The sequence below is a fragment of the Dermochelys coriacea genome, chromosome 3 (assembly GCF_009764565.3).
Source record: "Dermochelys coriacea isolate rDerCor1 chromosome 3, rDerCor1.pri.v4, whole genome shotgun sequence".
Lineage (NCBI taxonomy): Eukaryota > Metazoa > Chordata > Testudines > Dermochelyidae > Dermochelys > Dermochelys coriacea.
This window is the reverse complement of record NC_050070.1, coordinates 39355994-39428082: the sequence shown is the minus strand read 5'-3', so window position 1 is coordinate 39428082 and position 72089 is coordinate 39355994. Positions and strand designations below refer to the sequence as shown.

General features: G+C 41.5%; 1 protein-coding gene and 1 long non-coding RNA gene across 2 annotated transcripts; one reads left to right on the top strand and one right to left on the bottom strand.

Annotated features, from left to right (window-relative positions):
- Positions 1-15408: 15408 nt before the first annotated feature.
- On the bottom strand, positions 15409-25102 carry FAM110C (family with sequence similarity 110 member C). Its single transcript, XM_038396900.2, has 2 exons — positions 23995-25102; positions 15409-17445 (listed from the first exon to the last, which is right to left on the bottom strand). The coding sequence occupies exon 1, from the start codon at positions 25100-25102 to the stop codon at positions 24038-24040; it is 1065 nt and encodes a 354-aa protein (XP_038252828.1). The 3' UTR covers positions 15409-17445; positions 23995-24037.
- Positions 24990-52362, top strand: LOC122459240. Its single transcript, XR_006279779.1, has 3 exons — positions 24990-25113; positions 47366-47492; positions 50931-52362. It is a non-coding gene; the product is annotated as an uncharacterized LOC122459240 (long non-coding RNA).
- Positions 52363-72089: the final 19727 nt, after the last annotated feature.

The following is a 72089-nucleotide window of genomic DNA, read 5'->3' as shown; positions in this document are numbered from 1 at the left end:
TTGCTGTTTTTCAACACCTCTGCTAATGCAGCTCAGCAATTTGTTTCCCCCTTTCAGTCTGGTAAAGGCAAAGGAATCTTGCTTGCTTGCTTTCACTAACATTTGCTTCATTTTTGGTCTCCAAACCAGTTCTCTTTGCTTTCCAATATTTCATTTCTTTACCCTGCAGATTTGTGTTTTGTGTTGTGCTCTGTCAAAGAGATATAATAAGTGTCAGTATGTCTCAGTTAATACTGCACTGAACAATGGGCCCAGAGTTTAATAATAACTCAAAAAAGTCAATGCGCATATCAGATAATGAAGAGCTTGTCTGGGCAGCTGAACTTTCCAGAGTTAGATTAATATTCCATAGGTCTGTTTATTTTTACCAACATGTGTATTCCTAAAAGTCAATGCACATTTTATAACTGTCACTGCACATTTGTGTATCACTGTCACTGCACATTTCTTAAGCCCCGTCTGCCCCACATGTCTGAGGGTTCCAATCCCACCTAGGATGACCAGATGTCCCGATTTTATAGGGACAGTCCCGATTTTTGGGTCTTTTTCTTATATAGGATCCTATTACCCCCTACCCCATCCCGATTTTTCACACTTGCTGTCTGGGCACCCTAATTCCACCTGTCCTCAAACCCTTGACAATGCTGATATTACAGTGCTCTTTTAGGTGTATGTGCACTTTAGAGTTGCCATACTTCATACAGAGCTGCCATATTTCACACCCAGCTGAAGCTTCTTCTACTCATCTCAGCTAGCTCTTTAGCTGAGACCTTTCAGAAACAGTAGATATCCTGGCCAAAATACTTCACCTCACTAGGGGCCTGAGCAAAGGCACATTGAAAGTCATTGGGAGTTAAGTGCCTAACTCATGTAGGTGCTTTTGAAAATCCCACTAGTACCTATCTGCATCTTTAGGTGTCTAAATGCCTTTGTAAACCCTGGCCCTAATTTGTTTTTGAAAATGGAGTTTAGGCTCCTAAGTCACATAGGTGCTTTTGAAAATTTTACCCCAAAGCTATGTATGAGACATTGGGAAATGTCTTAGAACTGCTCCTTTTGTCTTCACAATCACACAGCTCCCTTAATATAAGAACATAAGAAAGGTCATACCGGGTCAGACCAATAGTCTGTCTACCTCAGTATCCTGTCTTCTCACAGTGGCCAATGCCAGGTGCCCCAGAGGAAATGAACAGAACAAGTGATCATCAAGTGATCCATCCCCTGTTGTCCATTTCTAGCTTCTGGCAAAGAGGCTAGGGACGCTTCAGAGCATGGTTTTGCATCCCTGCCCATCCTGGCTAATAGCCATTGATGGACCTATCCTCCACAAACTTATCTAGCTCTTTTTTGAATGCTGTTATAGTCTTGGCTTTCACAACATCCTCTGGCAAAGAGTTCCACAGGTTGACTATGCCTTGTGTGAAGAAATACTTCCTTTTGTTTGTTTTAAACCTGCTGACTGTTAATTTCATTTGGTGACCCGTGGTTCTTATGTTAAGAGAAGGATAAATAACACTTCCTTATTTACTTTCTCCACACCAGTCAGGATTTTATATATGTCTATCATATATCCCCTTAGTCATCTCTTTTTCAAGCTGAAAAATCCCAGTCTTATAATCCAAAAGTATTTCCTTTATCATTACTCAGTAGAGCACTTTGAGAGAGCTTGCACATGAAAAGCACTACATAATATAAACTCAATTTCCATTCTCTGCGATTACATTCATAATTTCCCCAAAACTCTGTTTTATTTAAAAAACGTGTCAAATTTGTAAAGCATAGTAAATGCATGCTGACTGTCTCTAATGAGGCCCTAGCAGTCCAGGTGACCTCTCAGTTTATCCCTGATGAATTTTTCTTATATCTTCCACACAGTTGAAAATCTTATCATGTTTACACACATAGTTTTTTTCACAGTCTGCAAACTCTCTATTTCATCTTGGTCCTTTGTTTTTGGTTCTAATGCATCCTTCTTGAACTTTTGATTACATTTGTGACTTCCTTGTTAATCTATATTGATTTTGTTTTCTCTCTTTGTGGCACACCTTACCCATGGGATATACTCATTTATCTTTGAACACTCTGTCTTCTTTCTTTCCATTGCATTGTCTCATTTGATTTCATTCCAAACTGTCTGGTTTACATCCTCTTGAAATTCAGTGTCTTTATTTGTCCCCTGGATGCTGTCACTTTTAGTCATAGCTCAAGGATAACTAATTTAAACATGGTCATTATTGTTCAGAAATTCTCTGTCTTCAATTGTGTCCTCTGTGTTACTCAGAGCAAACCCTGGAATTTTGGAATGGCTGTTGAACTTGCTTCAAAAAGTAAACAATTTGGGAACCTATCTCAGATTTTATAACTAAATAAATAAAATACTAAATTTGTAGTTTGGTAGCACCTAGAAACCCCAGTAATAGACCAGGACCCCGTTGTGCTAGCTGCTGCACAAACATAGAGCAAAAAGGCAGTCCCTGCCCCCAAAGATCTCACTATCTACTCATCTTCTGACAACAAAATCCTCAAAAAGTGGACATGGCCTATCCCAAAGCTCTGTATGGGAACACCCTGAACTTTAGTGAAGTCTTGACTTGAATCAAAATCCAACCTTTATGACAGGCTCTTCCTCTGTGGTGCAAAAATCTGAGATTTGCACTTTCCTGAGTTTGGATGGTTTAGATCTGGATCAGAAATTTGCAGCTAGAGCACCTCCATACCTTAACCAATATCCAGAAAAACTCTTGGAAAGATCAAAGGTGAGCTTTTGTCAACAGATGCATAGGAGGAGCTCTCAGTCAAAGCAGTGAGGGACACACACACACAGAGGGATCCAAATGTGACTTTAAGTGAGGGGGAGGGTTAAATAAGCAAATTTAAGTTGCCCACCTAGTTAGATATATATTTTTCAGTCTGTACACAAGGGTAAACACAGGGCTATTTGAAACAACAGTGTGTTCACTTGCACAAAGAGGAATCCCAGTTCTAGCTCAACCACTGTTCTCTCCTTTTAACTTACTCAGTGGCAAGTGTATTTTTTATTAAAGAATAAGGCAAGGCACAAACTGACCCTAAAGCTGCTGTAGGAGAATAATGTCAGTGTAAGGGAATGAGCAAGTAATTCTGTCACAGCAGCTCCTACAAACCACCCTTCCTTTCTGTTAGGGTAGGGGGCATGGTGAAAGGAAAGATGCGTAGCTCTAAGTCCTTATCTACACACAAGCTTGCGCCATTTTAGTTAAACAGGTGCAAACCCTTGAGTAGACACTCTTATTTCAGTTTAAAAGTGCTTTATTTTTCTTCAGCTTAATCCTGTCAATTGACTGAGCAAAACCAAAATAAGCCACTCTTCAGCTGCAGTCAAAGCATCCACATGGGGGTTTGCACTGGTTTAACTAAATTGGTTTAAATTCAGACCCTAAGTGGGGCTTTCTTTATGCTGTGAGAGGGGACCATACTTTTGCAACTCGCTCCCCCAGATCCTGCCAGATCCAGATTCTGGGTAGGCTACAACGCCTATCTTTTTATAGCCTATTAAGGAGGAAGTAGGCTTAGGGTTGGGAAGATTATATTCACAGGCAGAGCCATCCCTAGGGAGGTGCGAGGTCCGTGGCGGTAGTAACGGATTCGTCTCTTCCAGGACCGACCAAGCCGGCCAATTGCACTGGCCTGCAGGGCCCCTCACAGTGTGGGTCCTGGAGCAGTCACCCTGATTCGTCCTACCCAAGGGATAGCTCTGTTCACAGGCAGTTGGGTTGCACTATTTGCTCTATTTAAACCTATGGAATAGGTGTTTAGAGCATAGGATTTATGTTTTATATTTTATAGAAAGAAAGAAAGAAAGAAAGAAAGAAAGAAAGAAAGAAAGAAAGAAAGAAAGATTGTTGGGCTCAATGGGTAGTAATGTAGGGCTCAATGTCTAGTTGGCAGCCTGTATTAAGTAGAGTATCCCAGGGGTCAGTCCTGGGGCCGGTTTTGTTCAACATCTTTATTAATGATATGGATGATGGGATGGATTGCACCCTCAGCAAGTTCGCAGATGACACTGAGCTGGGGGGAGAGGTAGATACACTGGAGGGTAGAGATAGGGTCCAGAGTGACCTAGACAAATTGGAGGATTGGGCCAAAAGAAATCTGATGAGGTTCAACAAGGACAAGTGCAGAGTCCTGCACTTAGGACTAAAGAATACCATGCACTGCTTCAGCCTGGGGACCAAGTGGCTAAGCAGCAGTTCTGCAGAAAAGGACCTGGGGATTATAGGGGATGAGAAGCTGGATATGAATCAGGAGTTTGCCCTTGTTGCCAAGAAGGCTAATGGCATATTGAGCTGCATTAGTAGGAGGATTGCCAGCAGATAGAGGGAAGTGATTATTCCCCTCTATTTGGCACTGGTGAGGCAACATCTGGAATATTGCATCCAGTTTTGGGCCCCCCACTACAGAAAGGATGTGGACAAATTGGAGAGAGTCCAGCAGAGGGCAAAAAAAAATGATTAGGGAGCTGGGGCACATGACTTATGAGGAGAGACTAAGGGAACTGGGCTTGTTTAATCTACAGAAGAGAAGAGTGAGGGGGAATTTGATAGCAGCCTTCAACTACCTGAAGGGGGGTTCCAAAGAGGATGGAGTGAGGCTGTTCTCAGTGGTGGCAGATGACAGAACAAAGAGCAATGGTCTCAATTTGCAGTGGGAGAGGTCTAGGTTGGGTATTAGAAAACACTATTTCACTAGGGAGGTGATGGTATCTCCATCCTTAGAGGTTTTTAAGGCCCACCTTCACAAAGCCCTGGCTGGGATGATTTAGTTGGTGTTGGTCCTGCTTTGAGAAGGGTTTTGGACTGGATGACCTCCTGAGGTCTCTTCCAACCCTAATCTTCTATGATTCTAAGGAAGAAAGAAAGAAAGAAAGAAAGAAAGAAAGAAAGAAAGAAAGAAAGAAAGAAAGAAAGAAAGAAAAGGTTAAAATTCTATGGAAATTAATTAGAGTTCTATGGCAATTAATCTAAAAACCTATAAAATTCAATAGAGATGATCCTATTCCTTTATGTTTCTGTGAATTCCATAGGAGAAATACAATTCCCTATTAAACTCTATAGGAATGTTCTATAAGGCAATCTGCCAGCTTCATAGCCAGGTTTTCCTATACATCATGTACTCGTGCACTATCCCAATTCAATTTGGGGCTATAATAATGACAGTTCTTTGAATTGACTTAGGCATGATCAGTTCCGGCCACTCCCAAGTAACCCAAGAGTCTCACCACATGATGATACACTTTGATTTGTATTGTAAACATTTGGGATTAAAGTGGGTTACAAATGCAGATTGAGGACCCGATATTGTCTTTTGTGTAGCAAATAGAAGCATGATTGTAAAGCTTTAAACAAAGTGATTATGAAAGAAAACCCGCCTGTTGCATATGATGTGCTTGTGGAACTTGGCATCAAGTTGAAAACAAGGAACATTCTGACCAGCCCATCCATCTGCTGGCTTCCACAATATTCTGAAAGCAGCACAAGATAACAGATGAGTATGTCACGCTACAGGGCAGCCTGAATTTTGACAGGCTGATTTTAGTGACTTATTATGGAAAAGACAAGAATTTTAATCCCCCAAATCACTTTTCTTCTTTGGAAATTATATTTAAAATCTCAGAAATCACAAGTATCTTTCTGGTGTGAGAAAGCCAAATCCAGCGCTGGCATAAGTGGGTGAAATTTCTATTGACTTCAGTGAAAATTGCACCACTTCAGTGAAAATTGCAACTCTTTGTAATTATGAGACCCCAGCAGTGTTTGGCAGGGGTCAGGTGGAAACCCTCTCTCAAAGCAGGGAAGAGAGAATTGGTGCCTGCTCCCACTGCAGAGACTACAGTGGAACCTCGCCATGGGAAGGGGTGTGATAGGGATGATTTCTCCACTGTGATCCTAACTGAGTTATAACAGAGTGTTCGGGACATATGCTTGATCTGAGAGCTTGAAAGGAGAAAGAACAAATGTTCCCTGGAGACAAATGGAGAAGAATAGAAAGACTTAAAAAGTCAGATGGAGTTGACCTCTCGTTGGCTAAGAAGCATTACTGCTTCATGGGAGAGCTGTTGACTGACAACCCCACCTTTCTGAGAACTATTGGCTGGAAAAAATTACCTTATTTTGCATTTGCAGTGGGACACACTGGGCTGCATTATTGTTTCCCTCATGTTTATACTCTGGCAGTGAGAAGTGCTGACTTTGAATATGACTCTGAGCACAAGAGGCCTTACTTTGCTGAAGAAGCTGGTTGCTGAACAGGGGTCAGTCCCCAAGGAATAAGAGGGGCAGGCTATTCACTTCCAACAAATTTATGAAAAACTATGATACATTGGACCTGATCCACAATACCCAGGACCCTTTCCCTCCTCCATGCTAACACTTGTGCAAGGCTTGTATTTTAGTACCCAGGTGACACATTATTATTTTCACTGGCCAGCCATTCACTCTTACACTTCTGTGCTGCAACCTTCTTAAATGCTTTGGAATATATTTCATCTTTAAAAGCTTTTTATGATTTATTATTTATTTAGCTCCCAAGGTGCCCATGGCCTTTCCTGACATGTAAAGTGACAACCCCAGCCACAGGGAACTTACTATCTAGACTAGCTACAACCTAACAAGGGATGACATTAAACAAAGGGAGGGGATGTGGCAGGAAAAGGGCTAAAATAGTAAACGTTCATGCAATACCATTCTGATTAACTATGCAGATCCTGGGCTCTTTGCTTGTTTTGTTTTCATATAGTTGAGGCAGTGTCTACAGCAGTGGTGGGCAACCTGCGGCCCATGGGCGCATGCAGCCTGTCAGGGTAATCTGCTGGCAGGCCACCAGACAGTTTGTTCACATTTTCACAGCCACCCACAGCTCCCCGTGGCAGTGGTTTACAGTTTCTGGTCAATGGGAGCTGCGGGAAGTGGCGGCCTGCATCCCACGCTGCTTCCCACAGCTCTCATTGGCTGTTAACGGTGAACTGCAGCCACTGGGAGCTGAGGGCAGCTGTGCAAATGTCAACAAACTATCTGGCGGCCTGCTCTGACATGCTGCATGCAGCCCGTGGGCCGCAGGTTGCCCACCACTGGTCTAGAGTTAAGGCAAGGAAGGAGGATTTTTTGTCTCTCTGGAAAATGTCATTCATAAGAAAATAACATGCAACACTTACCATATGATAGTACTCAGGTTGTGTATTCATTGTCTGGATGAATTAGCTTGAAATGTAAACACAAAATGGGACTGTCAAGGCCAGCATAAGCTGAGCAATTAAAGCTCACAGATAACTCTGGAACAGTGAAGGGGAAATGGTTAGACTTTCAATGACCTAGGTTTTCAGTGAAAAAGAAATCAAAGAGGATAAGTTAACAGGAAGAAATGAGCAATACCAGCTAAACCCTATCAATATCCTTGCATTTGTTTCTACAGTTTAGCTCGTTAGTGGCGGAAGATCTGTTCAGCACTGATTTACAGTCATCACAGTTATGTGACAAACAATCAGATGGTTTAGTGATTTAGTGTCAGTAATTACTATACCCATCTTTTCGCTACAGGTGACGCTTCTGAAAGGTGATTGATTTTTGAAGCATTTTCCAGGCTCTTAGCTCCCTTAATCACACTCCTTGCTAAAACAGCCTAATGCTTCTCAAATTATCCAAACTAGTTTTACAAGTTTTCATGTCCTTTCTTGCTGAACTACTGGATGGGGCTAGGGATGTCTGAAATCATTGAAACTCATTTTGGTGTTGGTGATGCTGTTGCCTTTTGTCTTTTTTCTTGTTTATTTTTAAGCTATATGTGGCAAAATTTTGGCAAGTGTAAATGGGCAAAATCCCACTGAAGTCAATTAACTTGGCCCACAATATGTTAGGTAGTAAATAGCAAATGAAAGCATGTGCAGCAGAATCCAATATCAGAGCTAATCAATGGTGTGATTATACGCTTCACTTAAACATCACCCAAATGTATAAAAGACAGTGTCCATGAGTGGCACACACAAAAGTCCTGATGCATGCACATAAGTCAGTGTTGTTTGTGAACAAAGGTATTTACACATAACAATCCCCAGTTTCACATATGTACTGAGTATCTGATCCTCAGTTGGTGTATGACAGAGAAGTTCCATTAACTTCAGTAGAGTTCTGTTAATTTACACCAGTTGAGGCTCTGGCCAATAGTGTTTTGCATGTAAAATCTTGCACATGCAAATGTGTGGCCTTAACTTTGGGTGCAGACTTGTAACCCAACTTGTAACCATTTGGGCCCATGCATGTAATGCATACACAGTGTTCATGACCCAGTTTGTTGTATGTGATTGAAAAGAAGTCTTGTTTCCCAATTGAGATCTTTAATAAAAAAAATTGATAACAATTGAATAATATTTCCTCTGCATGCAACAGTGGGGAAAAGCACAATAGAATGACCAAAGAGAAACAAAAAGAAAAGGAGTACTTGTGGCACCTTAGAGACTAACAAATTTATTAGAGCATAAGCTTTCATGAGCTACAGCTCACTTCATCGGATGCGTTCTCACGGAAGCTTATGCTCTAATAAATTTGTTAGTCTCTAAGGTGCCACAAGTACTCCTTTTCTTTTTGCGAATACAGACTAACACGGCTGCTACTCTGAAACCTGTCAAAGAGAAACAGAAGTTATGACTTTGCTCATCTGCCAGTGCTGCCTGAAAAGCATCACTGCCTAATTGTGTGTAGTGTGTAGGAGATGGTATGAACTAAGGCAGGGGTCTCAAACACGAGGCCATTTATGTGTGTTATCTGCTGCGGCCCGCCATAGGCGCCGACTCTACTGGCAGCCAAGCTCCCCTGACCCCCCGTCCCACCGTCTCTGCCCCCCAAGCATGCTGCATCCCCACTCCTCTGCTTATCTCCCAGCACTTAGGACTTTCCAGGAGGGAGGGGGAGGAGCGGGGATGTGGTGCGCTCAGGGGAGGAGGCAGAGAAGTGGTGAGGCAGGGCGGGGATTTAGGGGAGGGGCTGGAATAGAGGGAAGGAAGGGGCTGAGTTGAGGTGGGGACTTTGGGGAAGGGGTTGGAATGAGGGCGGGGAAGGAGTAGGAAGAGGCGGGGCAGGGGCAGGGCCTCGTGGAAGGGGTGGAGTGGGGGTGGGGCGGGGTGGTTGTATCTTTGTATGAAAAGGTGTCAGTGATGGGGCCCTCGGGCCAATGTCCTAATCCTCATGTGGCCCTCATGGTGATTTGAGTTTGAGATCCCTGAACTAAGGCTAGGTGAACCTCTAGGAGGGTGAGCTTTTTCAAATCTATTTTTTGGGGGTTGGAAAATTAGTTTAAAGTAGCCAGGCTTTTTAACTCTGTAATTTAAAAATGTCTTCATTTTCTTTCAAGGATAAGCTTTCATGAAACTAAGAAGAAGGATGATCCAGTGTTTGCAACACTCTTCTAGGGCTTGGGGGACCTGCATCCAAATCCATGCTGTGCCACAGACTTCCTGTATGATCTCGGGCAAGCCACTTAATCTCTGTGCCTCAGTTCCCATCTGTAAAATGGGAACAATAACAATTCCCTACCTCATGGGCAGGGAACGGTGGTTGTGAGGATAATCGTATTAAAGAATGTGCTCAGATACTAAAGTAAGGAGGGGGACATAATGTACCTTATTGCACCATTTTTTAAAAAAGAGAGAAACTGTGTTAGGAGGCTTGTCTTTGCAGGGTTGTGTAAGTCACACATGTGCTAGGGCGTCTAGCACAGTGGCAATTGCACAGAGCTTCAGAGAATGCTTTGTGAAAAGCCCTTCAAGATCTTATACACTGTAATGTTCAGTAGACACCAGTCTGTGTAAAGCTGCAGCAAAGGGTCTTGTTCTCCACTGTAAAATCACCACAGGCTCTCTTTTCAATAGCTGTGTTTTGTAAACTGTTCACAGATGAGCAGAAAGAAGAGCATCTTGCTGAGTAATGTGTGAAATTTAAAAGGACTGTTTATCCACACTGGGCCGTCTGTGAACCTGAGCCTGCAAATCCTTATTTGTGAGAGTGGTCCAGCTGAGTTTACAGACTTGCATGAGGAAGGCCTACTTAGGTGGAAAAGGACTGCAGGGTTGGGTTCTAATACAATAAAGATGTATGTAACTGCTTTGCTGGACTGGGACCTCAGGAAGTACAGGTTTCAGAGTAGCAGCTGTGTTAGTCTGTATTTGCAAAAAGAAAAGGAGTACTCGTGGCACCTAGGAGACTAACAAATTTAGACAAATTTAGACAAGCAAGGTGGGCCATTTCCAGCAGTTAACAAGAACGTCTGAGGAACAGTGGGGGGTGGGGGAGAAATAACATGGGGAAATAGTTTTACTTTGTGTAATGACTCATCCACTCCCAGTCTCTATTCAAGCCTAAGTTAATTGTATCCAGTTTGCAAATTAATTCCAATTCAGAAGTCTCTCGCTGGAGTCTGTTTTTGAAGTTTTTTTGTTGAAGGATAGCCACTCTCAGGTCTGTAATCGAGTGACCGGAGAGATTGAAGTGTTCTCCGACTGGTTTTTGAATATTATAATTCTTGACGTCTGATTTGTGTCCATTTATTCTTTTACGTAGAGACTGTCCAGTTTGACCAATGTACATGGCAGAGGGGCATTGCTGGCACATGATGGCATATATCACATTGGTAGATGGGCAGGTGAATGAGCCTCTGATAGTGTGGCTGATGTGATTAGGCCCTGTGATGGTGTCCCCTGAATAGATATGTGGACAGAGTTGGCAACGGGCTTTGTTGCAAGGATAGGTTCCTGGCTTAGTGGTTCTGTTGTGTGGTGTGTGGTTGCTGGTGAGTATTTGCTTCAGGTTAGGGGACTGTCTGTAAGCAAGGACTGGCCTGTCTCCCAAGATCTGTGAGAGTGATGGGTCGTCCTTCAGGATAGGTTGTAGATCCTTGATGATGCATTGGAGAGGTTTTAGTTGGGGGCTGAAGGTGATGGCTAGTGGCGTTCTGTTATTTTCTTTCTTGGGCCTGTCCTGTAGTAGGTGACTTCTGGGTTTCAGCCCTGAGACTAGAATACCAGCTGCAGACTGCTAAGGCGGCTTGTCCCACCCATAAATTAAAAGCATGAATGCCTTTCCCTGCCCAGCCTTTGCCTAGTACCTTGCACAAACACCAATTAATTAGGATTTGTGAGAGGGGTTGCATGTCAATGATCTCAAAATTGCTTTCCGTTTTGTGCTAAAGACCTTAATCCTACTGGCTGCATAGCAGTGAACTGAGTTGTGTTCAAACTCTTGTCAGTGAGACTATGTTTACATAAGTAGGTCTACACTTGTGGTGATGTGTAGACTGAGCTAGCAGAGGTATAAGTAGCAGTGCAGACTGAGGCACTGCTTTGGTGAGTTGAACAGAGTGCCCTAAATGTCTGAACCCTAGGGTATATATCTTACACGGCTCTCTATATCCGTGGCCCCACCAAGTCATGGGACCTCCTGATCAACCTCCTCCTGGCCCTGGCTAAAGTGGCCATCTATAAAACCAGGGTGAGGAGATTGACCGATGGAGTCTCCTGTGACTGTGGGGCCTATTTCCGATCCTCCGTCCGTTCATGCCTCCGGGCAGAGTTCCTCTGGGTGGCATCCACTGACTCCTTTGACACCTTCGAGGAGCAGTGGGCGCTGTCTGGGGTTCTCTGCTCGGTGTCCCTGTCCCGTTCCCTTCGTTTGACCCTTTGACCGCACTCCTGTCCTTGTTGTTCATTAGTTGTCCCCCATAATTATTTGGCTTTCCAGATCCTGTGGATCCCCCTCGTAGGCTGTGGGGGGATCCTTTAGCAGGGGACGGGCTTTGCCCACCCACTTCCTGGATCCCAATATGACGGCTCTCTATATGCCCAAACAGTGCCTCCCATGTCTACACTGCTGTTGCTACACTGTTGTTACTATTGCTACTTCCCTGCTGCTGGAGTCTTTCCCTGCCTTGGTGAAAGACTCCAGCTGCAGAGAAAGGCTCACGTAGCAGGGAGGCAGCAGGGAAAGGCCCCGGCAGCTTCCTGCTCCTCCCCTTGCAGGAGCCTTCCACTGTTGCATGTAGTCACACATACACTACACCCTGTCACAAGGGTAGACCCGGTCTAAGAACATTAGATTATAGAATCATAGACTTGTAGGACTGGAAAGGACCTTGAGAGGTCATCCCTGACAGGTGTTTGTCTAGTAGTTTGAAGGGCAAATGATGTCGAGACCCTAGGATGAGTATGTATTAGTTTCAGCAAAAACTTACTTTAAAAACCATTATTTCACTTCTTCCCACAAAACACACATTTATTAAATCTAGTTTGTCTCTTTCAATCCATTAAAACAAAATTATCTCAGTAAGATTCCTCAGATAGAGCTTTTCCTGATAGACCCAAACACCCAGCTGTTCTGGCCAGTTGGGTGTGAGGGTAATGGCTCTAAAATATTGCCTGAGGCACATCCTAGTTTTTGAGATTGAACAAAACCAAATGTAGGTAATACCGAAAATTAGGGTTGCCAGATGTCCAGTTTTCAACTGAACACCTGGTCGAAAAAGGACCCTCCCCAGCTCTATGAAAATGACTGAGTGAGTGAGGGTGGGGGAGAGCACACAACAGAGGGAGAGGGTATGATGGAGTGAGTGGGCGGGGCCTCAGAGAAGGGGTGGGGCAAGGGTGTTTGGTTTTGTTCGGTCAGAAAGTTGGCAACCCTAATTAGTTTGAAAAAGTTTTGTTTGCTTTTAAAAATAAATGTTACGCCACTTGAACCATGACCTAAAATGGGAATACTAAAATTATGAGAAAGATTAACTTTGTAAATATCAAATTTACTGATACCCGAACCCATTATCCATTTTATGAGAGAGATCTTAAGAGATTGCCCGCTTGGTTCTTTACGCAGGGATTGGGATATGTTTCAGAGAATCATCTGCACCTTTGAATGTTTCTTGAAACCAAAGCTTTGCTCACCACCACAAGAAGCTGCTGTCCCATAGCAATTAAACATGTGACAAGGAGTCTGAGTTTTAAAAAACTATAGTAACAGTAATGTAAACAACAAACAAAATAAAACTACTAGCTACCAAGAACAAATTACAAACTTTCAGTTGTGTTTTTTTTTAAATTTGTATGCAATGAAATAAAATACAGATTTGTTTTTTTATAAGAATATAAAATGTAGGAACCTAGGAAATTCCATACTAGGTCAGACCAGTACCCAGGACCAGATGCTCCAGACGAAGGTGCAAGAAACCCCATAACAGACAATGATGGAATAACATGCTTATAGGAGGCAGTTTCTTCTTAGTCCCCATCAATTAGTAGTTGATTTATGCCCTGAAGCATGAAGATTTATATCCTTTTAAAAAATGTGTGTATATATATATATAGAACAATCTGCACTATTGTTACACAGGTTTCAGAATAGCAGCCATGTTAGTCTGTATTCGCAAGAAGAAAAGGAGTACTTGTGGCACCTTAGAGACTAACAAGAAGTGAGCTGTAGCTCATGAAAGCTTATGCTTAAATAAATTTGTTAGTCTCTAAGGTGCCACAAGTACTTCTTTTCTTCTTGTTACACAGATTCCAGTACATGGCTATGTACAATATACTGAAGGGATCATAGTTTACACCTGATGTCTTAATTGTAAACACCAGGCTCTCGCCATAAAAGTGGACTTTGTATCTTTTTTCCTGTTAAATTAAAACTATGAACTTTGTCCCTTTTCACAGTGATAATATTAGCTTTAAAAAACTGGTTATGAAGAGCACTGGACTGTTAAAATTAAGCTATGCAATAGGGTTGCATCCAATGTGTCTGTCTTGGTTTGCATGGTTCCAGTCAAACAAAAACTAGTGGGTTAATTTGTGATCTTCTCTCCGCAATCCTAGTTTTATGTTTGCATGAAAAGAAAAGGTAAGTCCTGGCCCCACTGATGACAATGGCAAAACTCCAATTGACTTCAATGGGGCTGGGATTTTACCCAAAAGCACTTAACAAAACTTGTGCAACCCCTTACAAAACACATCAGTTTCATAATGAAATAGATGAGTTTCCCAGTGCATCCCTTCCTTATTTTAAGGGTTTTTGTTGAAGGATAAGGAGAGTCAAAAGATAAGGAGAGTCAAAGGATAAGGAGAGTCAATGGCCAACAGTAGCCATTGGGTTCCCTATCCTCATGGGGCAGGTCAGCAACAGAATGAGGTAAAAGGCTTTATAAGTAACAGCAGCAATAGAACCTTGGCAGAATGTACTAATCCCCACTGTTCAGGATGAGCGTGGTAAGATGTCCACTCCCAAGAGATGTAGGGATAAAGGGACTGTCAGCTGTCCTCTTTCCTGGTAAGGTGGAAAAGGGTACATCTGCTCAGAAGACACTTAAAGGTAAGGGGAATTCATAGCTTATTAGGTGTAAGAAAAGGACTTGGGCAAATCTTCTCTGACATTCATGGTACCTTGGAGAATTTGGTGCTCACATCCAAAGTTGAACAAAGCCAGGTGCATTTGCTCTGGTGTTGGTGTGAAAGGTCAACAAAGCTCCATTAAGCAGCTCATAAAGGCCAAAGGTGGGATTTTCAAAAATGCGCAATCCTGGCATAACTGATCCCACTGACATCTGTAGTAAAACTCCCACTGACTTCAATCGTGACAGAATCAACTGATTCTCTATGCTTTTGAGAATCCCACCTAAGTCCTTTACATATCTCTTCCTGTTATTTAAAGTCCATGGCCAATTTATCTCACTACCATCTCTGATACAGACCCAATGGAAACTTGAAAGAGAAATCAGAAACCTTTCTAAAAACCTGGCCCCCCTTCCATTGTGTTGGTGCACTGGTTTGTAGCTGTAGGATTTCTCATGAGTTCTGAGCTGTCTACAGTGGTTCATTCGTATTTCCAAGAAAAAGCATTCAATAGCTTTTGATAAAACATATACATAATTCCATGCACAGTAATTTGCAAAGTGAGCATAAGAATACAGTGGGTCACATTGCTGATTTATCAATCTTTACAATCTCCCTTTAAACAACTGCACATCAGTGGATATCTCTAACCATATTAGCATTGATGGTGTAGTCTATCGTGAATCAAAACCGAAATTTAGATTATTTGTTTTGAAGGTGCTAAACTCTAAATCTACAGTAGCTCACTAGTACCCCCTTGGTCCTTCCTATTCTCTGTCTGGGGCACATAATAGTCTATTCTCCTGTGAGCTGTAATATTTTGGAAAAAATTTTGGTTGTTGGTTTTGGTGTGTGGGTGCTGGGTGGTGTTGGTGGCTTGTGATAAAAAAGTGGTCAGAGTTGATGATCTGGTGGTCTCTTCTGACCTTAAACTCTGTGTCTCACTAATACAATCATTTCAGTTTCCCCTGTGTAGAGCAGATTCAATAAATACTTTATTTGGAAATGTTATTTTATATATATATATATATAGACAATTTAAGACGGGTATGTGAAGTAACACTAAACCAATATGGACAAATGCCCTACGTGCTCAAATGGTTACTGGGAGTGAGAAATAGTGACAAGTATGTTTTTCTAATTAAATAAGGTTAGCCTGACTCATAAGTCTATTGTTAACTTGAAGTCAACTAAAAACTATTAAATAGCACTTAAAGTGCAGTATTTTGGCTCACTATATTTGAATAAATTAAAATAGGAAATATTTGATTCTTATGGTTAGAGTGAATGCTCTATAAAAATGCCATCACTCAGTCCTTCTCCTCCCTCTCTCATAGTTATGTTACAAGACTAAGTCTTTTATAAGATGGTAGAAGTGCTGATTCGGTGTTCATTCCATCTTCTCCTCTATGCCTGTGTCTGGTTCACTTTGTTGGGTGGGGGCATGGCAGGTAATCGTTGAAAGGGGCTTACCGCGTATAACCCTAATGGAATGTTGAGAATGGAATCTCATTTTCCTGTACTTGTTACAGTACAGGTCTGACAGTCCAGTGCTGTAAACAGAATACTATAGCCATGGTAACCTGTGGTTCAACTTTTAACCTTTCAGCACATTGAAATATAGGGCCAGATTCTGATGTCTTTTTTATCAGTTCAGTTATTCCAGATTGACGCTGCTATAACTAAAATCAGAATCTGCTCCCTACTTCATTTCCCCCCCACCCTTCTTTGTGATTTATGGTATCGGGAATAAATAACTCAGGGAAGGGCATTTTCTGATAACTAATGACTGACTGGGCTAAGGATCTGAGGCATAGCCAAGGGCCATAAACTCACATCTACATCCACAATCAAACTGAGTGACACAAATTATTTTTAAACAGTGTTTAAACACAGTTCAAATAAAGTTTTCTTGGTCAGTGCAAAGTAGATGTAGTTGTTATAACAATTATGTTGACATGGTGCTGTCTATACTACAAGTCGAATAATCTCAGCACGTTTGTCTGGTATGTTGCGATTGTGTCCTAACATGCCTTCTTGTTTACAGTGCAGATAGGACAATGCTATTATAGATTCATGCTAATCAGCCGTAACATTACATATGCTGTGACACTATTACCTAACATGAGTCAATAAACATGTCGCCCATCCTCAGTACAAAAATAAATGTGTTAGATTACAGACAACCATGTGCTGGCAGGGTCTGAGATGTAGTATAAGAAGAGCCGAAGGGCCTACCTAGACTACATATGTTACCATGCTTGAGTACTGTTATAGCAAAGAAGAGTCCTGTCTAATATGGAACGTGGATTGAGTTTCTCTGTGTCATAGCTAGGCTTTGGGAGTATGCCCAAGACCATATGTGAAACATGATTTTAGCCATCCATTCCCACTGGCTGATCAGCCTGGTCTAGTTGGAGAACATGGTTCTCTAGTTTGCCTTAAATCTCAATCTAGACAAGGCCTAAGAAGGAAGCTACTGTACAGCTGGCTTTAAATACTGTTTACAAAACTGTCATGTTTGGTCCACTGTCACCAGCCAGGCAGAGTGTGCTGAAATCATGTCAGTGTGAGCCAGGTTTAAAGTCCTGTTAACACACTTTCTTTGAAAGTGTAGGTGGAGTCTCCCTGCAAAGAAATGCCTGACCCAGAGGTCATTGCCACTTAGTTCCCGCTTTCTCCTCCCTGGGTCTTGCTGATAGATTCGCTATCAGTCAGAGCCAGACATGCCACACCAATCTTCCTTCACATTTATGATGACATCCTGGTGCACTGACCTCTTTCTGGATATTACCAGATATTTTATCACGTAAACCTGCCCCTGCTCTTCCAGAAGCTTTAATTTCCCTCCATCTCAGTTTGTAACTTCCTCTTGCTGTTGTACTTCTGTACAAACATATGCCTGTGACAAAGAGTGAGCCTGCAGACGGGTGGGAGGGCAACAGGAAGTTGATAAACTTGCACAGATTTATCATAAGCCAGATGATAGAAGAGTTTGCTTTGGGTCTATCTGTCTGTGTCCTGTTTAGTCAGCCGCCATCTCAGGGAATGTTTTCAGTCTAAGGAAAGAAAAAAGTGCTATTTAAAACACTTAATGCATCATACTGGTACAGGGTAAGCTTTAACACTTCATTCCAACTGCTTACAACTACTACCAACATAATCAATTCCTTTCCTGAGAAACCCACCCTAAAAAGGAGCATTCTTTTTTTAAAAAAATGCTTTTGAAGCTCAGGCTGATATGAACTGCATAATGTTGATTACAATCAGAGAGGAGGATGTTCAGTTCACCCCTTTTTTAAAGCTATAACCATCATTAAAGCAATGAGGAGCAAAACTCCCTGAAAGCCCATAGAGTTGTGCTCCTCCTAATGCCATTGGTGAATTTGGCCTTTAAGACTTTGTAACTTTATAATGCTACTTATCTAGGCAAAATCTAGTCAATTACCTTTGGGTTATTTTGAGGCTAACTATAGATAACATGGCTTCTTAATTATCATCCTGCTAAAACAAATGTGTTAGTTCACTTCATGTCTGGTGTAGCTGTTTTATTTATGCAGTGTTTTACCAATCATAACAGAATTCATGAAAAATTAAGCTAGGAACATAAAATATTAATAGGAGCATCTGACTCATTAAAAACCTGCAGTTTAAAAAAGCTGTTCTACTCAGAATGAACATTAGAGTCTAGGAAACATGCACAGAGGGTTTGTTGGTTTTTCTCTTTTTAAAAATATGGTGCAACAATTTCAATATACCAGGCCATGCCAGGGGCTTTAAGGAATATGTCTAAAAGTTCCAAACAGTAGGCTGTTGAAAGGCAAAGAAAGCACCTAGATTCCATGGGGCAGGTTTCCTGGGTCTAGTCCATTAGCCTCCCTGTGCCCACAGCTGATAAATACTGAGCACTTTGTCTACACAAAGGCCAAAGGGAGCTGAAGGGCTAGCTTCTATTTTCAGCTTATCTGTCTAATCTCTGTTTGGTGTAATCCTCCCCACTCAGGTTCCCAGAATCTGGGGTGCACTCCAAGCCTGAATGTCTCCTCCCACAATTTTACAGCCCTGCAGCCTGACACCACCAGTCCAAGTCAGCTGCAGGTGTTTAACTGCAGTATAAAAATACCCTGTGAGCACTGCATTTTTTGCAACAAACATGATGGCCTGTGGTCAGGATAACTGTAGCATTGACAAGAAGCTAGCTTGTGGGTTTGTAGGAAACACAAGTCTCAGAACCAGAGTCAACTTCACTGATTGTCTGGTGATGACTACTTTAATTCATCCTATTTATTATTAAATATTTATATGAAGGTAGCTCCAAAAGGCCCGAATCTCTTTGTGCTGGGGACTGTACATTGATATTTGTAGGTGAGTTTTCTAACGGTTATTGGGTCTGTTAAAAGTAATGGCCTAAAATCAGCATTGTTGGGTTTTCCTTGTTTTTCATTAATTGTGGACCAGCTCCTCTGCTGGTGGAAATCAGCATAGCTCCATTACTAATTTACACCAGCTGAGAATCTGTCCCTATATATTTAAAGACAGGTTTACGGTATAAATCTGATGGACTAGAGTTTCCTAAACTGCAAAAACAGAGTGTCCAAAATATTTGCCTGGGATGGAAAACATAATGTAGTGTTTCAGAGTAGCAGCCGTGTTAGTCTGTATTCGCAAAAAGAAAAGGAGTACTTGTGGCACCTTAGAGACTAACAAATTTATTTGAGCATAAGCTCAAGTGATGAAGTGAGCTACAGCTCACTTCATCGGATGCATTTGGCAGAAATGTAGTGTGCCCCTCTGAATATCATTCCAAATTAAACTCAAGATGGCATCATTTCTGGGAAAGCAGCTGAGGAAAAAGCTACTTTCAGCCACACAGTCCCTAGGTTGTTAGAGTTAGAATGGCCATATCTAGCCTATGAATTTAGTTTTTAACCAATAGATATCCAAGTTCATGCAGGTCCTTCTCCTACTCTGTTAAACCATGGGCTGTAAATAGCATCAGTTTCGAACTGTTTATTTGACACCTTCATTGGGTAATTAAATACAATTAAATCACATGTGACTGAGCAGATGTCAGGCTCAGCAGTTAAAATCTCTTTCTACCCCCTGTCTAAAAATAAGCAGATTATATGATCTGAGTTGCATACTCACTCACACACTCTACTACTCAAGTAATTTGTTACCAATTCTAGGTTTGTACTATACTTCTCTGCATATTATTGCCAAGAGAGTTAGAGTACTCGTGTCCCAGTCATACTCATTCCCATGCGGATTAGTTTTGCCTTTGTAAAATTCAAGGGATCAGTAATGCTAGTAATGAATGTCTCTGTATGCTTTGTGGATCACATCCAATATTTTCAGAAAGCCAGGATGCATTGCTTCACTTCAGGAAGTTCTCTGCATTGTTTCAAAGGTCCTAGGCTGAAGGCTTAGCATGTGAGTGGTTAATTTGTCTCCCTGCTGGCTCATCTTCTGATTAACCAATTATGTAAACACGTGATGAGTTATAAATGGAGATTTTGTGGTTTAGATTAATACAGAAGATCATTCTGCTAAGGGTTTCTTTTGTACAGAAATCTTAGTACCAAAAAAAGAGCCAGTTCTTAAATCTGAATGAAAGTGTTAAGGTTTATATGTATTTTTGAGGCCCAGTCAACCAATCTTATTTCAGGTCAATCATGGAAGGGCTTGACACTTTAGATGACATTTGTTACCATGAATTTTCACATGGTACCCACATATTTTCATATTTCCTCTGAACTGCTAGCTGGAACAGAAAGCAATACCAATAAACATTTCAAATGTGTCTTCCATCCACTCTAAAAACATGATTAAAATCTCACAACGCCCTGGGGAGGTAGGGAAGTATTATTTCTCCGGGGCATAAGCCAGGTTCAAAGAGGTTAAACCACTTGCCCAAGATCAGACAATAGGTCAGTGACAGAGCCAATAACAAAAGCCCTATCTCCTAAATTCCTGTCATGTCCCAATACATGGATCTGTTTTGAAAACACACGAAAATACATGTACAACTATGTTTAAGCAACTTTAAAACTGTGACACAAACTCACAGAAAAGGCAGTTAAGGAATTTTAAATGTGTTTGACACCATGTCCTCAAAAAAACAAAACAAAACACAACCCTGTTCCTATATGGATAAGAAGAAATAGGTTATAAAACAACATGTAATTCAAAAGCACAATGGGGTGTCAGTCAATACTTTGAATTTCTTTGTCTTTACTATTAATGATATTACTTAAAAATTTCTGTTGTATGCTTCCTATGTATTCCCTCTTCCCCAGACCAGTATCAAAAGATATTAAGGAAACAAAGTTTAAAAGTAAATTTCCCATCTTAAAATGAGAAAAATTGTGGGCTACAATTTTTAAAGACAGAAGCATGAAAACATTTGCACACATGTATGGGTCTATATTTATGTAAAGTTACCCTACCTGTATGTGCAAATTGGGCCATTGCATGTGCAAATGGCTATTTAGGTAGCTATTTGCCCAATTCTCCTTTTATACAAATCAGATCTATGCATGTTTAATGCCATTAACTTAATAAAATTAGCACTGATTTACACTGGTGTAAATGAGAAAAGAATCAGGCCGTAAAAGTCCATTTGGGCATGCAAAAACCCCATCTGCACAAGCAATTGAGATAATTATATTAACAAACGTAGGCACAGAAATGCGCTCACATGTTTGGACAAGATCCTTTAAAGAGCTGACCCTGGATAGCTTGAAAATAAATTAGTATGCCATTGTAAAATCAGAATATTATTTTTTTTAAATCCATTTAAAATCTGCTATGCTATTTAGAACCCAGTACTTTCATTTACATAAAAAATTCTATGTTTTTGAAAAACCTGTCATAGCTTTGGCCCTGCTTTTGTCTTTCCTTTGCATACCCCTCTAAAATGCAACAGAAGTATAATTTATCTAAAGTCCTGCTCTGTGGATTATTAACATGACAAATATTAAGGGTCCAGTCAAGAAGAAAGTCTCTTTGGCTGCAAAAGCATCTACTGCCTCAGATGCTGACTGTGTGATGGGTTGGTCAACGAGCAGAAAGAGAAAAAGGCAACACTTGATTCTGCACCAGGGAGTTGCAGAGCTTCTGCAAAGGTGGGGAGCACATGTGAAGGTACTTCCGGCTTTCCATACATTACAGCACCCTTTGCCAGACATCTTTTTATGATGTGTGCCTAGCTGGTTTGTAGGCTCTTTGGAGTAGGGATCATCTGTCTCCTGTGTCATTTGCAAAGCTGAACACACTGATAGCATTTCACAAATAAATAATAAGAGGCCCAACAGTCTTCTCCCATTTGACAAGGCCCACGAGAATTACCACAGTTCTAGTAGGAGAGCAACCTCACAGCTGGCCCCAAGAGCAGTGGCAAAGAGATCCTACAGCCAGATGTCTCTTGTTTCCCTTTATACAAAGACAGTTGCTTTATACAAAGCCAGTTCCAGATTCCTGCACCCAGTAGCAGGAGATGGTCAAAGGCCCCACCTTCATAATTGTGTAAAGTTCACAGCTGCAGAAACTTTTGCAAACCCCCATATCCACCATCTGTTTTATGTGGCTCCCTCTCTCATCAGCTCTGAAGGGTGAGGGAGGGGAACTCTTCATCTCAGAGAAACCCTCTCTTCTCAGTGACTGAATTCAGGCATGGAGCTCTCACCCAGTGACATATCTGTGGGTTGACAACATCACACATGACAACTGTCCCTATTCTGGAGGCACACTCTAGAGCTGATGAAAAATATTTTGTTGAAATGATTTTGACAAAAATCAAAATTTTTGAGTTTTCAACATTTCAATGACAAAACTAATTCTATGAAAAATGTAAATGAAAATGCATTTTTTGTTTTTCTCAAACAAATGCACAACCAGAATACTTTTTTTATCCACCTCTAAAAAAGGTCTGTTTTTTAAACAGAATCTGTATCAAGTTTCCATCTTGTGCCTTCTAGATAGCTCTCTCAGCCTAAAAGGTGTATTCCTCATTAGGAATGCTCAGAAGTTAGTAGGTACTGTATGCTGCATCTTTCAGACTCTTTACTGCCCTACGCTGTCAGACAACCAAGCTAGAATCCACCACCTTGTTAGCATGTCAGGAGATGCAGTGAGTATGCTTAATGCATATCCCAACATTTTCATAACCCTGAGCCCCCAGGCAACTGCGTGGGATGGAGTCACAGGGTCTTACTCACTTCCTACCTACACTAATGTAATCTGGGATTAATTTCTTTGAAGACAGTGGATTCATACCACTATAAAATCGGTGCACCCCCCAGGAGAAATCTGGGTAACAGTTCTTGATCCACTAGGAAATTGGCTCAGGCATTATAATATCCATGTTCTTTTGGATAAGCCATGGACTCATTTCAAACAACTGTGCTAAGGGCTAATTAGTATCCTCTTAATATACAGATTATGAACATGATAAATTCACAAAGGGCACATGTAGCTCATCGTGTCAAGGATCAGTTAGCACAATTTAAAATAATACTGTGTAAGAGGTCCAAGGCCTAAGGGATGCATGTACTTGGGTCAGTAAGATTTTCATATAATGGATTCTTTGGGCAATTTGCATGTAATGAATAGCTACTAAAGTTCCTAGGAAAATGGTTCTTGCCGATAGACAAGACTCACTGCAGGCATAGGTGCAGCTCTTATTAAAAGTCAATAGGAAGTGTGCCTACTTACACCAGGAGTGCATTTGGCCCATTTCTCTTTGTGAAGTAATAGCTTTCCAAGCCTCTCACATTTTTATTCATTGTTTTAGTTTTTAAATATTGGCCTGGCCCACCAAACAAACCACATCGCTGACTTCCAAAATCTGCTGCTTGAATTGCAGTAGCACAACCATGTGGGCAAAGCCACGAAAGTACTCCAACGTCAAAAGAGCCACACTGATTACAATCGACGTGAGCAGAAAGAGCAGTCCCACTTCCCCGCAGAGCTTGTGAAATGCCAGGCATCAGCTGGCAATTCCTACTGCCAAGGCAGAAAGCTCTGTGAGAATGGGATCTCTAGAAGAAGCATGGATATAATAAGTGTCGGCAAAGTGGGAGAGAAAGAAAGAGAGAGAGACAGAAGGGGAGGGAGGGGAAAATTGTACTACTACACGGTAAATACAGACTACCCCTAAACGTTGAGTGATTCAGTTCAGTTTGTTTGATCTTACCTGCTACAATTAAGGGCTGAATTATTTTTCTGGGGTTTGTCTTTAGTTTAACATAGCAGAAACTGGTGAAAACAAGTCATTTACAAAGCAGGAGACTGCAAAGGGCAGACATTCCTTGTAAACCCTGACTGTTTACTTTCATTTGGGGATCTGATCCAAGCTTGCAAATTACAGTAGGTTTCTCTCTTTTTTTTGTTGTAAACCCCAGACTCCTGTTTTACAAGAACTCCATTCCCCCAAACTAGGCTCTTAGGTGCTACTGTAATTATATAAATAATAATAATAATAACAATGTTATGTGCAGAAAGCAGCTTGTTCCTGCCATTCATAGAACAGACATAAACTCAGATAAATCAACAGTGTTTTAATAAAAACATAAATATAAATGGGCGTGGCTGGGCTTTGCACACACCTTGAGTTTACCAGGCTGTAACGCATGCTGAAAGGAGAAGCCTTCACGCAAGCTCTTGTAGCATGTTGTTAGTCTCCTTGGCTTTCTTACAAGTATACAGCCATTTGATTATCCGAGCATTGCGCTCAATCACTGACGTAGTGCTAGGGACCTGCTCAGTCAGTTCTTCCTCCAGCAGCCCATCGTCCCCACTGTGCCTTGTGAAGTCACTCTCAGATGTTGCCAGGCTGATGCTGCAGATCCTGAAGGAGATGTCAGAAATCACGGAGAAGTTTTCTCTGCCCAGATCCTCGACTACCTCGGGTTCGAGGCCGCAGTACTTAAAAAAAGTGTCAAACTCAGAGAAAGACTTGGAATAGCGAGAGCTGATATCAGACTGGGAACGATGTAGCCCTTTCCTTCTCATGTCCTTGACCTCATCAGGTGCAACAGTCAGTTGTGAGGAGTCCTCACACTCATGCTCAGGAACAGCTAGTGCATCTGTGTTTGCAGGGGCAGCGTGCTCAGCTACACGGCTGTTTGGTCCATTGGCGGCGTGTTTGGTGGATACTGTCTCTTCAATTTCTGGTGTGAGGCCCTCCCCAGTCAGCAGCTTCTCCTTCATGGACCCCTGGAACAGCCGCCTCACCAGGCCCCCTCGTGACCTCTCATTGCTTTGACCTTTCACAAGCTCACATTTCTGGCGGTAGATCACTAGGGAGTCTGGCCGTACCTGCTTCTTGGAGCTGCTGCGCCTTGCTATGGGTGGATCAGGTTCCAGGGGAGCACTGCAGGAATATATTGCTTTAGTTGGCTCCAAGTTTTTTGTGCCTTTCTCTCCACCAACGTCCCTGCTGATTTTTTTGTTTTCCACTGAACAGCTCTCACTGCTGCTCTCTGAGGCTGAGCTCAGCCCGATGACGGGTTCCTGCTTAGTGCTGATTACATGCTGACTTTTTACATACTTGGCCTTATCAGCTGCCAGTCTTTCCACAGCACTTTTCCTGCCTGGGGTGCCTGCCTCCATCTGTCTGCGAAGGTATTCTGGCCCCTTGCTGAGGAGTCGCACCGTCAAAGGGAAGTCTGAGATGGCGTGCATTCTTACAGCAAGAGAGATTTCAGTTGGCATATCAGTTTCAGGTACACTTATTCCACTTATGGTTCTGGAAAAGAAAAAAAAAGCCACTCTATGGAATCTGCAGCTTGCACTCTTCCTGCATAAGTGCCCAGTGAGTCTTTCCAAATTCCAAAGTCTGCTGCTGGTTTGTTTATTTACCTATGAGAAATAAAAAAAGCTCCTCAGCCTCAGTAAAGCCCCACCGTCTGACTGTGTCTGCTGCTAACACTCTCTGACTACACACCTCCACGCAGGCTTCCTTGCATATTCACCTTATAGCTAAGCCGGCCCCTGCAATCCAAACATAGCCAATCAGGTCTGTGTGCAGAAGGCCCGGCTGACATCACCAGTAAGCTGGCTCATTGACGTTAGAGGAGTGTCTCAGATCATCAACACTCCATTGCCTCCAGCAAGGACAAGCACTAATTAAAATATTGTTTATGAGTATATGCTTTCAGTAGTCTCCTCCTCCAGCAATCTGAGTCAAAACACTAGAGGAGTCTTCCTAAGATTAATGGGGCCACTACAGATATTTGGATTTTATGGGAACAAAACTTCAGAGATGTGTTTCTTCCAGGAAGGCCTCTCTAGGACTATATGGTTCCTGTACTGTACATGCACCTAGAACTATAAGCTCCAAAGCGTTGTTAATCAAAACATTTCCCCTAGCTACCTAAAGCATTTTCTCCAGTGCCTGCCACTTGAGATAAGCAAGAAGATACAGGGCCTGATCCTGCAAAGTGTAGTGTGTCCCTGAGAAGAACTGAGGACCCTCAGCCCCACACCCAGCACCTCTGATGGGATACTTGGTGCCTTGCACAATCAAGTCTTTAAACCTGGACTTTCTGGGTCCCATATTAAAGGTGGGGGGGGGAGGTTAAGTAAAGAGCACATTCAGGCTTCAAAAATGCAGAGATTTAACTCAGCACCTTGCTGTTTGAGATTTCAACCAAAAGGCTTGTGAAAGTCATGTGCTAAACTCTGCAGGCACATGCAGGTAAATGCACCTGCTGCATTGCTGAATGTACCAGGAAAATCCTAACATTCCAGTGATATCAATAAGACGCTTATTTGTGGATGGCACCAGCAGAGTAGAGGGTGGGTGGTGGAATGGTATAAGATACTATGGAATTACACCAGCTCTAATTTCATCTTCCATCATTTTTCTGCTATTAAATGTAGGCCAGATTTTCAAAGGAGCTGAACCCTAAAGTGGGGCCAGAAGTACTAGTCCAAGCATTTTAGAGAAGTAGCTCCCTAATTTGGAAGCACCAGCCATTTGCACAGACAGATCTGCCTGTTGTCTAAAATCAAATAATGCCTACAAAAAGTGCATATACCTGTTTTTAGCAAGGTTCTTTCTGTGTATCATTTCATTGGGGATTAGAGTGCAGAAATGTTTTTGTAAAGACTGACTCAGATTATCATTTTTGCCATCACTAGAAGTGTGGTGGATATACCATCAGTTACAAAAAAGGGAGAAGGTAGATGGTTGCTCTCTATCCCAACCTTTAGCTATTGCAACTTTACTTTTAGGGGAAATCCTGTCCTAGCCTGTGTGGTATAGAGCAGTGGTTCTCAAAGCCAGTCCGCTGCTTGTTCAGGGAAAGCCCCTGGAGGGCCGGACTGGTTTGTTTACCTGCCGCGTCCGCAGGTTCGGCCGATCGTGCTCCCACTGGCTGCGGTTCCCTGCTCCAGGCCAATGGGGGCTGAGGGAAGGGTGGCCGGCAAGTCCTTTGGTCAGCACCGCTTTCCGCAGCCCCCATTGGCCTGGAGCTGCGAACCACTGGTGTAGAGGGTCCCAGCACCAGTGCAGTTTGCTATACAATGAATATTTGTTGGAGATCAGAATATGATGCGTGCTATGCAGCATGAAGATGAGCTCTGTGGAGCCTCCTTGCACACATTGGGCAGGCTGAGGCCACAGGCTCTGTCCACTGCTACAGGAATCCTCTGTCCTCCCCCAGAAAGAATGTGTTAGAACTCCATGAGCAGCCCTGCAAGCTGCTCCACGGATTGAAGGCAAGGATTCTTTCTCTCCCTTCCCCTCAGCACTCACCCACGCTACTCAGTGTGAACAATGGCCTGAGGATTTTCCTCTTAGGGTACGTCTTCTCCACAGAGTTAGCCCAGCTGATCAGTGCTTGGATTAGCCTATCCCAGGTGTGAGCAGCCACACTGCAAAGCCAGATCTGAGTTACTCTGTCCACACTGATGCTGTGTTCCCCTGTGTGTGTCACTAGGACTCCTAGGGTACGTCTACAGTGCAATAAAACACCGGTGGCTGGCCATGTCAGCTGACTCAGGCTTGTAGGGCTTGGGCTGCAGGGCTATATAATTGTAGTGTAGTTGTTTGGGCTTGGGCTGGAGCCTGGGCTCTGAGACCCTGTAAAGGGGGAGGCTCCCAAAGCCCAGGCTCCAGCCTGAGCCCAAACTTCTGCTCTGCAATTTTATAGCCCAGCAGCCTGAGCCCTACGGGCCCGACTCAGCTGCCACTGCTACCCACAGGTGTTTTATTGCAGTGTAGACATGCCGCTAGGGTCATATCCCATGGTTCTTAATGCTGCAGTAAGCTGAGCTGATGAGCCACTCTATGTTTTTCCCAGAGAATTGTGGGAGAACTTGTCTGTCCTTCCGAGCACAGGGGGAAAATTGTGGGAAAGCATTGGAGGATTATTGGCACTGAAGTGGTTTAGCCTTCATCTTCACTGCAAAGTGGGTGGGTTACCAGCCCGAGTGAAAGCCTGACTTGGTTTTTAGCCTATGACCTCAGACAAGCCAGCTAGCCCAGGTTGGGGAGGGCACTGGGCGTAACAGCCGGGAAGAGTTCGGGCTATCTCTGCAGTGAAGACATATTCTTAACAGCAAAAGACCCAAACGTAGTAACATCAAGCAGACATGTTCTCCTAACACAGTTATGTAATTGCAGTGTAGTCTTTTGGGCTGAGGCTAGAGGAGGCTACACATATAGGTCCTGACTCAAGAAAGCACTTAGACACATGCTTAAGTCCATCTCTGTTCAGCAAAGCATTTAAGCAGCTTAACTATAAGCACATGCTGAAGTTCTTTTCTGAATAGGATGGTTTTCTGAACAAAGGCCATGGATTGTAAAGTGCTTTGAGATTCTTTGCACGAAAGTCTTTGCAAATATGTAAGTCATATTTTTTTACAAAGACATTCTTTTCTCGAAACATATAGATATAGCTGACTCCTGTAACTGCTAGACTAAAAAAAGAATGCCCTCACAAATAAAAAAACATGGCCATAAAAACATAAACACCATTAATGACCATGTAGCATCTGATTATTAAAGCTCTTTACCTACAGATGTATCTCTGTCCAGTTACAACGATTATTCAACTGTGCCATGGAAGGTTAGTTTCTTCTCACAATCAAGCTTGACAATAAACCACTTAAATCTGCTGAATTAATACTGATGAGATCCAGGTTTCATTCTGGCCCCTACATTGATTTAGATTTTTATTTCCTTGATAGTTTCAGGCTCTAGGACACTGTGAATCAGACACATTTTAACAACAAAAACAAAAGCTGTATATACTGATGTTAAAATGAGTGAGGTGATTAAGCAATTCATGATACAGCAATTATAAAGTCTATTCTTCCTTTGCTTTATGCAAGAACTACTAGTAGGAATAACCATTATGTCACAGATCCTCAGGTGCCTAGCTCCCGTGGATTTCAAATAACTTTATATCATTAGAGAATATACCTAAATCTATAGAGTTAATAAAAAAGATTGTTAAAACATTTTTTAGGGAGAAAGATGGTTGATATTTTCTGGGTTTTGATAAAAAAAAACTGAAAACAAGCCTCAGATATTTTTACTGAAAATGGAACATTTTTTCAGTTAAACTTTTAACCAAAAACATTTTTTTCAAAATCCCAAAACTTCTCACGTTTCAATTTTTCACTGAGAAACTGAAAATTTGTCCTGGAAAATGTCCCTTGAAAATCAATTGTAATTTTTCAACCAGCTCTGCTGATGTGTCAACCCCTAATTGCACTGCTGTAAACACTGGTGATGAAAATGGATGGCATCACATGAGCCAATTGTCACGCTGTCTGATAAGGGACACAGCTAAGAGTGCTGATCTCAGGTCAGACTACCAGAATACAGCGTATATACCCCAGACTGGTGGTATACTCTGTCACGGAGATAGGCAACCTTTGCCACGCAGCCCATCAGGGAAATCTGTTGGCAGACCAGGACGGTTTGTTTACCTGCAGCGTCCGCAGGTTCGGCCGATCGTAGCTCCACCTGGCTGCAGTTCACCGTCCCAGGCCAATGGGGGGCTGTGGGAAGTGGCATGGGCTGAGGGATGTGCTAGCTGCCACTTTTCGCAGTGCCCATTGGCCTGGAGCAGCGAACCGTGGCCAGTGGGAGCCGTGATTGGCTGAACCTGCGGACTCTTCAGGTAACCAAACCGGCCCAGCCCGCCAGCAGATTTCCCTGATGAGCTGCGTGCCAAAGGTTGCCAATCCCTGCTCTATCATGACTCAGAAGTGGATTACGGGTTTGTGGGGTCTTGAGCCAGAGCAAGTGGGGACCCCTCCCAACCCCTTCTGCCTACAGTACTCCCCCCACCCCTGCCCGTGCTCCTGCAGGGGAAATGGGGTCTGGGTGTGGGGACTTGCCCCACCCCACCCAGTACTTCTTCCAGGGAGCTGGGGCGAGGCACGGGGGCTTCCCGTACCTGCCTGGTGCTCCTGCTGGGAAGCGGTGTCGAGGCGCGGGGGCTTCCACCTCTCCCTGGCAGGAGTGCCGTGGGGGGGACGAGGGGGGCTGCAGTGGGTTGGAGTCCTGGGGCACCTATTTTTCCAGGGGCCCCCCAATTGGCCGAGGCCCTGGGCATGGGCCCCGTTGGCCCAGTGGCTAATCCACCACTGATAAGATTTCACCAAACCAGTAACAAATGTGTGCTCCCAAAATACCGTACTAATTATTATGGGGCCACAGAAAGCCCTCGTCAGGCCCTCTAGCCCCTCATGCAAACCAGTCTTCTGTGATAAATGATTATTAAAACTAGAAATCACATATATTAGGTTCTTCCAGTTTCAAAGAACCAGACGCCTCACAGATCAATATGTACTTCTGGATCTCACCCCAAAACCAAACGAGTAGCCAATCCTTTTGTAACTAAAACTAAAGATTGTATATATATTTTATATATTATATTATCTATTGTCAGTTTCCCTTGCTGTGTGTTGGGGTCATTCACACAGCAACAGCTGAGAGAAAATAAATAAATTATTATTTTTTAAATAAGAAAATGTGATGTTTAACCCAGAAATTGAAAGGGGACTCAGTGACAGACATAAATGGTCTGAAATGAATATAAGACAAAGTAGGCAGGTTAATATCTTTAATCAAACCAATTTCTGTTCTGTTGGTGAAAGAGAGAAGCATTCAGAGAGCTCTTCCTCACATCCTGAACTCTCCTCAAGATACCTAGTGGGGCAGGCAATGATCTTATGCTAATAATAACTCTGGGTCTGACTCAAAGCCCAGTGAAGTCAAGGCTTTAGCTCAGGTTGGGTATACACTTAGGAACCTGTTTATACTACAAAGTGGAGCATGCTTTAACCATGTCAGGGCACAACTGTGTTATACCTGGATGCCTTGACATTGTTCGCTATGTAGTATAAACAGACCCCCGTTTAACAAAACTAGTTAAAGCCCTTTCCTCCCAATTTCTGAGTGCTTTGAAAATGGACCCCAACATCCCCTCAATTTTGCAGAGCTGGAAAAGAAATGACTTGAAAAGACCTGTTTTCTATTGCCTCCAGAAGGACAGTCTATTTTTCTTCCTCCATTATAAGAATTCATCTGGCAAATGATAACAGACTTCCCCTAATCAGACTGACTCGGAAGATTAAATAATGTTTTGGATAACAAGAGTAAAATGGCTCAGCTCTTCTATTATATAATGATATCAATTCCAAAGTAATACAAACCAAATAAGCTTAAGCCTGAGTATTCAAGCCTCATTAGGTTTATGTTGCAACTGTTACACTAAACAAAAGCACAGATGTAGGCAGATCTTATCCTACTGGTGTTGTAGCAGCAACTGCTCTGGACAGGACCAAAAAGTTGTCCCATATTAGGGACTGTCAAGTTTCTCAGAGGCATTGTGGTCCAAATTTGTTTTAGAAACAAAACAACGTCTGCATTTTAGAAATAAAACAACAGTCACATATGCAGGAGGTATCCGTTAAGATGTTCTGCCTTGTTCAACTTTATGTCACTTGAGATAGGTGCAATTCAAGCATCTGACAAAATAGTAGGACAGCAACCTTCCAAGTTAGTAAAGTAAACATCAGGCTAGTACAACCTAGGATCCCACTATTGTGCTGCTCTGCTGGAAAGAATGACAAAAGATTAAAGTTCACAAAAAGTACAACTCCAAGGAACTCCGAGCTGCCCAGCTAATCCCTGAATGTTACATTGTAAGAATTCACATGCAAATCCCATTTGCTTGATTGCGAAAGAGGAGGCCATCGGTGGGAGAGGCCTGGGAGCTCTTGAGATGTTAATAGTTCATGTCTGTTCCAGTATTCAGTATCAAACCAGGGCTTTCCCTTTCAGCAAACAACCACCGCATCTACTTATTTCTCTGCATCGTGCATGTTGTGGCTAGATGATGATCCTGAGTCACTTGTTACTTTACACAAGAGAAACCTACATTTTAAAGAATTATTTCAAGTGGGACAATAAAACAGGCATAACAAACTTTCTGCTTTTCTGAGGTAATAGCCCCAAAGTTCTCTATTATTTAACAGAGAGACTGAGCTGAATGCTGGAACTGGAGGCAATATGATATTCAAGGGCTTCTGGGGAGAAAGAAGACGTGGCTCTTGGAGCCTCTGGGTCTGATCTAAAACCCACTGAAATCAGTGGGAATTTTTCCACTAACTTCAAGGTGGATCAGGCCTCTGATAACAAGAGTAACTTTTGTAAACTTCTCATTTCTGGGGCTGGAGCAATGTACTGAAATAAGGACATGATTGCTGGGGATGGAAGAGATACAAAGATATAGGATGAGACGCTTACAGATGTCTGGGCTAATAAGGGTGCTTGGTGGTGAAGTCAGATAGGGGATATGTGTAAACGAGCTCTTAAGCTAAGAAGTGGGGGCTTAGTAGGTTTTAACACATGAAATAGTTTAAAACAACAGGCAACTGTGTGTGGATTGTTTGTAAGGAGTCTATCTGTTTAGTAATGAAACAAAATCATTTCAAATTTAGAAAATGTGGGAACATTTTAGATACAAACAGGAAAGGGAATATAAAAAACTGTATAGATTTTGCAGAACACAACGTGAACCTAACAAGTAACTGTGTCGCCTGATTTTTGTATCCTCCTCTTCCCATTTCCTTATTTCGCCCTCATTGTTTGTTACTATCATTTGGTGTCATTTTTTATTTAGATCCCAGGCTCCTTGGGCTAGTGAGTCTATTTTATTTGTCTGCAGAGCTCCTACAACATTTTTGGACACAGAATACATAATAAGTAATAATATTAATAATAATTGCCAAGTGATATACAAACTTAAATGTGATAGATAATATATAATGATCACTTCATCAACTACTGAACTGCAGTCTTCTCTTGGGTGAAACGTAACATCCATGTATTCTAGCAGTGTGCACAGATTTTGGACAAAAAGTCCTTCTCTAGCTTTTTTAGTTTCCAATTGAGTTTTACATGGGCATAATAAAACTCATTTATCATAAACAACAATTAAACAATATCCAACAAACAATAACCACAGAAAACCCTTAAAAAGTAACCTAGTTAATATATGTACAAATATATCTTGCTGACTATCCATGCAATCTTATTATTGTAACCCTCCTTGTGATCTTATTATTGTGAACTTTGTCTTTGCTTTCCATGACCCTCTTTTTCATCTGTTTATGACCATGGCTGGTTATGTTATGTCAAGTTTAGATTGTCTCATATTTTTCCTTCTCCAATAACATGCTTTATAGTTAGCAAAGGGATCTCACACACACATGCAATGACAGGGCCGGCCCACAACATTTCGCACCTGAGGCGGGGAGCTCAAATGACGTCCCCATGCCCCCTCACTTGGGCCAAAACCTTGAAAGGTCTGAATTCTGCCATTTTCCTGTTCTACTCCTCTCATGGTAATGCTCTGCTACCTACCCCAGTAAAGGAGAACTAACAACTTAAAATGCCTTGTTCAAAAATTTTAAGTAACACTTAACTTTCAAAGCCTGAACAGCAAATGTATCTTTTCTTGTCTGCATAATAAACACTGGCATTTTTATCTGTTTGAATAATCAAAGTGATGCTTTCCGTACCTTCTTGGTTGCAAAGATTTGAACTGATTCCTGCTGAAGGTCCACAGTCTGGGCCAACTCATGCTGTACTGAGATGGTTGCAAGGCCGACCAGCCTCTCCTGTGTCATTGTGGAGCATAGATGTGTTTTTATTAACTTCAGCTTGGAGAAGCTGCGTTCTCCACTGGCAACTGTTACAGGAAGTGTTAGAAGTATGCGCATAGCAACAAAAGCATTTGTAAAGAGGATGGTCATCTTATTTGTGCACATATATTCCAGAACAGCCTTTGGAGTGGATCCTGCTGAAATGTATCTTGAAAGGGCTTTCAATTCATTACCTAAATCACTCGCATCAATATTGCGCATGTCATCATGTGTCAACACTGTCTCTAGTACCCTGCATTGCTGGTGTAGGTCTTCTTCAGTTATAGTGAGAAGTTTTGGAATATTATACAACATCCCGAATATACTGCTGTGTTCCTTGAGCTGCATGAAACGTTCTTCAACTGACTGTATTGCACAATCTAGCACCTGGTTAAAGAATTCAACTTTGAATTGTTGTTTGGGGTCTCTTATGGGATTATCCCGTGCTTGTAATCAAAATGTCTTCTTCGGTGACTCTTGTATTCTTGAATGGATGGGAAAATAGCTTCAGTGTGAAGTTCCTCTGCCAACTTCTGTGCACTCTTCAGAACATTTTGAAATCCCTCCTCTGACTGGTAAGACTGTAGGTATGACTTTGCTTTGTCCAATTGTTCCATTGCTCCAGATATATCAAGGTCAACACCTTGGAGTATCTTGTTTACAACATTTATTTCAAACAGTATATCATGCCACAACACTAAGCCACACAGAAATTTGAAGTTATGTATGTTTCTGGTGATTCCATTTCCCTTTGCCACTGTTCTCCCATGAACAGTTCCTGTCATAGCATTATCCTCCATAATGGCAACTATGGCATCATCTATCTTCCCAATTTGGTGTTTGATAGGCTTTATCGCCTCCACTCGACTTTCCCATTGTGTGGCACTCAGTGGTTTCAGTGTCAGAGAGGATGTTCCCAGATGTTGCTTCAAAATTTGCCATTGATGAGTTGATGCAGAGAAAAATACATAGATGCTTTGCATTACATTACAAAATTCAGCAGCCTCACTAGAAGCTGATGCTGCATCACTGACCACCAAGTTCAATGAATGAGAACTGCATGGGACAAAAAAAGCTCGAGGGTTTAACTCTTTGATCCGTGTCTGCACTCCTCTGTTCTTTCCTCTCATGTTGGCACCATTATCATAGCCCTGACCTCTCATGTCAGCTATTGCAATTCCCGTATCTTCCAGCTTTTTAAGAAGCACATTTGTCATACCAGCTCCTGTAGTCTCATCAATGTCAATAAATTCTAGGAAATGCTCTCTGACAGTCACCATTGCAGGGATATTTTCACTAGGTTCTGTTGTTGTTACAAAACGCACCATTAAAGTCATTTGTTCCGTATGGCTGATGTCAGGTGTGCAGTTCAGAATAACAGATTAATATCTTACTGACTTCAGATCTGCCATCATCTTTTGTTTGACTTTTGTTGCCAGTAACTGTATGATTTCATTTTGAATTTAATTCATACTTTCCAAGGTAGTAGTGTGTGTACATTTCTTGAGTGGTGACTTTTCTTAGATGCTCCTGGAGTACAGCATCAAACTCAGCCATCAGCTCCACAATTTTAAAGAAGTTTCCATTGTTTGGCACATACAGCTGATCTAAGTGCCACGCAGTGCTATGTTTTGGGTAGCAAGCATTCTCACAATGGCAATGAGCCTTTTCAGAACATTTTGCCAGTAAAGAGACTCTGATGCAATCATCTCTTGATGCTGATCAAGTGTGATGGCCTTTAACACTAGTCTCATCTCAAACTCTTTCCACTTATGGAATGCTCTCTGGTGATTTGCTGCCTTCTCATGGAATAGCAGATTTCTAGCCAGAGTTTTCCAGTCCCCTTGTTCCTGTAGAATCTAATGTGGCTGGAATATCAGACTGGAAAAGTTTGCAGCAAAAACAGCATGCAGCATTCTGTGTTTTTGAGTACATAAGACATGGCCTCTCCACTTTGTCACCATTGGGGATTTCACGTCAATAATGTGTTGGATGGAAATGTCTATTTTCATTGTCTTTGGGGAACATGAAGTTTTTCACTTGCTGTGGCCCATGTAGTACAAGGAAGTCCCTCAGGCTACTGCTCAAGTGGGTCCACAGTCCTGGATCATCTAGACTTAAGGAACTAAACTCAGCAGCAGCTGTTTCTTTTGCCTCCACCACACTCTTCTCTGAGCTACACTTTTCTTCAGGAATGTGCATGGTTACATCCATTTGAGATGGAGATATGGATGCTGCAGTAGCTGCCAGGTCACCTGCACTCTGATTAATTGGAAGATCAGGCATCTCCTCACCACTCACATCCTCACTGGGGCCGGAAGGCTCACTGTGAACATTTGTGTCTATGTATCTCAGGAGAGCTCCTTCCTGCTTAGATAGAAAAGCTTCCTTTGCTTTCTTTCTTTTTCTGAATGCTGCCCCAGAGGGGCATTTTATTCTTTCACTCATGACTGCTGTTCTGTGCCAGCTATAGTGGCTCTCAACACTCAGCTGAAAGGGACAAATAAGCTGGCTGGTAGCAGGGCCTGAGTGAGGGAAGATATCAGCGTCTTAAAGGCCTAGCTGGCTCCTACTATTTCAGCTGACTGCCTGTTCTCCTCAAGTGGCTTCAGGGAAGCAGCAGGAAACAGGAAGCTCTCTGAGAAGCTGGTGTTAATCAGTCCAGGCTCCTGCGGGTGCTAGAGAGGTACTTAAGAGGCTCTTCCTCCTCTCTCTCTCCCTGCAGCTCCTGCTGCTTTCTGTTATTTCCTCCCACCTTTTCTCCTGCCTGCCTGTTATGTCTCTTGTGCCTTCCTTCCTCCAGCACAGCACTCCACCATCTCTGTGCATCTAGAGCAGAGAGAATCCATATTCACCAGCAGCAGACACAATTTTCTATACTCTGGGTCCTAGTGGTGCCCTTCTCCCCCCACAGTCTGGCACCTGAGGCGGCTGCCTCAGTTTGCCTCATGGTAAGGCCAGCCCGGTGCAACGACTAACACCAACGAAGCAACCTCATCACATTTGCATGGTTACATTGCATTTTTCCCTGTAATTTCATAAACAAATGGTTAATTTATTTAATTCTCTTCTTTAGGAACAGTGTCTGTGACTTTTTGTTCAATCAGAGAATTTCAAACTTCCATCATTAACACACAAACACACATGAGAGAATATGTAATTTTACACTGGATGGTCAGCTGTAATCTTTGAGTTTGTTGAAGGGTAGTATGAAGAAAAGTGATTGATCAGGATGTTTTAATTATTTGCATTTCACATTATAAGAGGCGATGTGTCGGGGGGGCACATGGGATGAAGTTACCCGCCAGCAGCTAGATCGGGTGGGGAGTGGAAGGGCCAGGACCAGAGCTGGAGTGGATGGGTTGGGACCAAAGCCTCTTCTGGCCTGGGATGCTGCCCGCTGCAGAGAGTGCCTGGCTGAGACGTCAGGCTGCCCACCCCACCCAGGCTCGGCTTCTGGGGACATCAGCCGAGTGAGCTGGAGCCCCTCCTTTCCCCCCGCTCCTGACATGTTTGGCCCCTGTTTCCGGAAGTGAAGCTGAGCCCAGGCAGGGAGTGGGTTGCTGCCCCACCCCAGCCGGGCTCTCTCCCAGGAATCTGGCTATGCTGCACAGAGAGCGACTGGGAGCGGCTCCATCCCGCTCCCCACCAGGGCCTGGCTGTCAGGGAGAGCGCCGAATCTGCCAAGGGAAGGGGAGAGCCGGTGCAGTGGGAGGACGGAGCCCTTCCCCGCAGGTAACGTGGGGCAGGGAGGGGGTGGGAATAGTGAGGGAGCCCCAAGCTGGGGGTGGGGTGGGGAGGAGACACAAGGGTGGTCACGTGCCCTCCCCTTTAGCTGGTGCCCCTCCAGTATGAGAAGGCACCAGTCGACATTGCCATGAAACACCACAAGATTCTGGACTGGTCATTCTAGTGCCTATGCTTTGTGCACCTTTAGCAAGTGTTTTTTCCTGATCACCCAGACTTTAAGGAGCAAATTCGATAGCTTCACTTTCAGCAGGGTGGTGCCATCGTTTCCAAATGGAAATATGACACTCTGCTGAAGGAAGCTGGCAAGGCAGTGGATAAATGAACACAATGGGCCTGATATGTCAAAATGCTGAGAATCCTCCATCTCTCTTGCTGTCAGTGGGAGTTAAAGGGAGTCAGCCCCTTGCATGGTCAGATCCTTTGTCGTTATTGGTGGAGAGATGCAGGGGTAGCTATTGTTTTTAATACCAGTCCCTCTCTAATTCTTCACCATGCTAATCTTGAAGACTAAGGCCCTGCAAAGCTCAAGGAGCACACTGTAAATCATTACAAATGTTTCCCTTCAAGTGCTTGAAGCTGCTCTCATCTGGTTCAGCAATGCCGGCATTTGCTGAGCCATTTGTGACTCATCTGACACTTGCACAGACTTGTTAAACACCAGAGTAACCTGAAAGACCAAAATGATCTACAGCCTTTTTTCCTGTCCTAGCCCTTCTGGTTCACTACGTTAATCTATATGAGCATGCCAGGGGTGAGAAGAAAGGGTATAGTGGGTGAAATTGCAGTGTGTTCTCTTCCTAGCTTTTCATCTGAGAATTAAACTCTGCTGTGTGATCTATGGCTCAATGCTGGAAGGTGGTAAGTATCTTCCATAGCACTGGTTTCAATGGGAGATGAGGGCACTCAGCACCATGCAAGTCTGGTTACTTAATAGATATATCCAGTCCAAAACAAAAAACAAAGAAAACCCAACAGTGATCTAGCTATGCTGTGGGTGGGAATATGCAAGCAGTCAAGCAGTACAAACACATGGGTGCATTGTGGTGCCTTTTACAGGGACACTCAGCAGGTATTTAATAATTTAAATAGATTTCTAATTAACTTTTCTTTTAAATAACCCTTACATACTTAAAACTGTCTGTCCCCACAGTGTGTACAAACCGGTCTGTCATGGGATTGCCTGGGAGTCCTTTTTGTCTGGAAAATACTGTATTATTTAAACATTTCTATTTTTGACTTTGCAAACAGCTACATTAAACCAAAGAGGCGTGTTCCATTTCTGACTTACTAATGTCAGCCGTGTTCCTTCTATAGTGTTCCTTTGACAGGTTGAGATTGCATGTGCTGTAATATGTTGCTCTAATATCTTTTTAATGCATTGTGTGATTGAATTAGGGCTATCAAAGCTATTGAACGATTGTTAAAATCAACTTTTAATTTTTCACACAGTAGCTTACGGCAAATAAGAATTTTAACTCCTCTTCCCCAGATGAAACACAGCAGGGAGCAGATAACATTTCTTTATTAACATTTATATCATCTTATATTTAATTTCCCCTGAAATGGGTAAAATGGTCTCCCCCTCTCCCATGGCCCATATGGTATAGTGGCAGCTGCTAAGCTTTGTGATCAGTTTTTGTCCTCCTATTTCTGGTAGCAACGGATTTCACTGTGTAGGTGAAATTCACCCCTATGGAAGGACAAGGTCTATGAATCACATAAATCTGATTTATCTTTCCAAATGGGGATTAAGTGGTACCTAAGCCTGTGAAAGCCTTTGCACAGGGGTGAATCTGCTTCTCATTTTCTCTTAAACCAGGCTCCGTTTTTATCTTTATAATCAAACCAAATTTCTCTCCTGATGACTAGTGTTGATTATCTAATTGAAACATGTGCTAGAAGCTGATGCCTAATCTGATGTGTACAGTATGTTTTCGGAACCTGCCCCATGACCACTATTTATCATAGTTCTTTCTTTGGGTTTCAGCATGGAAAAAGGAGGCAAATTAAACCAAGTGAGAAGGGAGAATGGGCCTGCTAGCATTGTGGCTGACAGCACTTTCTTCCCACACTGCAAGACGTGTATATTAATCCTATTTTTATACTTGCATGTGTTGAGGTAATAATCTCCAGGACACCTGTAGTTTGATTCCAGTGGGGAAATTGGGTTATTGCCAAAGAAACTATGCCGATGAAACCATGCGACAGCAACCAGGGGGAGACAATGAGGGCTTGTCTACATGGGGAAACTGACCAGTATAGTTACAGCAGAATATACAGGGGGGAAAACTATTCTGCAGTAGCTATATCAGAATAACTCCCTGTGTGGAAACTCTATTCTGGAATGAAGGTGAGTTTAATTCTGGAGAATAGCTTATTCCGCTATAGCTATGCTGGCCAGTTTTCTCATGTAGACAAGCCCTGAGATTGTAGGATGCTGTGATGATTTTGTCAGCACCCAGTGATTTTATCCCAGTCAGATCACATTCCTCCATTGTCTTTCTTTTCCATTCCCTTCCTTTTTCTGCCTCCTCCTTCTCACACACAACTATTCTTTCCCCTCTTACACAGCTGTCTCTCTCCCTTGTTTCTTTTGCCAGGACCTTAATGGAATGAAAAGACACACCATCCCCTATCCCACTTGTGCTAATCGTAGCCTGATGAGAGCCATTTGTCAGCCCCTTTCCACTCTCCTGCCACCCAGGGCCTCCCCGGTGGGATTCAGATGGTGCTTTTTGTGCCTCCCAGCTGTTTTAGCAGGGCAACAGAAGTCACTTTTGCTCACCCACTGAGAACAGCTGGCAGCTGCCACTGCAATATAGAGCAGTCACTTGTGTTCTGTGCCACCCCACCTGGCCACCACCCCTGAGTCTCAACTCCAGGGCTGTGGGCAGTTCCCTTTCTCCTGGGAGAATCTTGCACTCTAGTAAAAAATATTATTTTCTGCTGAAGCTAGAATGTCCAGGTTTACCTCCAGTGTGATTTCAGTTGTTAAAGACAGCTAAAAGAAGGCACTCTAAATATAATTTCTAATAATTGTGCTGCTGAAGATCAACCTGCCACATTACAGAGAGCCAAGATTTGGGCTAAAACTGACTTTTTTTCATTTTGTAATGAGCACAACCAAGAGTACGGATTCTGAAGAAATATGGGTATATACCATATGGGCGAGATTGTGACTGGGGAAGATGGGCATGGAAAACATCCCCTTCCCTTCATACTCCCTAAAGAGAGGCCTCTTACAATGACAATCTTTGCACTGCAAGGACCAAGAAGAACTGATTCTGATCAGCATTGCTGTTGGGTCAAACTTCCTAGAGATGACAGGGAAGAACTGGAAGAAAAGGACCCGGGCTCCAATCTCAAATTCCATGCTGCCTAGCAGAGATTGCCCCACACTGTGTGTGTGTGTGTGTGTGTGTGTGTAAAACAACGGAGGCCCTGGAACAGACTTCCAGTGTGTGGGGGTGTGTGGGGAAAGAGGGTGGAGTGGGAGTGGGGGACAACCTAACTGGATTTAAGATGAATCTTGATGAGTTTATGAATGGGATTATATGACAGGATTGCCTGCAATGGCAGGGGACTGGACTTCAGGACCCAGGAGTTCAACCAGTCTGATGTGTGCAGCTGCATGTATCTCAAGGATAGTATAGTAGCTGTGCTATATCTCTGTTCGTAGAAGGACCATGCCTCCAGAAGCTTCTGCTGGGGCAATACAGCTGCAATATCCTTTATCCGTATACCCATTTGTTTGAATTTTTTAGCAAGGTTTTGTAACATCCTTCGATTATCCACTCTTGAGGACAGATCTAGTTTAAATACTTACGATTTTGGAAAACTAATCTTAACTGTAGGAAGGTTCAAATATTTCCTTGCAATTGTGTGAGATATAAAATCCAGCATCTTCAGCCTTTCTCCTGCTTATCAAGCAGACTGTGGCCATAGGATCTGTGATCAATAAACACAAGTATGTCAGGCTCTATAACAACCCATGGGGTTAATAGTGTCCTCATCACAACTTCCCACCAAATCTAAAGAAGTGACATGCTTCTGTCAAGAAGAATTAGGCATTTCATGGATGCAGTTTGGAAGGAGATCAGGGTGAAAGGGAGAAAGCCCTGATGTAGTTCAGTTTTAAATGTAAAATATATCACCCAGGTTTAATTGGTTAATTGCTTAACTATATTAAAGCAACACACTTTACCAGAACATGCTGACCACAACTTTTGAACAATACTTGCTTTGAGTTAATCCTGCAGCACTCACTGGAACACAATCAGTAAAAATAATATCTCATGGACTTGTACAATGACCACTTAAGGATATTATGATGTCAAGCACGAACCCTAAACTAGATCTTTCAAAGTAAGGGCTGTGCACTTAATCTTAAATCTCCCAAACCTGGCATTTAAACAGAAAGGGGAAAATGTTAGCTTTGTGCTTCAATCACAAGTCTGTAATGTGCACTGAAGAGCTTTAAAGCAGCATGGTTTGAACCCCTTTGATAAATGTATTTTAAGTGGTCAGCTATTATTTATTTATTTATACACACTGGCTTAATATACCTTGTCTTTTACATAAAGGGCTTATGAAATCTAAAGAGATATATCCAGCTGTAAGTAGTGCTAGATTGTGTCTTGGCTGTGCACCCACTCAGGGAATACTCCATTACCACTCTGCACATCTGTTACTGCAGTTAGCTATGCAAAGGGCAGTACATGGCCCCTGTGGAGGCTGTTCATGTGAACGGGGACTGTGCAGAAAGGGATAAGCAGTAGGTGCAGGCTTGGTGGGACATTTCTGGCACAGGATACATTCCCTTTTCAGAAGGGGAAACCAGGAAGGAGATTTTGTCTCTCTCTATCATTTTCTGCTTCCCAGTCTTTGCGTGGGGCCGTATAACTACCCACTGGTCCATGGCCAGGGCTTGTGGCAAGCTCACAATCTATCCCATAATGACTTTACTTTCAGCTAGTAAAAAGCGTGATGGAGAAATTGCTGGAATGTCTATAGAATGTCACTAAACACCACAAGATTCAACTCAACCCACTGCCTAGGTTCTTCCAAGGTAGCCCAATTCGAAAGCCTGCTCCCTTGTCTTTCACTCCATCTAAGTGGAAGTTCTCGAGGCTTGGTGTTGCTGGAAGGTGTTGCAGAATGGAGCCTGATTCAGTGCGTGTCTAGGATAGACTATTAACCTCTTCCTAACCTGCTACAGTTGTCCATCTCATCACACCTACCAAGCAGTAGATAATCTGATTTTTATTGGACTATCTAGGGAAAAAGTGAGGTGGAGAAGCTTTTAAGGATCTCACACTTTTCACAAGACTATTGGGAAACTATGGCCATTGGAAGAGAGCCCAGTAGCTTGGAGAAAAGAGCATGATTATTGAAAGTTCAGCTCCCATTTTATTATCTTTGTGATGACGACGTGTTATGTTGTCCCATGAATAAAGAACAAACAGACGCTTTCGGTCTGAATGCCCTGTACTGTACTGTATTTTAGATTAAGAGAATAACAACAAAAGATAACAATCATATCTCTATGAGAAAACACAGTATGTGTGGGTGTCTCTGATGACAGTCTTCATTGAACTCCGAGAACCTACCGTACATGTGTTGTTTCAGATAACAGAGTCCTTAGAGGTCCCCAATGGAATTATTCAGAGAAGACCACATCTTCATTCTTTGACAGTTTCAAGCAAAAATGTGTGTGCACGTGCATTCACACAAACACACACACACACTAGGGGCCTGATCACTGAAATCAATGGGACTATTCATAAGAGTAAGGGCTTGACCAGTTGGTCCATTGATTCGTGTGCCAGACACCACACCAATAGCAGACACCACACCTGAGCAATTTGTGTTTGTAGTTACTTAGTTTGTAGCTTCATGGGTTGCACAATCACTGTTTTATTCCTATTTATATTTTTTTATCCTTACATTCTCACTATTGACATTAAATATAACAGTCTCTTCCCTCTGACAATTCTGTCTCCATCAGTCATCGCTTACTCTGCACCTCTTTCCTCCTGCTTGCAGAAAGGCCTTTTCTTTATTAGCCACCTCATGAGATAAGTTCAAGTGGGAACACCTGTAATCCAGCTGGCCTTGGGGCCTTAGTTCACTCTCAGAAATTAATGCTTGGAATGCCACAGTATCTGGCCTTCCCCTTCCCTGCTGCAGCCAGAGAGTGAACCATAGTTTTCTTGGATGTCAGTTTGCATGTGGTGCTTATATCAGTTTAGTTTATTTCTGTCCAAACATTTACAGGAGTAAACTATACCACTATAAACACCTTTATACCGGTATAGCTGTGTTCCCACTCAGGCATTGTAGTGCTTTAATTATATCTGTTTTTAAACCCATATAGAAAAGGAGTACTTGTGGCACCTTAGAGACTAACAAATTTATTTGAGCATAAGCTTTCGTGAGCTACAGCTCACTTCATCAGATGCATTTGGTGGAAAATACAGAGGGGAGATTGATATACACAGAGAACATGAAACAATGGGTGTTACCATACATACTGTAAGGAGAGTGATCACTTAAGATGAGCTATTACCAGCAGGAGAGCGGGGGGAGAGGGAGGGAAGGGAAGAAAACCTTCTCTAGTGATAATCAAGGTGGGCCATTTCCAGCAGTTGACAAGAACATCTGAGGAATAGTGGGGGTGGGGGGGGAATAAACATGGGGAAATAGTTTTACTTTGTGTAATGACCCATCCACTCCCAGTCTCTATTCAAGCCTAAGTTAATTGTATCCAGTTTGCACATTAATTCCAATTCAGCAGTCTCTCATTGGAGCCTGTTTTTGAAGTTTTTTTGTTGAAGAATAACCACTCTTAGGTCTGTAATTGAGTGACCAGAGAGATTGAAGTGTTCTCCGACTGGTTTTTGAATGTTATAATTCTTGACGTCTGATTTGTGTCCATTCATTCTTTTACGTAGAGACTGTCCAGTTTGACCAATGTACATGGCAGTGAGGCATTGCTGGCACATGATGGCATATATCACATTGGTAGAGCCTCTGATAGTGTGGCTGATGTGATTAGGCCCTATGATGGTGTCCCCTGAATAGATATGTGGACAGAGTTGGCAATGGGCTTTGTTGCAAGGATAGGTTCCTGGGTTAGTGGTTCTGTTGTGTGGTGTGTGGTTACTGGTGAGTATTTGGTTCAGATTGGGGGGCTGTCTGTAAGCAAGGACTGGCCTGTATCCCAATATCTGTGAGAGTGATGGGTCATCCTTCAGGATAGGTTGTAGATCCTTGATGATGCATTGGAGGGGTTTTAGCTGGGGGCTGAAGGTGATGGCTAGTGGCGTTCTGTTATTTTCTTTCTTGGGCCTGTCCTGTAGTAGGTGACTTCTGAGTACTCTTCTGGCTCTGTCAATCTGTTTCTTCACTTCAGTATGTGAGTATTGTAGTTGTAAGAACGCTTGATAGAGATCTTGTAGGTGTTTGTCTCTGTCTGAGGGGTTAGAGCAAATGCGGGTTAGAGCTTGGCTGTAGACAATGGATCATGTGGTGTGGTCTGGATGAAAGCTGGAGGCATGTAGGTAGGAATAGCGGTCAGTAGGTTTCCGGTATAGGGTGGTGTTTATGTGACCATCACTTATTAGCACCGTAGTGTCCAGGAAGTGGATCTCTTGTGTGGACTGGTTCAGGCTGAGGTTGATGGTGGGATGGAAATTGTTGAAATCATGGTGGAATTCCTCAAGGGCTTCTTTTCCATGAAGATGTCATCAATGTAGTGCAAGTAGAGTAGGGGCATTAGGGGACGAGAGCTGAGGAAGCGTTGTTCTAAGTCAGCCATAAAAATGTTGGCATACTGTGGGGCCATGCGGGTACCCATCGCAGGGCCACTGATTTGAAGGTATACATTGTCCCCAAATGTGAAATAGTTATGGGTAAGGACAAAGTCACAAAGTTCAGCCACCAGGTTTGCCGTGACATTATCGGGGATACTGTTCCTGATGGCTTATAGTCCATCTTTGTGTGGAATGTTGGTGTAGAGGGCTTCTACATCCATAGTGGCCAGGATGGTGTTTTCAGGAAGATCACCAATGGATTGTAGTTTCCTCAGGAAGTCAGTGGTGTCTCGAAGATAGCTGGGAGTGCTGGTAGCATAGGGCCTGAGGAGGGAGTCTACATAGCCAGAAAATCCTGCTGTCAGGGTGCCAATGCCTGAGATGCTGGGGCATCCAGGATTTTCAGGTTTATGGATCTTGGGTAGCAGATAGAATACCCCAGGTCGGGGTTCCAGGGGTGTGTCTGTGCGGATTTGTTCTTGTGCTTTTTCAGGGAGTTTCTTGAGCAAATGGTGTAGTTTCTTTTGGTAACCCTCAGTGGGATCAGAGGGTAATGGCTTGTAGAAAGTGGTGTTGGAGAGCTGCCTAGCAGCCTCTTGTTCGTATTCCAACCCATTCATGATGATGACAGCACCTCCTTTGTCATCCTTTTTGATTATGATGTCAGAGTTGTTTGTGAGGCTGTGGATGGCATTGTGTTCTGCACAGCTGAGGTTATGGAGCAAGTGATGCTGCTTTTCCACAATTTCAGCCCGTGCACGTCGGCGGAAGCACTCTATGTAGAAGTCCAGTCTGTTGTTTCGACCTTCAGGAGGAGTCCACCCAGAATCCTTCTTTTTGTAGTGGTGGTAGGAAGGTCTCTGTGGGTTAGTATGTTGTTCAGACGTGTGTTGGAAATATTCCTTGAGTCGGAGACATCAAAAATAGGATTCTAGGTCATCATAGAACTGTATCATGTTCATGGGGTGGAGGGGCAGAAGGAGAGGCCCCGAGATAGGACAGATTCTTCTGTTGGGCTAAGAGTATAGTTGGATAGATTATACTATACTATAACACCCATTGTTTCATGTTCTCTGTGTATATAAATCTCCCCACTGTATTTTCCACTGAATGCATCTGATGAAGTGAGCTGTAGCTCATGAAAGCTTATGCTCAAATAAATTGGTTAGTCTCTAAGGTGTCACAAGTACTCCTTTTCTTTTTGTGAATACAGACTAACATGGCTGCTACTCCTAAACCCATATACTTAAAGTCATACAAAACCTGTGAGTATAGAAGCCCTGAGAGTCAAGGGACTGTGGTTCTTGACAGTGCCATGAACTAGTTGTATGAGCATGAGACATTCTACATTTTGGGGTGCAGTTTCACAAGCTGGGCTCCCAAAGTTGAGGCATTCAAAATGAGTGGATATGTTTGAAAATTTTGGCCTCAATATCTCTGAGACTCAGTTTCTGCATCCATCTAATAAAGATAACAACTCTTACCACGATTGTAAAGTGCTTTGAGATCTATGATAGAAAACACTAAGGGACAAATTCCAATAGCCTTACTCCACCAGTAGCCCCACCTGAGTCAATAGAAGTATTCATGGAATAAAGTGCTGCTGAACCGGAATAAGAGCATTAGAATCAATGAAGTGTTTTTGATGTAGCTATTTAGCTAATGTAGAAATGTGCTAAATAATCTTGTTACATCAGTATTTTTCTTTTTGACTTCCTATTTTAGACTTATTCCTCACACACCTGTTTAAGAGGATTCTGCTCTTTAATGCATCGCATGTTAGTCTGATCCAGTGAATATAAATTAATGTAGCTATTCATGTAGTCTATTTTCTATGGCATTTTACCCTTAGTTCAATGACAGCCTTTTCCTTTAACAAATTTAGAGTCTGATCCTGGATTCCTTGCATATCCAAAACTACCATTTAGGTAATCATATAGACTATATAATTTATTATATATTATATAACAGAGATATATTCTATGATATATATTGTTCTAGCTGGTATTTAAAATGGCTTCACTGTACTTCTGTATATAGTTTGGGTTCTCTTAGAAAATGTACTCTTTAAAAACACTACTAATCCTTTTAGTATAGCTATTGGTTTAGCTGGCCTTTGTGGTGAAGTGTTAATGGTATTAGCTGGCCTTTGTGGTGACGTGTTAATGGTATTAGAGCGGTGCTGTTCTTTTTTCACATACCAATCAATTTTCAGCTCTTTATAATTCTTTGAACTTAGATCGACTAAATGAGAAAATCCAATCACAAACAAAAGATCCTGGGTTGGTGCAGCTACAGGAAATTATTATCTTTAAGGATATTTGGTGTAAGTAAGTACTGCAACAAAGACAAATGGGCAAAGAGTGGTAAGAATTGTTAAACGTTTCCTAATCCTGGCTTTGTTTGGTCAGTTTCTTAAAGCCTTTGTAGTAGATGGTTTCATTGACATTTGTTTGGTAATTACTTGTCTCCAGTTGAGATTTAAAGTGAAGATAAAGACAGGGCTTTGCACAGCCTTGGGCAATGCACAGTTCAAAATCAGGTACAATATTATATAAATAGTTACATAATACCATAACTTGGCATCAGATATTTAAGTAGAACTCCTCAAATCAAACAAAATCAATGAGGAATTCCACCTTAAATTGATGGTATACATACAGCCCATAGATAAGTAAGATGAGAAAGAGCTTTTCCCAGCCAAATTCAGAAGTGACATAAATGATGGTGCAAGTCAGGGATTCTCAACCTTTTTCTTTTGGAGACCCCCCCCCCCCGCTATAAAACCTCCATGGCCTGCCTGTGCCACAAGAAATGTTTTTCTGCATATCCAGTAGATTAAAAGCCAGGGCTGGAGTTATGGGGTAACTCATGAAGCTAAGTTGTTCGGGCTTTGGCTTCAGCCCCATGCGGCAGAGTTTGAGCTTCAGTTTCAGCCCCACACAGTGGGGCTCGGGGTCTAGCTTTCTTTCCTGGGTGCCAGCGACTCTTAATGCTGGCCCTGCAGTCTGATTTATTTTGGTGGCCCCCTGAAACTTGCTTGCAGCCCCTCAGGGCACCTCAGACCTTGGTTGAGAAACTCTGGTATCAATTGTGCATCCAGGATCAGGTATGGAAACCACTGAAATTTACATACTCCAAGGGCAGGATTGTAACAGCAAATGTAGCCAACTAATGGGTGTAACGAGATGTAACGGCTTCCTGTTCAGTGCTTTTCCTGCTACAACCTCATCCACACACACCTTTGATATGTCAATTATACTTGCTGTCACACCCACTTACACCAATTTACTGATGTGTAGCTTGCACAATGACACCCCTGAATTTAGTCATCCCTTGCTGACCACTCAGCCATCTCTAGCATACATAATGAACCCTTTTTTTTTAATTAAACTTTTAAAAACTCTTTGGAAAGTTATCACTTTGTGCAGAGAAGGGAAGAAATACTCCCATGTGCAAAATCCAAAACCATAGGAAAAAGATCATGATCAACAAAATATTAAAGAGAGTTTTTAGGTAAAGTCTTTATCTACTGCCATCTAGATAACATGAAGGAATGGTATTCAATAGATGAATGTTGACTGTAGCAGTGTTTTGACATTCTTAACAAATTCAATTGTAATTTGGCACTTATGACACAAACTGGTACCCCTGAATTTTAATGAACCAGCTACTGATTCAGTATCAAATTCATATAGCAAGAGTAAAGGCAGAATAGCTCACCTTGCCTGCAGTTTTGTTTACTGACAGATGTCTGCTACTAATGCCTTCAGTATTATAGTAATGCTTACACAGCTCAGTGCTAACTATTTTCTGGAATGGGGTTATGAGTTCAACTACATTTTTACTAAGTTGAAAATCCTATCATATGAAAGGATAAACACAAGAAAACTGGCAGAAAAAGGACCATCTAACTGCTGTTTATTTCATACAACTTGAAATGACACACAATAGAAAATATCGGTCTCTTGCTTTAACACTGACAGCCGGGTCATAGCACTTGTGTGTTAGATATAAAATTGGAAATGATTTTGTAGATGGTAAATGGAGCATTAACATTACCTGGTAGATAGGCTGTCAGTCTTTTAGAATCTGTTTGAAAAATGCCCACAATATTATATTTCTGCAACCTTTAGCTGAAGAACCAAAACAGATTCCCCAACAAACTCTATTTATATGCCTATAAAGGGTATAGGCAAATGTGTGTTAGTGAAAATGCCCTGTGTTGCCTACTCCAACATATTTCTCAGGCATACTCATAGGCCCAGATTTGTAAAGGTGTTTAGGTATTGCTGTGCTCAGAATTGCAACACCTAACTGATTTAGGAACCTAAATCTCATTTTCAAAGGGATTTAGGCAGTTGGAAGCCAAAATCCTATTGACATTTAGGCTATTAAATGCCAAAACCAGTTTTTATAATGAAATGTAGGCTCCTAAATCGGTTAAGCATTGCAATACTGAAGTTGTAAATACCTTTACAGATCTGGGCTGCCGTGCCAGCTTATACTCTTGCCTGGTGTGCAAACGAAAGGAGGGGGCCACAAAAATAACATTTATGCACTTATATAGCATTTTTTATCAGTAGATCTCAAAGCACTTTACCAAGGAAGATAAGTATCAGGATCCCCATTTACCACATGGGAAAATGGAGGAATTAAGAAGAAAAATGACTTGCTAGGTCAGTGGCAGAACTGGAAATGGAACTCAGGCATCCTGCTGCTCCATCCACTGTCCCCTGAACTACAAGAAGACTTTTCCCTCCTACTTGTCTAGCACGGGTGATGGGTACAATTGCAGTCTATGCACTTGTCTGAGCATAGAGAATGCTCCCTGCTTGCACCTTGTGGGGTGGAGGCAATGGGGAAAGGGCTGTGACCAGCTTCCTGGGCCTTTCTTTGGAGTGGGATGTCTCTGCACTACTACCAGTGTGGATCTTTGCCTTAATAGTGCAATCAGAGCCACAGAGGTGTTGAAAATATACTCTACAAAAGGCATCATGTACCTATCTTGGCTCACCAAGCACACTGCTACAAAATACAAAAGGATTTTTTCTCTCTCACCATGCTCTGAATGAGAATGCACATTCAAACTTAGACCCTGATCCCTCAAAGATACATGTGTTTAAAGTTACTGTATGTGCATTTAAAATTAAACACTCAATTTAATAAAATCACCATAAATAACACATCATGGGGAGTGTAAAGAGACTTACTCTGCAATATGATAACACCTATTAAATAGAGAGAGCTGATGGTTATATCACTGTTTTTTTTTCTAAACAAAAGTTCTCTGTTGTAATGATCAGCATTTTTTCTTTGATATTTACATGGCAATTATTTGTAAACCTGTTAAAACTTCCTAAATACAAATATAGATATTTTTTAAAAAATTAAGACATGTGGAAGTGTTTGCAGAATTGGGTCCTTAGTCTCCAGTTGTCCTATGTATCCAGTATTTTCACAATTGAACTCACTCCACTCCTTTATACAAAAATAAAATCTTTAGAATTCAAATAAAATGATTTAATTGAAAAAAATAATGTTGCTTTAAATTAAGAGTGATATGAAAAGAAACAAAACTGCGGAGACTTTACGCAATTTACTAAAGTAATCAGAAACACTTTGTACTGTAACACCCTGTTAGAGAGCCATCTGATGTTTACATTACTGTATGTTTCTCTAAACAAAATCTCACTGCTGTAATGATTGTTTTGTCTCTGCTATTTACATGGCAGGGATTTGTAAACCTGTTAAAACTTCTTAAATAAATAAACTGTTTAAAAAGAAAACATTTGTCCCCACAGATGCTGGAAAATATACGGGGGCTCATGTGAAATCCAGTCATGTCGATTTCCTTTGTCATGATGCTCTATTTGTGAATCAAAAGTATTGCAGACCTGTATTTGTACCCCCTGTTCATTGGTATGCTACATATCACATTGCTGCGAGCTGCTACAAGGCTACTGCTATTTCTCGTGTATCCTTCTTTCTAAAGATTTTTAAAATTGACTCTGCTCTCTCATCTCTGGAAGAATGACAAATACTTTACCTTCCTCTACCCTTTGGATTGCGTATTCCTTGGGTGCATAGCAGTGGCAAAATAAACTCAAAAAACTACAGGTCCTAATTCTTCTCTCACTTTCATCAGTGTGAATCAGTAGCACAAGAGAAGAGAATCAGCAGTAAATCTGTTTAAGTCTAGGACCCAGATTCTGGGCTGTGTGTTAGCTACATTTGATGCGTCTCAGAATGGGAGTGGTCACAAGCCACCTTTATGCCCCAACTCTGATGCAGGCACAGAGCTTGTCTCTGACCTAAAATAGAGCAGCCTCAGGGCAATTCTGCTTTTGCCCAGGCTGGCAATCACCCCCATAAGTTGTGCCAATAGCTGAGGATTGCTGAGGCACAGGGGGTCTTAACACCCTCTCCCAGACACATCCTGTGTGTCACGGATCTGGAGGAGGGCTGGCATAAGATCTGCTGTGATGGTTCTATACCACTTGCGTTCAACACCACTCCCCAGGCATGGGGAATACTCAGGGATCAGTGCCACCAGCTTTTTGGAAGCTTTGCACCAACAACAGGATCTGGTGCAGTGGAATTACACTGGTGTAAAAGAGAAGAGACTTAGGAGAAAAGATTTAGCTGAAATTACACATACATCTGTTGCCAGGCAGCACATCTTTAGCTCTTGCACAGTTTTTAGTGGATGCCTATGAGGATCAGTAAAATGAAAAAAAACCTCTTCAGATCAGAACTGGAAATGCAGGACTATGGGAGGTACTTTGGTTCATATACGGTGGAAAGTATGTGTCTCAAATTATGCATGTTCTAAGAGGGGTCAAGGACATAATTCATTCTGTTCTGTGATCAGAAGTTTTATCACACGAACATTAGGCTTCATTTTCTAACTCACAGACACCTCAAAGATAATCGTCACCAGCAATGCAATGTGCAGCCATCCTCGAGCCAACTAAGTAGAAAAACTGGTAAGCTATTACATGTGTGGGGCCAGTTCGACCATTTTTTCTAATTATAATGATAAACTCAAGGCCTATGTAAACCTCTGCAAATGACGCAAAGGAAAGACGCCAAGTTATTATTGTAAAAGTTATTTCAACAAAACCCTTTGATCTTAGTAGTGTAAAGGAAAAAGAATTAAGTGGATCTGCAGTAGCTGTAAAATATGTCAAGCACATTCACTACCTCTAGTTCTGTGTTACTCTATGCTGATGTTTACAACTCTCTAAAAAGAAAAGGAGTACTTGTGGCACCTTAGAGACTAACAAATTTATTAGAGCATAAGCTTTCGTGAGCTACAGCTCACTTCATCACTTGCATCCGATGAAGTGAGCTGTAGCTCATGAAAGCTTATGCTCTAATAAATTTGTTAGTCTCTAAGGTGCCACAAGTACTCCTTTTCTTTTTGCGAATACAGACTAACACGGCTGCTACTATGAAACCTTACAACTCTCTGTGCATCTAAAATAATACCCTGAAACTGTTACTATCAGATAATGTGTTAAAATGGGGAACTATGTTATCCGAAGGAAAATAATAAATTGGAGTTAGCATTTTGAATAGTGTACAGAATAAAGTATGTCAATGATTATGAACAAGGCTAGGGAATGAAACTTCTCAATACTTCCCTTTGAAAGTTTTTCCCTTGGAATCTCCAGCAGTGGAAAAATTTCTGCAGAGAAGTGTTGGAAGAGGCAGAAGGGAGAGAAGAGTTTTTCACTCTATCCACTTCCTCAGATGTTGCCTTAGGTGAAAAACACAGCTGGCTTATAATCGTGACCAGAGAACTCAAGTCAAAATAGTAAATTCTCTTTACTGAAACACATTTTGGATCTTAGTGTTACCCGTTTGATTCTGTGTTAACTCATAGAGTTTGTAGAAGGGAAGAGGAAAACTCATGGTAAAACAAATTTGTGATTGGCAATATGTGCCTTCTTTTAAAGGGAGAAAATGAGGGGAGAGGGGGAGGAAGCAACCAGCTAACAGCAGAGATGTTAAGTACTGAAGAAGGGGAATTGCACTCTCTTAATAGACATATCCTGACCTATACAATAACCTCCATTTATCTCTGCTGTAGATTAGGATTCGGAGATATCCTCTTCCTTTCATGATACATAACTTAGAAAAAATGTACTTTAAAATATTGATTGTGTCAAACAGTGAAAAAACTAATTATATATAAAGCCTATTATAAAGGTTCCCTTTAGATAACTAAATTTCTCAACCAGGGGTCGACACCACCATGTTGTGCAACAGACACTTGACAAAATTACCATACCTAGTGACGGACATGGGGTGGGGGGAAAGGAGGAGGAGGTTATGTCATTCAGTCATTCAATTTTTTGAAAAATTACCACAGACCTCAAAATTGTTCACTTGTGTCCATGTACGGACATGTTGCTGACCCCTGTTCTCAACATGTATTGTCCACAGTGCATCAGAGAAAACCCTTTTTGCCATTAGTAAATGATAATTCAGTACCAAATATTATATGTAGCTTAAGAGTGTTCCTTGAACAAAAGAAAAAGAAAGTAAAAGTTAAAATACAACACACTTAGAAAAAACACAGTGAGTGCATGCACTCATCTGCTTCGGTCTACTTTGCTTAAGGATGACAGTGTTGGGTTTAGTCAGGTAAGAGAATCTTCAGAAATATTTTCTTATTCTGTGGCTATTTAATATATATGCATATATTTACCATTATTATTTTTAAATTTGTGAATGTGGTGATGCTGAAAGAGTACCAGGTTGGGAGACCAGGTAGTCACCTCTATTTATACAGACAAGGAGTACTACGTGAGAAACAGCAAAGTAAACCTTCTCCTCTCACTGTTCCATCAACATACCTCAATCCTGACCCAGAGAGAGCACATTTTAGGATAAGGAGTCTTCACTCTTGTAGGCCATTCAGAGCTCGGCCTCACTGCTGAGCCTGCTGCCCTCAGAGTTTGTGTCTCTAGGAGCTAGACGCAGACAGGCCTTACCAACTTGCAGTCACTATTGACCTTGCCTAGATTGGAAATGACAACCTGGAAGTGGAAGGTTCCATATTTTGTTCTGGGCTCCTGACTGCTGTTAATTGATAACAACAGAACAGTAAATCATACCTTTAGCCCAACTGTACAGGATGCAGAGCCTGAAGAAAGGACTGCCATATTTAGCATAAGGGCTAATGAGTGTTAAGACTGCTAAACCACTGCTTTGTAATTGGCCCAGTGCTGAAGAACTTTGATTATCGCTAATAAAAGCTCTGTAGATAAAAAACAGCCCTTGCTTTTTGGATGTGAAGGGGGAAATGAAGAAAGCAGCAGATGTCTATGACTGTTAACATGTGAACTCTCAAAGTGCTGTGGTACAGGAGGACTAATGTTAATAGATATCTTATGAAAGATACCCTTTAATATGGGGAACTGGTCACACAATTATGTGTACAGTACAACCAGATTTATGGGAACAGGTAACGTGTATGTTTTCTTATTTTTACGATTCCCTCAGGGAAGACTATAGGAAAGACTTTCTTTTAAAATTACCATTATTTGTGTTAAGGTATTGCCTAGAGGCACCAGCTGACACTGTGGCCCCATTTTGTTAGGCACTGTAGAAACACATGATAATAGACCATCTGAAGAGTTTACAGCCTAAATAGATAAGGTGGAGAAGGGGCTGATTTACTCCAGGTGGCACAGGTCAGTAGCAGAGCCAGGAATAGAATCCAGGTCTCTTGTGTTCCTGTCCAATGTCCAACCTATTAGAGCATGCTGCCTCTTGAAGAGCTGGACTCACTAATTAATGCATGGATGGGCTATTAAGGGAACAAGGTACTAGTAAAATGTACTGTTCCATCCAAAACAACAATATTTTGGATACTGCTGCAGCTTTCAGGTTCACATTATTTTGATTGATTCAAACTTGGTAATAATTTACATCAACCAGCAGCTTCACCTTTAATCTGGGAAATGAAAGACTGTCTTTAAGTTATGCATATAAAACTCTCTTCCCGCCCTTTATATGTTGTCTTAGCTTGAAATTTTTCAGGGTAAGAATCATGTTATATGTATTTGTATAGCATTTAGTACAATCAGGCCTTGATTCTGTGTGTGGTTTTGAATGCTTAGTATTAAATAAAAATAATAAGGTAGAACTAAATACAAATTCTTGCTTGTTTGCCTATTCCAAAATAAGGGGCTTGTTGGGGGAAAAAACAGTAAATATCTTGTTTAACCTACTTCAAGTTATGTTTATAAATAACACAAGGTCTAATTTTGATTAGACCTTTTATCTATGCTGTTTTGGATAAAAGTATTAACATTTAAATTAATAATTACTGTATAAATGTAGATGAATAGAACTAAGCTTAAATTAATGGATCATCCTCAGAACTATTTGACTCTAGTTAGAAAGAAAAAAGTGGAATTGAAGTATTGAATTCATGTTAGAACCCTAAGAAGGGAGTGAAGTCTTTTATTTTTTTCTTATTTTTTTTTTAGTATTGCCTTTACAATAAAAAAGTTCTGAGAAGGATTAAATGAGTAAATGCTGTTTTAAACAGTGATATCCCTAGAGACCCAAAGACCTTTGAACTACATAACCCTTAATCTTGTCAGAGGTCTGCATACTTCTTACAAACAGCTTTTGTTGTGAGCCATTCCCATCTTAATGTAAGCCTTTCCCCCCTCCCCCAAGGGAAATTCATCAAAAAACAAGTTTACAGCTCAATAGGAACATGTGTTATTCAAACAGTTCTTTTTGTTTGAAAAAAATTCTTGCCTTGCTTTTGGGGAATACAGTAAAAGCACATTCAGCAACCTGGAAATCGTGTTTTGCTACGTTCAAACCAAGCTCAAAGGTTCAAGTCCAGTTCTAAATCTAAAATCTAGCACTTTTGAATCAACTCCAAATTTGTGAAACAGATTACCTCATCGTGATTGAGCAGTTTTTCAGGTGCCAGGTGGCTCATGGTAAATTGCATATCTGAAGATCACAGACTGATCCAAAGGTATGAGTCACTTAGCATATTTGTTCAATGAAATATTACAAAAAACCCACTGAATATGCACAACATAATTACTGTAATAATGATTCAGTTTTATATATCTAGTAGTTTTTATTTTGTAATTTTTTCTCATTTCATTACTTGATTTTTATGTATATTGCTTTTTTGCTCAATACACTTCAGGGATGACGCTGCTCTGAGCCTTCCAAAAGTAAACTGATCCAGGATTGTTAGTCTCTAAGGTGCCACAAGTACTCCTTTTCTTGATCAGGATTGTCTTTCAGAATCAGCAGAAAGTGTTAGACAATAGTTACAAAAGATGTGAACTTCCTCATTCACTGAAGTGGAGTGTTGACCCTGAAACCCGATGATAAATGCTTAAATGTCAACATCATTAACTTTTTCCTCTATTGATCGTTCTAGCAGAAATGTCCATCCAATTGTGAGCTGTTCAGGGTGGGAATGGTCTCTTCTTATATGTTGGTATAATAGTAGAACAATGGGGCTTTGACTCTGGTTGGGGACATGGGAATGGAGAGCAGTATAAATCTTAACTCTGTCCTGTAGTGACACCAAGAGGGGAAAAACATGAAAAATGAATATCTGTAAAAATGAGATCACAAGCACTTTATTGTACTGATTTCATAGCATCACTGCAGGGCAGAGTTAAGGTTGCTCGTGTGCCTTAACGGTGCATTTCTGCACCTGAATATGTCTGGATTTCTTTTAAGTATAACCTTAACTCTGAATTTCCTGGGTTTGTAATGCATGATTCTGGGATAATTAGAGCATCCAAGCAAGATATTTTACCCTCAAATTACTGCTATGTACTGTCCACCGTAACTCCATGTTCAGCTAGTTTTTTGTTTGGAAGTAAACAAAGCTTGTGATTATCTACTCTTGTTGACTGCAGTGGCAGATATTGCAGGCGTGGGGATATAGAGCCAATAAGGAGCAGTACAATCCCTTAATTTGAGTTCCCTGCCTCCTACCCAGAAAGGGGGTATTGGTGGGGAAAGACAGATTTTTCCCCCCTGTGATTTGGCCCTTCAGTCAGTAGGGACACTATCATGAGCATCAGTTCCCTCTTGTTCTTTTACACTGCTTCCCCTCTTGTTCTTGGCTTCCGTACTCAATGTATGGTGCAGTGAGGGGATGTGGAGGACAGAGAAGGGAATCAGAAGGGAAGTTCAGACAAAGGTCAGGGAAATAGGAAATAGGAATCTGAAGAGGGGAGGTCCTACAGCAGCAACTATTTCTCCCATTTCCTCTGGCTGGTGGATATTCCTAACTACCATAGTCAGTCTAATTTCAACACTGGAAAGAAACTGGAGCAAAGTATTAAACAATCCATTTGTAAGCACCCTGAAGATAATGAGTAATGGCCAACATGGATTTGTCAAAAACCAGTCACGCCATACCAATCTAGCTTCCTTGTTTGACAGGGTACCTGGCTTAGTGGATGGAGGAAGCGATAGACATGATATATAGGGACTTTAGTAAGGTGTGATACAGTCCCACACGACATTCTTATTAGCAAACTAGGGAAATGTGATCTAGATGGAATTACTATAAGGTAGGTGCCCAGCTGGTTGAAGGATCTTACTTAATGAATAGTTATCAATGGTTCACTGTTGAACTGGGAGGACATATCAAGTGGGGTCCTCCAGGGGGCTATCTTGGGTACAATACTATTCAATATTTTCATTTAAGACTCAGATGATGGAGCGGAGAGTTTGCTTGTACAATTAGCATTTAACACCAGGCTGGGAGGCTGTAAGCACTTTGGAGGATAGATTAGAATTCAAAATGATCTTGTTATACTGGAGAATAAGTCTGAAACCAACAAAATTTTTCAGTTGTCTCATAATCAGCTGTAACATATTTATCACACACACACACACACAAAAGCAGAGGGTAAAAGGAAGGAAGATATGAGGACTCATTTAGATCAAAATCAAGATGTTGAGAACAAAATTAATAAAGAAATCAAAGGACATGAAGAGAAGAAATTCTTTAATCACCTACACACCAATGTTAGGAGCCTAGGGGCTAGTCTGAACACTGAACACTGAACACTTACATCAGCACAGCTATGTCTCTCAGGGGTGTGAAAAATGTCAACAGAAGAATTCATCCATCAACCTAGCTACTGACTCTTGGGGAGATGGACTAACTACAGCAACAGGAGAACCTCTTCTGTCACCATAGTGTGTATCTACTGTGCTGTATTTTAGTATTTTAAGTGTAGACATAGCCTAAATAATAAATGAAAGGAATTGGAGTTGCTAATTTGTGAGCAAAAATTTGTTCTAGTTAGTATTACTGAAACCTGGTGGGATGATTGCATGACCAGAGTGTAAAAATCAATGGTGACGATGTATTTAGGAATTTTAAGAGGGCAAAAGGCGAGGGGGAGAGCCACTGTATGTCAAAACTGGTATTATTTATTTCTGTGTCTTTGATAACTAAGAAGAAAGAGATCTTGAGTGCTTATGGATCAATGGCCTCACAGATAAGGCACAAGATGGGGTATTCGTTGGTGTCTGCTACAGCCCATCAAATCACACCAAGGAGCAGAATGACTGGCTTCTTATGCACCTATTTATAATTTATAGGGGAAAAAAGAGTGATGATGGGGGAACTTCAATTTGAGTGATATATGCTAGAGGTCTCATGCTGCCAAGACTAAAACATCCTTGGAATTTCCAAATATTATAGATGACAATGTCCTAATAATGTTGCATCCAACATGGGGGTTAAACCCCCATCTTTACAGATGAGGAACTGATCACAGAACTAAAGATTAATGATAGCTTAGATACAATGTCATGACTTAATCACATTTATATCATACAAACAAAATCAAGTTCAGACCAGTAATATTTATACTCAGTGCTTTAAAAGGACCAATTTCACAAAGCTGAAAACAATTATGAGCCAAATCAGCTGGGAGCAAGAATTTAATCAGAAAAAAATGTGAATGACAATTGGGAAATGTTTAAGAACATTTTACGAGAAGCCCAAAAGACCACAAATCCAGAATAAAGGAAGAAGGTTACATTGGTTAAAAAACTGACCTGGTTTAGAGGGGAAATGAAGGCAGCTAAAGAAAGTAAAAAATGTAACATAACTGGAAGAAAGAGGAAGTTGATAGTAATGAATATAATTTCAGAAGGAATTGTAGAAAATTGATAAGAGAAGCAAAGGGACACAAGGAGAACTCTAAGGGCAGCAATGTTAAAGACAATAAGGAGTTTTTGTAGGTATATTAGGAACAAAAAAAATCCTAACAATGGTATTGATCCATTAGCAGCTGGAAATGGTAAAATAATCAATAATAATCCAATAAAGACAGAAGTGTTCAATAAATATTTTTGGTTTTGTATTTGGGGCAAAACTGATGATATAATTATATCATATGATAACACTCTATTCCACTAGCATCTCACGACGATGTTCAATGGCATCTACTAAAACTGGACATTTTAAAATAAGCAGGTCTGGCTAACTTGCATCCAACAGTTTTAAAAAAGCTGGCTGAGGAGCTTGCTGGACAGTTAATGCTGATTTACACTAAGTCTTGGAACACCAGGGAAGTTCCAGAAGACTGGAAGAAAGCAAATGTGCCAATATACAAAAAGGGTCAACAGGTGACCTGGGTAATTACAGCCTTGTCACACTGATATCAATCCTGGGCAAGATAATGGAGCAGCTGATACAGGATTTGATTAATAAAGAATTAAAGGAGGGTAATATAATTAATGCCAATCAACATGTGTTTATGTAAAACAGATGCTATCAAACTAAATATTTTATAAGATTATTACTTTGGTTCACCAAAGATAATAGTATTTATGGATTATACTTAGGCTTTTCTAAGGCATTTGACTTGGTACTGCATGTCATTTTGATTAAAAAACTAGAATGATATAAAAGTAACATGGCCCACATTAAATTGATTAAAGGCTGGCTAAATGTAATTGTAAACAGGGAATCATCATTGAGCAGGTGTGTTTCTAGTGGGGTCCCACAGGTATCGGTTCTTAGTTCTCTGCTATTTAACATTTTTATGAATGTTTTATATGTTTTATGAAACATACAAGTCTCACTGATAAAGTTTGCAGATGACAAAAATTGGAGGAGTGGTAAATAATGAAGAGGACAGGTCCAAATTAGAGCAATTTGGATCATTGGGTAAGCTGGGCACAAGCAAATATGCATTTCAAAACAGCCAACTATAAATGTATTCATCTAGGAACAAAGAATGCAGCCATGTTTAGAGGATGGGGGACTGTAGCCTGGAAACAGTGACTCTGAAAAAGATTTGGGGGTCATGATGGACAGTCAGCTGAACATGAGCTCCCAGAGTGATGCAATGGCCAAAAGTACTAATGTGATCCTTGAGTAGGAGTAGAGAGGTTATATTACTTCTGTATTTGACACTGGTGCTACCACAGTTGGAATACTGTGCCCAGCTCTGGTGTCCACAATTCAAGAAGGATGTTTGTAAATTGGTGAGGGTTCAGAGAAGAGCCCTGAGAACATATTAAGGTCTAAAACTGACTGAAAAGAATTACAGGGGGATCTCACAAAACCGGGTGATTGGGCAACAAAATGGCAGATGAAATTCAACATTGATAAGTGCACAGTAATGCACACTGGAAAAAAATAATCCCAGTTACCCATATATAATGATGGGTTTTAGATTAGCTGTTACAACTCAAGAAAGATCTTGGAGTCACCATGGATAGTTCTCTGAAAACATCAACGCAGTGAGCAACAGCAGTCAAAAAGTCTAATAATATGTTAGGAACTATTAAGAAAGGATAGAAAATAAGTCAGAAAATATCACAATGCCACTATATAAATCCATACTGCTCCCATATGTTAAATACTGTGTCCAGTGCTTGTCATCCATCTCAGAAAGCTATTGTGCGACTGGAAAAGGTTCAGAGAGGAGCAACAAAGATGATTAATGGTTTGGAATGGTGTTCATACAAAGAGAGACTAAAAAAATTAGAACTGTTCATCTCAGAAAAGAGGTGACTAAGGTGACTAAGAGGAAATGATAGAGGTATATAAAATCATGAATGGTTTAGAAAAATTGCACAGAGAAGGATTATTTACTTTTCCCCACCATACAGAAACCAGGGGTCATCTGACAAAATTAATACCAGCAGGTTTAATACAAGCAGGACATAGTACTTTTCCCACACAGTACACAATTAACCTGTGGAACTCATAGGATGTTATGATGGCCTGAAGTATAATTGGATTAAAAGAAGAAATAGATACGTTCATAGAGGATAGGTCCATCAATGGCTCTTAGCCAAAATGCTCAGGGATACAACCCCAAGCTCAGGGCAACCTTCAACTTCTGCCTGCCAGAAGCCAGGAGGGGAAGATAGGGATGGATCACTCCATAATTGCTCTTTTCTGTACACTTCCCCTGAAGCTCTGGTATTGACCACTGTCTGAGATAGGATACTGGGCTAGATGGACCATTGGTCTCACCCAGTGTGGCAGTTCTTATGTTCTAATGATTAATTGAATAGAAAACATGCTTTGTAGTGATAGACTCAAGGAGTTCAATCTATTTAGCATAACAAAGAGAAGGTTAAGAAGGCAGCATGAAAACAGTCTGTAAATACCTACATGGGAAGCAAATATTTGATAATGTACTCTTCAGTCTAGCAGAAGAGAGTATAACATGATCCAGTGTCTGGAAGCTGAAGCTAGACAAATTCAGATTGGAAATAAGGCATACATTAATTAACCATTGGAACAATTTACCAAGTTTTGGCATGGATTCTCTGTCACTGACCATTTTTACATCAGGATTGGATGTTTTTCTAAAAGATCTGCTCTAGGATTTTTTTCAGGAGGAGGGAGCAGGAAGGGGTCTTTGGCCTACCTTTCACAGGAGGTTGGACTAGACGATCACAGTAGTTTCTTCTGGCCTTGGAATCTATATCATATTTTTCCAACGAGATATCCTTTCCTAAAGTCTAGAACAGAAGTGGACATCTGTGATAATGATAGGAAGAAACTTCTCCTAGGGGCTAGTTTTTCCATAGTTGCCACTTTGGGATTTCTTGCTCCGTCCTCCGAAGCATATGGCACTGGTCCTTGTCAGAGACAAAATAGTGAACCATATGAGCATCTGGTCTGAGCTAGTATCACACCTCCAAAAATGAAAATATTTCAGATTTGCCTCATACCCATGTATGCATTTGGCTCACTCTTGACTATAACTAGTTCACATAACCTTTTCATCAATTATTCTTTTAGACTCTAAGGGATAAAACAGTGGCAAAAGTAAAAATAAATTATAATGCTTTATACAAATTCTTCAATCTGGTGTTTTATTTCTTCAAAATATAGGTTTCAGAATTACACTAGCAATGCTAGCAGTCCAGGAACATTGTTAAACCTCTTTGGCAGCAAAAAAAATATATTTGCATATGCTGACATGTTAAAGGCCTCATTTAAAAGTTAGTGTGTTGAACCACCTGTCTGCAATTTCTTGGGAAAAAATAACAACTTTCTTGTGTCCTCCAATTTAATTGGGCATATGACATTTTTAAAGGCACTTCATTTTCTTTCCCTTTGATAAGAAAATGTCCATGGAAGGGTAAGATAAACTTTTCAAGGTGAACAGACAAAGCGGTGATATCAGGAGAAGTAAATTTTATACACTGACAGAAAAGTTGGCAGTTCTTTACTGTTAGTAAAAAGTATATATGTTTTATATATATCGTGTGAGTGTGTGCCAGACAGCATGCATCTTTGTATGTGCCTGTGTGTATATTACAATTGTATTATAGATATAAATTATATATAATATGCATATGTGAAAATAATGACATACAGTAAGATCTCTAAAGCTCAAAAAATCAGGGTGAAGTCTACCACTCTAGTCTTAATTCTCCCTGTTGTCATGCTTAGTTTTTCACTCAATATGATTATGTGACAGACGTGGTGAAAATATACAACATAAATATTAAGATTTTAATTTTCAGGGGTGTTGAAAATCCTGTCACATGTTGACTTTGTTGTGGGTTCTCTGCACCAATGAAAATTAGGCCCACAATCTGTAAAAAATAGGAATAGCTAAGAGTTCAAAACATTGTAGACTAGTTCCAACTAAAATAAAGAAAGTTGGCTTGTTACAAACTAACTACAACAAAAGCTACTTGGAAGTAGTATATTTTCATTATCCTGTATTTCTGAAATAGCTGTCTGACAACCCAGCCTCTCAGCAAGAATGGAGTGACAGATAAATAAACTTCTTGTTATTATATTCATCACATTGCTGGCTTTAAAGAGAACAGGTCACTGACACTTGAATCCAAGTGCAGTTCCATTTGTATTGTGGAGGGACCATACAAAAGGAGGCACCAGGCTAGTATGAAGTAAGCAACTTTCATAATCATAGAAATGTAATTTGCTTATGAGCTAAAATATCTCCCTTAACAACAAGGGAAATAAGGGCTCTTTTAGGGGGGAGTTTCACAACACAAACTTTTTGGAAACTAAAGAAAGTGTTACTGGAGTTGAACTGCACTAAGACAGGGGATCTGTTCGTGCTCTCATTAAAATCAATGACAAAACTGCTCCAGCAAAGAAATAACAAAGTGATCTCTAAAACACCCTTGCTCTAGTTTGAGCCTGTGCTTTGCTGTTTTTGATGTTAAACATCCAACTCTGGTTAACAGTCTTTGTTCAGCAGGAACTGTACACCTTGTAAATGAAGTAGACCAGTGTCTACAATCCTGGGTCTGTAGCCTCTCCTTTCTCTGGCAGAAGAGAAATAACTCACTGATGTAGTGTAAAGCTTCTTATTGTACTTGGTCAGAAGTTGTAATAATGTTCAGAGGAGTCCTGGCAGAGGCAAATGTAAGCACAATAGCTTTAACTATACATTTTGCTTGATTTGGCTCAATTTTTGACATAATGTATCCCAAAGCTATATGTCACTGTAATGTGGTAAATGCCAATGCATCAGCCAACATCTGCTGTTATGGCTAGGTAGATTTGCAGATAGTTAGAGGTTACAATGCATGCAGCATCTGAATGTTTTACTTTGACATCATTCTATCTGGGCAGTGGATTTTTTTTATTCTGTTAAATCCAGGATTCATTATTTCTAGTAATTTCTGTTAAAATTAAAATTTAATAACAGCAAATAGCTTAAAGATTGTAAAAAGAAAAGGAGTACTTGTGGCACCTTAGAGACTAACAAATACATTTGTGAGTCTCTAAGGTGCCACAAGTACTCCTTTTCTTTTTGTGAATACAGACTACCATGGCTGCTACTCTGAAACCTGTCATTACTTAAAGATTGTGGATTCCTATGCATGTTGAGTGTGAAGTGGCTATTTATCAGTTCCCAACTATATACGCATATTGTTTCAATTTTTCGTAAGCCTCTATGTTGAGTTCTCCATATTAAAAGCCATGTATGTGTAAGCATAACTGAGAAAATATTTAAAGTTTTACTCTGATTAGTTATTCTTATATTGATGTATATGGATGTTCAGAGGAGCATTGATGTATATGGAAATATTTAATAAGGACTTTTACATTTGCTAGTGCTTTGTCAGAGCTATTAAACAATGGCATGTTCATGGTTTTTATATTGGACTTCTGGGTAAACTAAGTTCTAGAGAAATTAGGTGACATAGTACAGAGGTGGTGGCCTCTGTCAGACACCACTATGAAGGGATCTTGAGTCTACAGCACTTATTCATGAAGTTAAATTGTGTCTGTAAAAATAATCAAGCCATGTTTCATCTGTACAACGTGGCACTAAAATATAAATACACTTTTAGCATACTCTGTTAACCTGTAAGTGGACATTCTGGGTCAGATCCTCAGCCAGTGTATTCTGGTATACATCAGTTGATCTAATCTTCTATATTCAATAGATGTCCATAGACTTTTCTCTTCCCACAGTTAAAATGCTTACACTGAGTCTACAAAGGTGTATAACCTGTTTTGCCCTGCATATTGTTTATGATCCTTCTTGGTAAATTAGCCTATTTTCTAGGATGAAACTGTCTTAGCTGGGAAAGATTATGTTTGGTTAGACAGGACAAGAGAAATGAAAACAGTTTGCTTTTTCATTTAATTCAGCTTGACGCACGAGCATGTTGTTTACACTCAGGTTATGATAGTTCTCCTTTATCCACTAGCACACACAGGCATGTTGATAGATTGTGCATTTCTGCTTATTTATTGCAAGCTCAGGCCTCACTCCTTACCAAGGCTGAACAACACTGATGGCTCGATTTTCCTATAAAAGAGATTTATGTACATGGTTTATTTAGACTTGCTTCCAGTCCTTCTTCTTGTGGAGCAAGGTAAATATTTATTTTTCCATTGAGACATATTATACTCTTGAAATGTTTTCAAGCCCTTACCGTGGGAAAGGTGCTGAAAGGCCTTGGGCCAGGTTTTGCTTTAAACTGATTACTCTAAAATGATTCTATATTATCCAGATTTATTGTTGTAGGAAATTCAGGATTTTAGACCAAACTAAAGTCAACACCAAATGAAAAGCACATTGCTATATATTCAAGTTTTATTAATGGCTTATTTGCATGGTCTAGTGGTTTCAGCACATAAATTGGCACCAGGATCATCTGAGTTCTAATCCCAGCTCTGAGAATACCTCATTCTGGGCCCTCTTTAAGGGATTTTGAGCTTGATTTTCAACTCAAAGTTGAAGTCAATTGAAGCTGTGGGTGCTCAGCACTTCTGAAAGTAGGCCCTTAACTAATCTTCACAATACACTTGTGAAAAAATTGAACTGGAGTTTGTAAAGTGCTTTCAAATGTAAAAGACCAGGGCCACTGGAAAATATAAAAAGGCCTGATTTTTTAGTATTTTAGGCATAAAGTTCCAGAGTGAACTGTGGTAATTGTTCACATAAATTAGTCTTTATTCTTTCTTTGCTTCAAATGAGAATAATTCCATCTACTAATACTTACCTCTTATATAAGGTTTACCATCCATAGAGCTCAAAGCACTTTACAAAGTTGGTAAAATATCAATATCTCCATTTTACAAATGCAGAAACTCAGATATAGGTGGGTGAAGTGACTTGCTCAAGGTCACACAGCAAGTCACCGGCAGAGTGGGAAATAGATACCAAGTGTCCCAGTTCCCATTCCAGTGCCCTCTCTATCGGACAATATTGTCTCCCATCATCAATCTCAGTGTTTGTGCATATGGGTGCCTGAATGTAGGAATTGAAATCCATGACCTCAGTAAATGGCCTGTTTCTCAAGGTGCTGAGCACCCACAGCTCCCAATGAAGTCATGTCCTTATGCTCAGTACTTTTGAAATCAGGCCTGTTAATTGATGCTTATCACTGTTTGAGATGGGCCTTTAAGAGAAGCTCAGGCTCCATCTTTCATCTGCTCTGTTTTCATCCCCATCATGTAGCTATAGTCTACAGCAAGGGCTGCTACAAAAGAGGGTGAAGGACTTGTCTGTGATGAATTTATTATATTTAACTTTTTGTTTCTCCCACAAGAGGAAACAATTTTGGCCCTCTAGCCAAATCAAAAAGAACCCACCAGACAGAGAGAAGGAGACTGCAATTAGAGAGGAAACTGAGGCAGAGCTGTGCTCCGAGGGTGGATGAGGTAAACTGCACCCTAAATATGGTTTTAGGTGCCTATCTTTAGTCACTCAAGTTTAGAATAGTTCACACAGCGGATTTACAAAACAAAAATCTAAGGAAATTTCTAGCCAAAAATGTACTAGAAAGAATCTTCTTTAAAAAAGTTACTGAAGATATGTTTACATTGATTAAATAATTAAATCCTGGAAGGATAGAGGGAAGAGACAGCAAGCAAGTCCGCATGAGTGACTTTGTAGCCTGGTGTTAGGGCACTCACCCATGATGTGGGTGATGCAGGGTGTAGACTTCCTGCTCCAGTGACTTTATTTATCCAAAATGTAACAGCTTCAATTGCAGAGACTGAGGAAGCCCCCACATCAGTTTATCCCATAGCCCAATGGTTAGGGCATTAGAGGAGTGGCAGATCCCTGTTTAAATCCCTTCTCTTCATCCAGTGGAGTAGGGACTTGAACAGGGAGGTCTCCCACATCCCAGGTGAGCACCCTAATCACTGGGCTAAAAGTTATAAGGGAGGGCCTCCCTACAAGCTGTTTTGTGTGATCTTTCTTGACTGAGCTGCCCAATCTGGTATATTTGCTCTGAGTATGCCTCCTGGATCGGGCCCCATGTTTGAGTTAGATGGCTGAATGCCTATCTTTGCTGGTTTTGTGAATTGCTTTGGGGGCATGGGCAGCGGGTGAAGCTTCCCCTTGGGGAGGCTAGCCCCCGACCTACCTCTTCCCGCTGAGGCCCCACTCCCACTCGCTCCTCTCTGGGGCCATGGGGGGGCTGATGCCCTTCCCTCATTCTGCCCCTTCCCCTGCGGCCCCACCCCATTCCACTCACCGGCCTGCCCCCGTTCTGCCCCCAGTCTGCCTCTTCCTACTGAGGCTCTACTTCCTGCTCACTCCTCCTCCTGACATTGCCCCAAGACCAGGAAAGCTCTGTGCCCCAGGGTCATGGCAGGGAGCGCAAGCTCCTCCAACCCTAGGACCATTGCGGGGGAGATTTTTCGGGGTCCCCAAATCCACCACTTTCCCCTACCCCCGGCCGTGCAAGGTTTGGGGAGGCTTAGCCTCCTGGCCTCCATTACATGCCGTCTATGCTCTGGATCTTGGGAGCATAGACTTGGGAGAAGCAACCAGTTGCCTAAGGGTGGCAGTAGTGCAAATGCCCAGAGGCAGAAGCATAGGTGCTGAATGAATTTAAGCATCTACAAGTTTCTGCGGGAGTTTTGTGAATTGCACTGGAGCCTGAAACTTAGATTTAAGCACGTAAATCTCTGTAGCGACATCGGGGCACGCTCCCTGTACAAAGTCCAGTTCTGGCTGATTACGATAGAAGAAGAAAAATCAAACATTCTACCCATTATGAGTGTTTGTATGTGTGTATGTATGTCAGTGCTTTTCTCTCTCTGTCCCATAATACATAGCAGCTCTTTATGGCTCAGAGGAGGATCCATTAGAGAGAGAAATATTAACTAAAATGCATTTTATCAGACAACAGTGCCAAGCAGGAAAAGATAATAAGGCTCCAAAGCATCTCAGTTTACACCAGCTGGATCCTAGCACTGAATCTCTCCTGTTAGCAAAGGCAGGGGGCCTATGGACTGGGTGCTGGGAGTCTCTTGTGTGGGAGCACTGCAGGCTCACTCAGTTGTGGGGGCGGAGGTGGGGGAAGCAGGATTCTTCCTAGGGTGGGGTAGCGGTACAGGAAATCAGAAGCCTGTATGAGTATTGGAATGGCAATGAGGGATGGTCCCAGGGCATCACCATTCTGTTGGAGAAGGCTGTAGGAAGTCAGAGCTGTGGGAGCAGGGATCTAGCCTGGTTCATGTGCATACTGTGGAATCCAAGATCCTACTGGAAAAGGCATAGGGTGACAGGAGCCAGCTGGATGGGGGAGTTGTGATGGCTGTGGGTATCCAGGAGTCATCTGAAGTGGTGTTACAGGAAAGGAGCATCATGGGGAGTGTACTAAGGAGCGATGCGACGTCCAGGACCTGCTGATGCAGGGGAGCTGCAGTGCTGTTAGGGAGGCTGAAGAAAGGGAAGGGAAATTTTGGAGTGGAGTAACATGCACATTTCTTTAGGATGATGCAAATCAAATAGACATGGAACTTTCCAATGCAGTCTGAAGGAGGCATTTTAATTCTTTTAGTCAGATGACTAAGATGAGCATTCTAATCATTCCTTCTCTTACTTCCTTAGCTTTTGATTTCCTAATACTGTTCCTCGTCTGTCTGCACAGTGCAATGCCTAAATCTCAGCAAATGGGATAAAAGTGTCATGAGTCATTGTAAATCAGGACCAATATGTACTCTGGGCACATATTTTAATGAATATTGTATTTTAATATTTAATGTTTCACATCTATGCTCTGCCTTTATTAGCACAATGAGCCAAGCAAACTGAATCTTTAGTGCTACTTGTATGTGAAAATTAGCATATTATTGAGGCCTGTTTTATTTCTTAGGAATGTTAAGAAAAGCTTTGTTTCCTCTTGCAAAGGAATGGAGACTATAAACTAAAAATCTTTATATTTAAAATTCAATCAAAGTTTCAGCTCTGCTCCTGGCTCCCTGCCAACCTGATAAGGATTAAGATTTTGAGATATCATTTCTCTGAGTTTATTGGAAAGGAAGTCATGAAACATTCATGTGAGTACATTGCAGCTCCACACCCGATTAATCATAAAGCTGGTAAATAATTTGAAATATTGGGGATAAGTAATTATTGAATAAGGAGTAAAAATGTATGAAAGTGAGAACTGTACATTTCACCTCCATGGTTTTGGTAAATTACAACTGTGATCATTAGTAATTGTTTGTTCAGTGATTTCAGGGGCAGTAATGAAAGAGAAGCAGAAACCCTGAGTACTTCAAGAGGGTTAGATCTTTATAACATAGCAAAGCCAGAGAATGCAACAGACCAAAGACCAGAAAAAAGACCTTAGGCTCAGATCTGATCAGCCCTACTTGAGCTTCTAACTTCCACTGAAATCAATGAGAGTCAGGTGCCTAAGCACCTTTAGGGATTTGGGTTTTAGATAAAACAGGTGGGGTTCTTATGTGAACCTTCCAGGGGTGTGTGTGTGTGTGTGTGTGTGAACTGGTTTGTTCACTTCCCACTTTTGGATTTAGTCATTGGGTCTTATTAAAGACAGCTGAGGTGAGGTATGAAGAACTGCATTCCCCATTGTCATGCTTCACAATGGGTTTGAGTCCTACACCAAGACCTACTGACTGAAAGAAAAGATTAAGTGAAACAATAGGACTAAGAAACACCCCGTGTACTTTGAATGAACAGAGTAAGAGAGACGAGAAGAAAAGGGAAAGTTTATATACTCTCCCAAATAAAACTTCCAATAGCCAAGGAAGGGGAAAAAAAGAAGAAGTCTCCATGAAATCTATGAGGAACCTCACAACGAAGATCTAATTCACCTGGGAAGCACTTAGATACACAGTGACGGGCAATATAGATTTCAAAGTAGCAGCCGTGTTAGTCTGTATTCGCAAAAAAGAAAAGGAGTACTTGTGGCACCTTAGAGACTAACAAATTAGAAAATCCTTACACAGACAGAGGTTTAATTTCTAAATGTTATTCTCTATAACCTTTACATTTTCTTGAGTTAAATACAGATATACACTAAAATACATAAGGGCTCAATTCTGAACTGCATTATGCTCACATTCAGCACAGCAGGAAAAGGTGGAGCTAAGCCATTTTTATGCTTCCCCTTATCCTCAGCCCACATAGTGGCCATAATGGTCCTAACATGAGTTAGAGAAGCTTATGGTTTACTGTAAATCGCACCACATCCCTGCCCAGGTTTTCACTATTGACGTTTTCTGCTAGGGCTGGCCCATAGAGTGCATACAGAAATTGGAGAATATGTTTTTGAATAAGATCTGGTCGCACTAGTACAGTTGGCATAGTAATGTCATTTAGAAGGGATGGTCTTTTTAACAACATTTTTATACCAGTAAATGCCCTGCTATAGACACAGTTATTCCGGCAAAAAAAAAGTGCTTTTGCTGCTATAGTTTGTGATATAGAGAACTGACATAAGGATACCAGCAACAGTACTTCATTGCCTGTAGTCTACACCAGGAAGGTTTGCTGGGACAACGATACAGGTATAGTTATGCCAGCAAACATTTTCTAGTGTAGAAAAGGCCAGCGAAGCAAGTTCACTCTGCTGTTGGAAATACAGAATGATATTCTTCATCATTTCCCACTAACCATCAGTGCACTATTTGTTATTCATCAATAAATACCTGCCTATTTAAGATGCTTCCACTTAGAGAGTAGAAACAATTACATGTAACTTAGGGCACATCTACACTGACAAAGTTACTGCGCCGGCAGTTACAGCACCGCTTAGAGAGTGCAGAAGGAACACCGCTGTTGTGTGTTCACACTGACAGCTGCCTGCTCAATAGTGTGTTCACACTTGTGGCACTTGCAGTGCTATTCGGAGCAATGCACTCTAGGCAGCTATCCCACAGAGCCTCTCTTTCTGTTTTGCCACTAAGAATTGTGGGAAGGTGGAGGGGGTCGCAGAGCATCCTGGGTCCTGTCCCAATGCCCCATGATGCATTGCTTCGCGTCCCAGCAATCCCTGTGCTTCCTTCCGCATTTGGCGCCATCTTTCAACGGTTTGTGTACTGCGCACCCTTCCTCTTTGGGCTACAGGAATGGATCCCGAACTGCTGACCAGTATGCTGCTCACTCTGACTAACATGTCATGAGTGGCAGTGGAGTTATTCCTTAAACGACAAAGGCAAGAGGAGTGAGACATTGATCTCGGCACACGTAGTAGCTATGACACGAGATTGCTTGTGACATTCATGGAGGTGCTGACTACAGTGGAACGCCGATTTTGGGCTTGGGAAACAAATACTGAGTGGTGGGATCACATTGTGATACATGTCTGGGATAACAAGCAGTAGCTGCAGAACTTTCGCATGAGGAAAGCCACATTCATGGAACTGTGTGATGAGCTCGCCCCAGCCCTGTGGCACAAGGACTCAAGAATGAGAGCTGCCCTGTCGCTGGAGAAGCATGTGGCAATTGCACTGTGGAAGCTGGCTACTCCAGACTGCTACTGATCGGTTGCTAACCAGTTTGGAGTGGGAAAGTCGACCGTTGGAGTCATGTTGATGGATGTGTGGAGGGCCATTAATTGCATCCTGCTCCGAAAGACTGGCTCTGGGCAACTTGTGTGACATTGCGGATGGCTTTGCACAAATGGGCTTCTCTAACTGCGGAGGGGCGATAGATGGCATGCACATTCCAATTTTGGCACCA

What these genes read in the sequence shown, in the direction of transcription:
- FAM110C (XM_038396900.2), bottom strand. Translation starts at nt 25,102, where the DNA reads ATGCCAACTGAAATCTCTCTTGCTGTAAGAATGCACGCCATCTCAGAC.